General features: G+C 44.4%; 1 protein-coding gene across 1 annotated transcript; it reads left to right on the top strand.

Annotated features, from left to right (window-relative positions):
- Window positions 1-14,275: 14,275 nt before the first annotated feature.
- LOC148091487 (anthrax toxin receptor-like) lies at window positions 14,276-52,191 on the top strand. The gene is made up of 9 exons (XM_087824228.1): window positions 14,276-14,523; window positions 44,914-44,974; window positions 46,304-46,422; window positions 48,888-48,969; window positions 49,075-49,108; window positions 50,115-50,194; window positions 50,272-50,340; window positions 50,861-50,921; window positions 52,088-52,191. The coding sequence occupies exons 1-9, from the start codon at window positions 14,276-14,278 to the stop codon at window positions 52,189-52,191; spliced, it is 858 nt and encodes a 285-aa protein (XP_087680354.1).
- Window positions 52,192-71,276: the final 19,085 nt, after the last annotated feature.

Below are 71,276 nucleotides of genomic sequence, written 5' to 3'. Positions count from 1 at the left end.
CCCAGGCCAAGGTGGAGGGTGCATTTGCAACTTCCAATTCACCCTGGGTGCTATCACCCTTCATCTCTTGGGTCTGCAGGATCCACATAACAGTAAGGATGTCAGACCAGGTGGCCCCCACTCAGGGGCTATGGATTCACCATGTGTAGCCAGAAGACCAAATCAGAATTCCAGGCCATCTCTCCCTCTGCGGTCTTAAGGACCATGCCAGCTGCATCTTTGCTGTGTTCTGAGAATCTCCCAGGTTTCCATGCTGCTGTCCTGCTGCCTCTGCCTTTCCTAGGCTTTGTCAGTTGTGAAATGATAGCATTGTGTCATATATGCATGAGTCCTATGGTGTAACAGAATGTATAATTGTCAGGAAGTGACCTAGAATAGAATGTGACAAGCCAGGGCAGAAGTAAGGAGTGGGTGTTGGAGGGAATGACATCTCAGTGGATGAAGTTTCTTCCAGGTCGTGAAAAACATGTGTTTTTACCTGTAGTGAGTGATGAAAGGACATAGGAGTAGAGTCTCAGGTAACCAGAATTGTTGGTACAGTTGCAGCCAAGAGTGTGGGTCACATTATTTGTAAGAGGCATGCAGAGTAGGTTAAATTGAAGAAGAGAGAATACTTGAGAGACTGACAGGGAACCCAGTCCTGTTTCCCTGTTCCTTTCTTCCTTCATTAAGTCAATCTATAATAGTTATTGATGCCTGTGGAAGGCAGAGGGAGCAGGGACATAAGGAGACAATGCTGCATGCTTTCCCAAGCTGAACAAGATTACTATAAGTAAGAATATATAGAAGCCATTGGTAGGCTGGCCAGTGCAGCTCACAGTACCTCCCATTGATGTGCCAAGAGAAATCAAAGCTCAGCCACAACAGGAGGGCACACAACCCATACAAGGAACACACCTGGAGCACCAAGCAAAGGTGATCAGGAAGCTGCAACACTGGGCCTCACAGGACACCTACTATTTAAATTCACCTTGCCAAAACTGCCAGGCATAGTAACTCTACAAATTACATAGAAATAAGCACAGGAAGACAGCCAAAGTGAGGTCACAAAGAAACATGTTCCAAATGAAACCACAGGACAAAACTCTAGAAAAAGAACAAAACAAAGTGAAGATAAGCAATCTTCCAGACACAGGGTCAAAACACTGCTTATAAGGATGCTCAATGAACTTTGGGGGAAAATAGATGATCTAAGAACTTACACAGAGTTAAAAGACACAAAAATCAGAAAGGAAGAGAACGTTCAAGGAAATAAAGAATACATTAGATGTAATCAACAGCAGATTAGATGAAGCAGAAAATAAATAAGTGATTTGGGAGACAAGGTAGTTGAAGACACACAATAGGAACACAGAAACAGAAAAGGACTTTTAAAACGACAGTAGTTTCAGAGACCTCTAGGACAAAATCAAGAATAACAACATTAACCTCGTAGAAAGAAGAGAGAGAACAAAGGATTTAAAAGTCATAGGAAGCCCTGGATGGTGCGGCTCAGTTGGCTGCAGTGTTTTCCCTTCCACCAGAAGGTATGGGGTTTGATTCACAGACAGGACACATGCATGAGTCAACCAGTTGATGTGTCTCTCTCACAGCAGTGTTTGTCTCTCTCTCTCTCTAAAAAATCAATTGAATTAAAAAGAATTTAAACCTATCTGAAGTAATAATGATGGGAAACTTCCCTAAACTGGTGAAAGAAATGGACATACAAATTTAGAAAACAGAGAATCCCAAACAAGATGAACCCAAGGACGACCACATCATAGTTAAAATACTAAAGGGTAAAGACAAAGAGAGAATCTTAAAAGCAGCAAGAGAAAAACAGTTAGCTACGTACGAGGGAGCTCCCATGAGACTGTCCACTGATTTCTCAGCTGCAGCTTTGCAGGCCAGAACCGACTGGCATAAAATATTCAAATGAGGACAAGCAAGTGTTTACACCAAGATTTCTCTACTCACCAAGGCTATCACTTAGAATTGAAAGACAGATAAAGAGCTTCCCAGACAGGAGTTTATGACCATCAATTCAGCATTAAAGGAAATGTTACAATGACTTTGGAAAGAAGAAGATAGAGGAGGAGGAGGTAATGATGATAATATAGCAATAACTACATACCTATCAATAATCACCTAAGTGTAAATAAATGAATTCTCTAGTCAAAAAACATAAGGTGGCTGAATGGAGAAGAAAACAAGACTCATACATAAGCTGCTTACAAGAGATACAGTTCAGATCAATTGATACTCACAGACGGAAAGTTAAAGGATGGAAAAAGATTTTTCATGCAGATGGAAAGGAAAACAAACAAAGAAAACAACATCCACAGGGTAGAAATACTCATATCAGACAAAAAGTTGTCCAAGGGGCTAAGAAGGATATTTCATGTACAATGTCCAAGATATGGAAGCAACCTAAGCGTTCATGGATAGATGACTGGATAGAGAAGATGTACAGACTTTCGGTGAAGACAGTGGCGTAGGTAAACACAGTACTCGCCTCCTGCCACAACCACATCAAAATTACAACTAAACTAGAGACCCACCATCACTCAGAACCACGAAACCTGACTGAATGGAAGTCCTCCAACTAGGGAATTAAAGAAAATGCTACATCAAGACTGGTAAAAGGGACAGAGATGCAGAATAGGCCAGTCTCACACCCATATGTGGTGAATAAAATTTTGGAGGATTATCTCAGCTGCAGAATTCCCCCACGCAATAGGAAAGAGGTCCAAGCACTACACCAGGCCCCCCAGCCCAGGGTTGCAGAGGTGGGAAGAGAAGTCGTTCCCATAAATTCTAGCTATAAACAAAGACGGATTGAGGCTGAGGGAGACACTGGGCTGCTGGTGCCAAGTAGTGCTTCTTAAAGGGCCCATACACAAACTTACTCACACTTTCTTCATCTGAGCTGCAGTGCTAGGGCAGGCAGCAGCTGAAAGGCACCTGAGACATAGGTGGAGGAACTGACCTGTTTGGCATCAAGGTGAGAATGCAAGGGCAGCTTTCTCCCAGACAGAAATGCTGGCAGAGGCCATTGTTCCTTTGATGAGCCCTTCCCCTGTCAGATCCTGCAGGATGGGGGCCATACCTGAGACTATCAATGTGGCTCACACTGCACTGCCCAAGTGAGTCCCTGCGGCCTCACCCAACCCAGATTTCAGGACCACCCAAGCTGTCTCCAATGGCTCTTCAGTATAAATGGCCTGTCATGACCCATGCTTCAGATTTTCCTAAAATCTCTCAACCAAGCAGCATCTGGCCTCAGTGTGCACATACCTCTTGTGAAGTGGCACAAGACTGGCAATAATGGCAGCCTGCTTTCGTTTGAAGCTTGGCCAACCTTCAGCACCTCTGATCTTAGCACAAGCAGTAGCCATCTGCATATTGCTTTGTACTTTATGCCAGGTGGCCCTGCAGAGGACAATGGTGGTGGCTGACCTTGGCCTGCACCTACCAGAAGCCTCTAGAGCCAGCACACTATGTGGATAGCTTCAGACCAAATGGAAGCACTGCCCAACCACCTCCACTAGCAACAAATGCAAGGGTAAAACTCAGTGGGCCCCAGAGCCGCACTGAAATAAGCCCTGCTCTATGTGATGGGCTCTTGTATTGATAATCCTCCAGTGTTCAGAGATCAGTGATCAGTGGTTGGTGGTCACAGCCTGTCTTTGCAGCTGATTATCCTGGGGGTAAGTTTATCTCACTGATGTGCTAACAGCAATCAAGGCTCAACTACAAGGGAAGGATGTACACAGTTTACACAGGGGGTGCATCACAAGTGCCCAGTTTTGGGGTTTGGGGGCATGCTGTGCCGCTGGACCCTACAGAACACCTGGCACATTGGACCACTTTACCAAGCCTGGGAGACAAAGCAGGTCTAGTTAATACAAAGAAACAAACACAGGGAGGCTGCCAAAATAAGACAAGGAACCATTTCCCAAATGAAAGAACAGAACAGAACATTTTTAGATGGTAATAAGTAAGATATATGAGAACTGTAGGGCTACAGTGATAAGAAAGCTAGAGGAAATTTGTGGCCCAAGGGCTATGTTACAGAAAAGTAAAGGTGAAAAGAAAGAAGATAATAATATACCTCAAAATAAGAGAAAAACATTAGTAAAATAAACTCCAGAAAATGTGAAAGGAAGAAAATTTTAAAGAGAGAACAAATAATTTCAAAAAACAAAATTAAATAGAGTATTAAAGCCAAAGTTATTAGAAAAGTTTAATAATAGAGATAATACTTTAATGAAGTTGATCATAAAGCAAGACAGGGACTTCCAACCTTTATTTTTATTATTATTACAACTTTTCAAAAGGTTTTGAAAATACATTTTCCTTGTATCCTGCATGTGAAATTTTAATACTACAGGTATACTGTACTAACTCTTTATATACTTTGCTTTACACTTTAAAAGGAAGACTAATTTCTACCTCCTTGGGAAAATACTTACCCTGATGTGAATGCATAAAAGAAGAAAAGGCACAATTAAATAAGAAGAAGACTTCAAAAAGTATATTATTGGGAGCATGCTTAAACCTTTCCAAGGAAAAAGAAATTAAAAATACTCCCAACTGTATTTTATAAGACTGGCATTACATAATATCAACAACAAATAAAGGCAGTGTAAAAATAGGAAATTATAGGGCAGATTGTCTTATGAGCATAGGTAAAAACAATTGTAAACTAGTAGAAAACTCAACTGAGCAGTGTATAAAAACATTATCATGGCTGAGATGAATTTAATTATAAAATGTTAAAATTGTTTTTATATGCATTAATGTAACTAATCATATTAATGGAATACTGGAGAAACAACATGTTCATAGAAAAGTGTGCAGAAAAATAATTTAAATGAAATTCAACAATCACCCATGATGTGTAACAAACCCAGAGTGGTATGATAAAGGATTTGTTTTTCAACTTATCCCTAAATTGATAGAGGATTTGTATCAAAGCCCTTCAATAACTATCCAGCAAATGACATGTTAGAAGTGTTCTGTTTAAAATCAAGAATGCCTCAGAAGATTCCAAGATGACAGCAGATTGAGTGGGAGCTACAATGACACTCTTCCAGGATCAAACTGGAAATATAACAAAAATATTACAAAGTCCATTGTGAATAATCAACTGAAGACTAGCTGGAGAGCACCCTCATAACCAAGGACCTAGAGTGGAGACCACATAAAGACTGGTTGGAAGTATAGAGAATCCAAAAGGCTAGCCAGGCTCCCACAGGCAGCAGCTGAAGGTCCGGAGGAATGCCTCAGCTGTGGGGTGTTCCCACTGAAGACTCTGGGGTTTAAAACCAAAGCTGGGCTTTCCAGCTCAGAGCAACAGAACTGAGAAAGGTGCTCATATAACATCTGCCTGTGGAAGCACCAGGGTATCTGTCTTCTAGGGAGAGACAGCTGGAAATGCAGGCACATCCTTAATGGGCCAAAGCACAGAGTTTCATGTGCACTCACTCAACTTGGGCTCTGGCAGAGGGAAGGCAAAGTGGACCAGAGCAGTGTGAAGAGAATTTAGCAGTGCTGGTTTTGGAGATAGAGCTCAGAGGGCAGCCATCTGGATTACTGTGCTGAGTCATTCCCATACTCATTCAGGATGCTGAGTCATACTGCAGTGGACATCTTTCTCAGGTAGATTTTTTCCAGCCAGCGGTCTTTTACCTGGGTTGTAGCAATTGTCCCACCCATTGGAAAACCACTCACCCTAGCCTGTGGAATTTATGCCTTGTGGTGACCTACAGCCTGAAGCTCATTAACAGACTCAGATTAATTAGTATCTAAGCAAATGTGGTTCTCTGGATGGTTTAAGTCTTTGTCTGATCTGCCTCTGGTCCTGTGGCTTGGAAAAGCAGACGTTGGTGTGCATCTTGGTCTTATCCAAATGCACCCAGACCCGGCAGATGGATCCACAAGCTGTGGAATTTGACAGCTACAAACAGGGTACTCAAGGCCAGGCACAAACAGTGTCTGTCATTGGCCTGCAGCAAAGACCCTCCAAAAAGACTTGGATTCTGGTAAATCCACTTAATACCTAGAAAGAAGCCCAAACGGGCAGTCAAAATGGGGAGAAAATAAAACAAAACCCAAATGAAAGAACAAAAGAATTCTCCAGAAGAAGAGGTAAATGAAATGCTGATAAGCAATCTATTAAATATAGAATTCAGAATACTGCTTGTAATGATGTTCAACAGCATGAGAAAAGAAATAGAAACTATGAAGAAAATTAAGAATGTCATAGAAATAAAGAATACATTGGAAGGAATAAACAGCAGATTAGAGGAAGCTGAAGATTGGATCAGCCAATTAGAAGACTAGGTAGAAAAAAATCATGCAATCAGAGATCCCCTCAAAAAATAATTAAAAAAACATGCGGATAGTTTAAGGGAGCTGTTGACAACATGAAATGTAGCAATATTTGCATCATTGGAGTGCCAAAAAGGGAACAAAATAAGTTAGAGTTAGAGAACCTGATTAAAGAAATAATAAAGGAGAAATTCCCAAAATTGGTTAAGGAAAATTCACACAAGTTCAGGAGGATCCTAAAGAGGCCCACACTCAGACACATCAAAATTAAAATACCAAAAATTCAAGACAAAGAGAGAATCTTAAATGCAGCATGAGAAAAGCACTCTGTTACCTACAAAGGAGCTCCCATAAGGCTGTCAGCTGATTTCTCCTCAGAAACTCTATAGGCCAGGAGGGAATGACATGAAGTAGTCAAGTTAATGAAAAGCAAGGATCTAAAATAAAGAACACTCTACACAGCAAGGCTATCATTCAAAATAGATGGTGAAATAAAGAGCTTCCTAGACAAAAAAAATAAAAAAAATAAAATAAAATAAAATAAAAGGCTAGAGGAGTTTATCACCACCAAACCAGCATTGTAGGAAATGTTAAAGGAACTGCTATAATAAGATGTAGAAATAGAAAAAGAAACATAGGCATAAAGAATTAAGATGGCAATAGATAAGTACCAATCAATAATAACCTTAAATTTAAATGGATTAAATGACACAGTCAAAAACCATAAGGCAGCTGAATGGATAAGAAAACATGATCCAAATAGATACTGTCTACAAGAGACTCACCACAGAACAAAAAACTCACACAGAATGAGAGTGAAGGAATGGAATAGAATTTTCCATGCAAATGGAAATGAAATAAATCCTGGGGTAGCAATACTCATATCTGACAAAATAGACTTCAAGCTGAAGGGCCATAACAAGAGACAATGAAGGTCAGTACATAATACTAAAAGGATTGACTCAACAGAAGGATATAACCCTGGTAAACACATATGCAACCAATATAGGAGCACCTAAATACATTTTTTAAACTTAGGAAGGACGTTCAGGGAGAGATTGACAGCAATACAGACATAGTAGGAAATTTCAACACTCCACTGACTTTCCTAGATAGATCTTCCAGACAAAAAATCAACAAAAAACATTGACCCTAAATGACACACTAGATTAGATGGATTTAATTCACATTTACAAAACATTTAACCCCAAAGCTTCAGAATATACATTCTTCTCAAATTCATATGGGACATTCTCAGAGATAGGCGACATTTTAGGACACAAAACAAGACTCTACAAGTTCAAGAAGACTGAAATCATATCAAGCATCTAATCACATCACAATGGCACAAAATTAGAAATTGACATCAGTGAATACACTCAATAATGTGTTATTAAACAATGAATGTGTTACCAATGAGATCAAGGAAGAAATAAAAACCTTCCTGGAAACAAATGAAAATTATCACACCACAACCAATAATCTATGGGACACAGCGAAAGCAGCCCTGAGAGGGAAGTTCATAGCACTACAAGCCTACCTGAAAAAAACAAGAAAAACTTTTTATAAACTCTCTAACCCTACATCTTAAAGAGTTAGAAAGAGGAGAACAAGAAAATCTCATAGTAAGTAGAAGGAAGAAAATAATAAAGATCAGAGCAGAAATAAATGAAATAGAGATTTAAAAAAATACAAAACATCAATGAAACCAAGAGCTGGTACTTTGAAAAGATAAACAAGACTGATGACCCTTTAGCCAAACTCCTCAAGAAACAAAGAGAGGGGACCCAAATAAATAAAATCAGAAACAAAATAGGTGAAGTAATAACTGACACCACAGAAATACAATGGATTGTAAGAAAATACTATGAACAACTAACTATATGCCAACAAGCTGGACAATGTAGACAAAATGAACAAATTCTTCGGAAAATACAATCTTACAAAGTTGAGTCAGGAAGAATCAGAAAACCTGAATGGGCCAATAAGAGCTGATGAAATTGAAGCAGTAACAGAAAAACTCCCAGCAAACTAAAGTCCTGGCCCAGATGGTTCACAGGGCAGTTTTACCAAGCATTCAAAGAAGAATTAACACCTGTCTTCTTAAAACTATTCAAAAAAATCCAAGAGGAAAGAACAGTTCCAAGCTCTTTTTATGAAGCCAGCATTATCCTAAAACTAAAACCAGATTTAAAAAACTACAAAGAAAGAAAATTAGATGCCAATATCCCTGATAAAAATAGATGCTAACATCCTCAGCAAAATATTAGCAACTAGGAACCAACAATATATTAAAAAGATCATACACAATGACCAAGTGGGATTAATTCCAGGGATGCAAAGCTGGTACAATATTCACAAATGAATAAATGTGATACATCACATAGAAAAACAGAAAGACAAAAATCACATGATCATATCAATAGATGCAGAAAAAGCATTTGACAAAATACAACCATTTTTTTATTACCCTATCTAGAAAAAAAATGCCTTTAAGCTTGGAAATCTTTCTACTTTTTCTAAGTTGATGTCCAACACCCATTTTTGATAAAAACTCTCAGCAAAGTGGTAATAGAGGGATTATACTTCAACATAATAAAGGCACATATGACAAACCTACAGCCAACATCACACTCAATGGACAAAAACAAAAAGCATTTCCCCCAAACAGGAACAAGATAGGGGTGTCCACTCTCACCACTCTTATTCAAGGGAGTACTGGAAGTCCTAGACACAGCAATCAGACAAGAAGAAAACAGAAAAGGCATCCAAATTGGAAAGGAGGAAGTAAAACTGTCATTATTTGCAGATGGCATGATATTGTACATAGAAAACCCTAAACACTCCACCAAAAAACTCCTAGATTTAATAAATGATTTCAGCAAGGTAGCAGGAAACAAAATTGACACTCAGAAATCAATGGCATTTTTATACACCAACAATGAACTCTCATAAATAGAAATTAAAAAACAACCCCATTTTCCATTGCAACAAAAAAATTAAGATACAGGAGTAAACTAAACAAAGCAGGCAAAAGAACTGTAGTCTGGAAAATATAGGACATGGCAAAAAGTGGTAGAGGAAGATATAAACAAGTGGAAGAATATACTGTATTCATGGATTGGAAGAATTAACATCATTAAAATGTCCATACTACCCAAAGCAATTTATAGATTCAATGCAATCCCTACTAAAATACTAATAACATATTTCACAGATCTAGAACAAACATTTCAAAAATGTATATGGAACCAAAAAACACCCTGAATAGCCATGGCAATCTTGAGAAAGAAGAACAAAGTTGGAGGGATCACAATACCAGATATCAAGTTATATTACAAAACCACTGTAATCAGAACAGCCTGACACTGGCACAGAAACAGACATATAGATCAGTGGAACAGAACAGAGAACCCAGATATCAACCCAAGACATTACACTCAACTAATATTTGAAGAAAGAGGCAAGAACAATACAATGAATAAAGACAGTCTTTTCAAAAAATGGTGTAGGAATAATTTGACAGGTACATGCAAAATAAATAAATAAATAAAGGAACTTATACCATATACAAGAATAAACTCAAAATGGGTAAAAGACTTGAAAGCATAAATGTCCTAGTAAAAAAAAACAAGGACAGCAAAATTCCAGAAATCCTGTGTAGCAATGTGTTTCCTGATACATCTCCTAGGTCAAGGAAAACAAAGGAGAAAATAAGTACATGTGACTATATCAAAATCAAAAGCTTCTGCACAGCAAAAGGAGCCATCAACAAAACTAAAAAAGGAGCCCACTGTATGGGAGAACATATCTGCCAATGATACATCTGATAAAGGGTTAATATCCAATTATATGAGGAACTCATACAACTTAACGAAAGGAAGACAATTAAAAATGAAAATCCAATTAAAAAATGAGATAAGGTCCTGAATAGACACTTCTCCAAAGAGGACACACAGATGGCCAAGAAACATATCAAAAAATGCTCAGTCACTAATAATCAAAGATGCAAATTAAAACAAAAATGAGGTATTACCTCACACCTGTCAGAATGGCTCCATCAACAAATCAAGAAATGACAAGTGCTGGCGAGGGTGTGGGGAAAGGGGAACCCTGGTGCACTGCTGGTGGGAATGCAGACTGTTGCAGCCACTGTGGAAAACACTATGGAGTTTCCTCAAAATTTAAATATTGAACTGCCATTTGACCCAGTGATCCAACTCCTAGAAATGTATCCTAAGAAACCTGAAACACTAATCAGAAAGAATATATTCACCCCTATGTTCATAGCAGTGCAATTTACAATAGCTAAGATCTGGAAAGAGCCCAAGTGCCCATCAGAAGATGAGTGGATAAAAAAACAGTGGTACATTTACACCATGGGATACTATGCAGCTGTAAAAAAGATGTATCTGTTAGCCTTTGGGACAACATGGATGGAACTGGAGGGTGTTATGCTAAGTGAAATAAGCCAGTCCGAGAAAGATAAATATCACATAATCTCACTCATACGTGGAACATAATGAACAAAATAAACTGATGAACATGATAGATCCAGAGAGAAAGTAGCATGGAGCAGACTGAGGGATCTCAGAGGGAAGGTGGGATGGAAGAGTGGATGGGGAGAGATTAATCAAAAAACTTATATGCATATGTGAATAACCCATGGAAACAGACAATAGTATGGGGAAGGCCTGGGAGGTGGATGATGGCTGGAGGGGACCAATGGGGGAGGGGGGATAATGGAAACATCTGTAATACTTTCAACAACAAAGAAAAATTTTAAAAATAATAAAGTCAAGAATGCCTCTTTCACAGCTTCATTGAACTTTTCATTGGAGATCAACTAGTCAGCACAATGTTTTCCTTTTTGGTTTTAACTTTACAAAGAAACCTAACCACTCTGCAGATAATTTTCTAGGATAAAAGAGTTTAGCAATTTGGGTGAAATATCAATAATTAAATACATTCTTTATAAGAACAATAAAGAATTTAAAACATTGTTGATAATATGACATTTTCTATAGCAGCAAAAATATAGGGTATTTAGGAAAGGTATATACAGGGTATAGATCAGATATTTAACAAAACAAGCCAAGAACTTCCTAGGGAAATTCATGTGGAAAGCACTGAAGACCTAAATAAATGGGGCCATGGCCACATTCACTATTAAGATGAGTCCAGATTGCAGATATCTAATCTCTGTACATGTTTCAACATATTTAATGTTAATATAATATAATATTAAGATGGTTTGCAGGGTCTGGCGACATCAGGAGCTGATTCTCAAATGTACATGAAAGAGCCAATAGACAATAATTATTATAAGACAATAAGGGAGGTGATTTACCCTTCTAACAAGGCTTGCTTAGAACTCTGTGTATGGCGAATTAGGTCATTGATACTGTGTGTATCAGAATCTGCTGGATTATCTTCCAGTAACAAAAACCCCAAATAAGATCACCTTCAAAATGCAAACTTTATTGCCCACTCGTCTATCTCACTGCCCCACATGTGCTCTCCATCCCAGGTTCCCAAGAGGGGGCCGCACATCTTGTTGCTCATGGGCTGGGCTGCTGGGTCCACCTGAGTCATCACTAGATTCTTAAAGATGCTGCCCAGAAGTGGCACAGGTACCTTCTATTACCATTTCAGTGGTGGAGCCAAGCCCAGGCCTGCAATGCATGTGGCAGGGAAGCACAGCCCTTCCCTGAAGAGGAAGAGACAGTGAGGAGCAGTAATACCATCGTCCACACTTTAACAATTGAGACACTGTGGAGTTGGCACTAACTATACAAACCGGAGAGCAGATAAAGGGAACGGAACAGAGAGCACAGGCCAGACCACACCCATGGAACTTGACACACGTCAAAGGTGACATGCAAATCATTGAGGAAAAGATGGCGTAGTCAACAAATGATGCTGGCACACCTTGCTCCATATATGGGAAAATATGAAATCAGGTCCCTGGCACAAATCACTTACAAATTAACTCCAGGTGCATTAAATATCCTTGTGCAAGGGAAATATTTAAAGCATTTAAGATATAATGTGCCAAGCCTTTAGCAGGCGAGAATTTCTTAAAATAAAACACAAACAGTGCAAACCTTAAAATTTCTAAAACGTGACAAATTCAACTACATGAAAGTAAGATTTCAGCTTTATTACAAGAAATAAAGAACAACAAAAACCAAGCCATACGCTGGAAGAAGATATTTGCAACAGTTGATCAAGAATTACTCTCCCAAATATGTAAGAAATGCTAATGAAAAAGATAAACATCCCCATCAGAGAATGGATACAGGCAAGAACAAGCTCTTCACAAATGAGCAAAATGAATGACCCCAAATCTGAACAGAAGACCAGTCTCACCAGTAATTAGGGGAATGCACATAAAATCACAATGAGATACCTAATCAATAAGTAAATACAGGGGTTAAGTTTACAATTGTTTGTATGAAAAATTCAGTAATTAATAAATGATAACACAAGGATAAACTTTGTTTTGTGCACTCACAAACCTATTTTTGCCCACCCTTATATATAAAATATGACAATACCAGTGTCATAGTGTGAAACCAAGTAAACCTACTATGCTGTGGGGGAAGTATACCAAATTTCATCAGTTCTAAAATATCATTTAAGATAATTCATATTTTACATAGTATTCCAAAGCAACAGTAACAACTGCCAGCACAAAGCTTTTATCACTTGAAATTTTATACATATGGAAAGACCTATTTTATACTTATTAGAGAGCATTTTTACCATATATCATATATAACTTCATTTCTGCTTACCAAAAAAATCAAACAGAATAACTTGGCTAAGGTATTTCTGAAAACTTTTACAATCCCAGTCTGCATTTTTGAATCTTTGTTTCATCCCACTACAAGTAGGACAAGCAGGTTTAAATGCACACACCTGCTGGGAACATTCCTGTGCCGCACAGGGAATGCTCTGGGTGAAGGGAATGCCATCGCACTTGGGCACACTACCATTTCCTCCCTACCCAGAGATGTCTGATTCCAAACACACTTGATGATCTCACCAACACTCCCTAAGCCCCAAGACAAGGCAGCCCTGGGACAGTGCCTCCAGGATCTTTGATAACTCTTGGAAGAGGTTCGGCCACACTTAGCATCTTGATGTGGAAAAGGAGCTCCCATACAGAAGCCAATGGACACCTGGAGGTTCCCCACCAGGTGGTACCCTTGGCTGTCCTTCCTGCAGCCCTTTCTCAGAGTTTCTATACCCACATTTTTCCATGGGGCAGAGATAAGCTATCCCTCTCTGAATCTCCGGTTCTTGTTTAGGTTGTTGAGATTGGGGGTTTCTTTCACAACAGTAGAAGACTGGAAGGTCCCTCACACACAAAGGACTTGGCTTCCTTGCACGACCATCTTCCCCTCCTTGACCCTTCTGTCCCCTGGGTGACTTCAGTGTCCAACCCATGACCATTACAACACTCTGGTCTCCCAATTCCTTCACTCCTCACCTGCAGTGATGTCTTTTTCGAAGTCACCTCAGCTTCCCTGTCAGTTTACAGAAAGGCAGAAGTGAACAGTAATGACCACCTGGGAGGGTTTGAGTTAAGGGACAACTGGAGGCCTCCTCTTACTTTCCCTCCAAAGATCTCAGACACCCACCTGGGTTGTCAATAGGCAGGTCACTGAACAGAGCTACAGGTCACAAAGTCACCATGCCAACCTTCATGTCCATCAAAAATACATGGAATTCTGCTTCCACTGGGCGGGGATGGGCTGAGAAGGTAGTAGGGGCACTTGCCCTAAAGCTAGATTCAGGCCTTTTCTGCCTAAAGGGCAGGTACCAGGTGGAGGCTCACAGGGTGCCTTGGTGAAAGGCCTGAAAGGCCAAGGCCCCTGGCCACAGGCAGAGGCAGCAATCGTGGTGGTCTAAAGTAACGTGACGTGGCCTGGCACCCAGTGGGGTCAAGGGGATGGCCATGAAAATGGAGAGTGATGACCCCAGGGTGCTGGGCCCCATGCTCTTCCTGCTGCTGGTGATGCCTCCTCCCCTGCTGAGTGCAGGGAGCTTCTGGCCCAGTGTCCTGGGCTGGAGAAATTTAAAGCACCACCTTGGCCAAGAATGGGGAGGCCTCATCCAGAGAGCCAGATATCACAGAAGCGAGGATGACCTTTCAAGATACTGCGATGGCAAGTTCGACCTCTACTTTCTGGTGGACACGTGAGTGGCCTTCCTGTCTTGGCCACGGGTGTTCCTTAGTGTGCCATTTTTCCCAGGGTCACAGTGGGCAAGAAGTAGTCACAGGGTAGTCCAGCCCCTTTGAGTAGAAAGTCAGAGCCAGTGTTGCTCAGACCAAAGGAACAAGGTTCCTGTGGCCTCCTTGTTCACAAAGCACAAGGGATGCCCTGAGCTTTGTTTCCTGGGACTGTTTCTTTTAAAAAGGAAAAAAAAGGACACTGCGGGGTCCTCGATGGCTCTCAGTCCTCTATCAGTATGGCCTGGATCTATGACCCACATGCCCTTACAGAGCTGAGGGAAAGGTGACTGCTAGGATCTTCCTCCTGCAGTTGACAGCAGCTCACTGTGGGCTATGGGTCTTGTTTTGTTCCATCTGGTTTTCATCCAATGACTTCTATTTTTACTGGGCCCCAGAGAGAGTTCTGTGCTTCTGTGGGCCACTCTCTAGGTGTCACTGCTTAGTAAGTTCTTTGTTTTGCTGGTGCTAAGGATTTCCCTCGCCTCTCTGACCTCCTGGAAACCCAAGCTGCAGTTCCTGTGCACTCTCAGGACAGATTGGTCTGCCTGGTGTGTGCCTCCGAACTGGGCTGTGCATTGAGCACATTCTGGCCCTCAGAGAAGGAACAGGGGAAGCGGGAGACATTGCCTCAGTTCGATTTTAACTCCTGTGCTGGGCTGAGAATACACCTTATTGCTCAATGGCAACAGTGGCCTGATAGCTAATAGTATGGCTGAAGGACTCTACAGTTCCCAAGGCCCTGTCACTGCACTTCTGTTACCTTCAAAATTATCCTGGCAGCAAAGGTGTTTCCATGTACACTTGCCTGGAAAGGGGCAACTCTTAGGTGTTGGCTGAAGGAGTCCAAAGACTAGTGGTGGTCACAGGACTCAGTCTTCCTCTGCTGCCCTCATCCCCGACCCCAGGTCGTACTGCCTCTGATTCCTCTGATTCTCCCATGATTGTGGGAAAAGGAGGGTCATGCCCAGCCCACCAGCTGCTGAGAAAAGTCAGCAGAGCTGGGAGCCACCCTGCCCAGCAGGGGTCCCTACTCACTGTACATGGAGGGGGTCCTGAAATGAGCTGGGCAGGGTTACCTGGTCGATGCTGATCACAGCCTAGGGGTGATGATTTCCCTCTTGGATACTGGGGTTGGACATGGATGGGTAATGTGGGGGGATGACAGCCTCTTTGGGTCAGTCTGACCAGAGTATGACAGTGACTTCAAAGGATCCTGTCAGCTGCCATCCTCTCACAGTGCCCTGGCCCACACCCCTAGTCTCTCCACATAGGACCAATGTGGGCACAGCCAAGCCCTGGGATGGATGAGGGAGGCCTCTAGGTAGAGGTGGGCATGGGAATAAAATTAATGGAAAACTTAGTATGTGTCATGTAATGTGCTGCCCATTGTGTACTCCCAGGAGCTTGAGGGAGTAGGTTCTATGTGTCTATTTTAGGGTGATGACACCAAGGCTTGGAAGGGCTCGTGTTTGCTCAGAGTTGATCAGACCTACTGTGCTGCAAACCTTTAGATTGCAGCAGAATGCTCCCCTATTCTCTGTCCCAGGAGGGTGTGAGTTGGGGGAACTAGAAAGTCACCCCTGAAATGGATTCTTGAGCCTAGTTGTTCTCACTTCTTGCCCTTCTCATTACCCCAACCCCTCCTGCTCCTTTGTTTTCTTAAAGGGCTGGGAAGCAGCACTGGTCCCTCTGACCACAGCTGGCTGCAGCTGTAGCTCCATGTGAAGGGCATGGGCAGGGGAGAAAAGGGCACAAGTCAAGTCCCCTGTGCCCTATTTCAGGCTCCAGGAGAGAAGCTGCTCTACATGAACTCAGGCACTGTCAGTCTTGACACTTGCCATTCATGGGGCAAAACAGAATCCTGCTGGATTCTGAAAATGGACGGAGGAGCTGAGGGTGTCCCAGAAAGAGCCCTCACACACCCAGGTCCCAGCCCCAGGACATCAGTGAGGCCAGTCAGAGCATGACTGCAGTGGCCAGGCCAGGCAGTCTGACTTCTCAGCCCCAGGAAACAACACCATCTCTCTGAAGCTTGGCTCACCCACGGGGTTGGAGCAGACCTTGCTGCCTGCCAAGGCCAGCTTGATGACAAGCTCTTAGAGGGTGAGCCTCGTGCCCTCCTGTGGCTGTCCCTGGGGCCCTGAGTGAGCACTGAGGACCCAGCCCCTGCTTTGCACCAAGCAGACTCCACTCACCAGTCAGGAGGCCTTGGGCAACTCAGCTCACCCCGGGGCCTCAGTGTCCCCGTCACCACAGGGACCCTTCGCACCCCCTGCCAGGGTGGGACGAGCAGGAGGGGGTTGTAGGTAGTTTGCCAGCTCAGCGTCAGAGGCAATCATGAGGATGGGGGTGAAGTGGGTGCAGGGAAGTCAGTCATTCTCTAGGAACTCCCTGCACTCCAGGGGCCACATGTCCAGCCCTGACTCCCTGGCTCAGCTGTGTTCCCATGGGCCCTTTGGGGCAAGGTGGGGTGCAGGTCAGACGCCTGTGCTGGTAGCACTCCCGTGGTTCTCTGGACCTTTCACCCATGTGATGAGCAGCCCTGTTCATTCATTTCCTTAGGAATCATCCATTCACAAACAAGTACTGAGAGGCTGCTGGGTGTTGGTCACTATTTTGTGCAGTGGGGATGAGGCAGGAAACAAAGTAGACAACATCCCTGCTTTCCTGGGGCTTCTGTTTTAGTGGAGAGACAGGAAATAACTGAAAGAGGACAGGGAGCAGTGTGTTAGGTGGGGCAGGTACCAGGGTAAATTCAGGGCAGGAGGATGGGAAGAGCTGTTGGAGGGGCCATTTCCAAGAGGTGGTCAGGAAAGCCCCTGCACAGAGTGGAGGGAAGGGGGCGAGAGGCTGGGTGTTTTTCAGCAGAGGAGGCTGATGCAGGTATCCAAGGTGGAGGGGAAGGTGGTGTGGGCGTGTAGGGTAAGGGCGGAGATAAGGAGGGACCAGATTTTGTACCTGATTTGAAGACGGAGATGACAGAATTCCATACAGATTAGGTGGATAATGTCAGGGTGTGGCCTCAGCCAGGGGCAAGAGGGGTTTAGGAGCAGGTACATCACTGAGTCTTCCTCACAACTGTAGGTAAATGCCATCACCTCTATTTCACAGATGAGGGAGGGAGGCCACTCAAGGGCAGAGAATGACTCACCAAAGTGTTCAGAAACAGAAAATCATTCCAGAATTGAAACTCTAAAATGTAAATTCCAACACAAATTCCAAATACTCCAAGGCTGGGCAGGTCTCCGATACTCCTTGCAGTGTTTGGGGACAAAACCAATCTGTCATCTGCAGGAAGGTCTTGAGGTGTTTGCTCCCAGGTCATTCTCTAGATTTCTTACTGTTTGTTTACTCATTAGATTAAACTGGATGATAGTGAATAACTCTCCCAGGTGCCCACAGTATTATCCAGGGGCCTAGGAGGGCCCGGGGAGCCTCGGGCTGAGGAAGTACTCTGTCCAATGTCCTGAACAATGAGGTCTTGTGGTGATCTCAGAAAATCAGAGTATAAAGAGGGAGAGAGAGAAAGAACAAAGGGAACAAAGAACTGTTGGGGCCTTGGATCCATGTAGGAGATTTGTTTTTTAACCTCTAGAGCATTTGTGGGTCACTGAAAGGCTGTTTTCAAAGGAGAGAATGGGTGAGATCTGTGTTTTGGAAAGAGCCCTTGAGTCCCCTGGGAGAATGGAAGTGTGGCTGGAATGGAAAGGGTATAGGTCCCCCTTTTATCTCCATTGATCCCCTCCACCCCACATCTATCCCACCCCCAGGCTTTCCCCATACCAATGTCTGTGTCCATGGGTTGATGAATCCTCAGATTCTCCATTAGAGCTCAGAAAATTGCTACACAGCTTAGTTGTATGATCCCAGACCCATCAGAATCAAGTCCTCATGAGAGCCCTATCCATGAACCTCTTTGAAGAATAAGTACTTTTGTAATAACAAAAGAGTGAAACAGTAACTAATTTTAAATGTCAAAATGCTTCAAAATAGCCAAGGTTAAAAATCTGATGAGGGTTCATTACAATACAATTGACAAGGAAATTTCCTTTATCATAACATAACATTTTAACATAATAATTAAAATTATGACTAATACCATTGTAAGACTCTAGATTTCTAAAAATTTTATAAAATTTCTATAACACTTACATCAATAACATGTATCCATATAAATGTCACCTAAAGGAGTTTCAGCATTACTTCTTATTTGACAATGCTTATTGTGTAATTTAACACATCAAGTAAGTCTAATTAGTTTAACATCTCTCTTTTATAAAAACAGAAAACAAATTTTGGAGATATTCCAGAACCTCTTTGGAAAATCCAAAAGTTAACTCATGGTCAAAGAGATTTCATTTCAAATATGATTATGGGAGATTTGTGAAATAATATCCAAAGGTTTAAATGCTTTATGAAATATAATCTTGGTTACATATTCAGCCAAAATGACAAAGACTTCTGAGGCAAACACAGAAAGTCAGTTGTAAAGCGCCTTAGCTCTTGCACAAAGCCTGAGCCCTTTTAGTAAAGACTCTGTTGGCCCAAGTAACACAAGGCCTGATCGGGACAACAGGAAGCACAGGAAATTATTTGGGTAAGACATAAAATACTTGCTTTCCAGATAGATTATCCAAAATGAAGAAAAACCTTTCATAATCTCCAAAGACCACATCAGTCGTCCAACAAAACTTTGTCTTTTTAACAAATGAGAGAGAATTATGTCTCAATTTTGCAATTTAATGTTGCTATGAAAGCTTATTTTTATAACCTTTATAATAAATTCAATTTTAGCCAACTTCACCACATAAGATCCATCCCCCCACCTTCCCACTTTCTATTTTAATGTAGCTTTTGTCCTTTATACCCCTTTCTCATTCTGAAGCGACTAGTTATTCTAATTATAGACAAAAACACTCGCTTTCATTAACAAAAGTGCATTTTCATACCTCATATATTTTCATACCAAAACCACATTCCACTCTCCCTTATACAGAGTTGTTTTGCTTATTATTTCTAGAAGTTTTAATTACATATGTTGATTGGAATTATTAACCCTTAGAAACCTTAATTTCTGGTGAAAACTAAGAAGTGAGCAATTATGGACTTTTACACCATAATTCTGTAGATTGGTAAATATTTTAATTCATTTCATAATTTCTTCAAGTAAATGTTTCTTTATAGCAAATAATTCAATGGGCAGGGCATGTTTATTAACAAACCCAAATATCTTTAGTTCCTCTATAATAGGAATCCAAAAGTAGATAAACCTATGTTTAGTAATCACTATTTCAGTATTTTATCTTATTTGAAAATTTTATGGGAAATACAGTATCTTGTGTGCAATCTTTTGACCCCCACTCAGCCACCTAAGAATGGACTTTGTACCTGGAACACTTCTTTAGCAAGAATTAAAGAGTGCATACTGGGTGCTTGCCTCCTCCCATGATTACATAAAAATTACAACTAAATTATGGAACCACCTTTGAGAATCACCTGAAATATAGCTGAACGAAAGTCCTATAACTAAGGATACAAAAAGGAAGCCATGGCAAAACTAGTAGGAGGGGCAGAAACATGAAGCAGACTAGTCTCACACCCACATGTGATGGTTAAAAATCAGGAGGGATATCTCAGCTGCAGAGGTACCCCCTTAGGAGCAAGGGGTCCCAGCCCCACATTGGGCTCCCCAGCCTGGAGCACCAGTGCTAGAAAGAGGAGTAAACACAACAGCTGGCTGTAAAAATCAGCAGGGACTCTGTCCCAGTAAGTGGAGGGTTGATGGAGTTCCAGGTGTTCATCTTAAAGGCCTGAGCACAAAGTCACTCACAAACACTCACATCAAGCTCCAATGAAGGGACAGCAGTTCAAAATCACAGAGACATACAAGGAAAAAGTGAACTGTCTACCTTCAGGTTGAGGTCTGGAGAGTCAGATCTGTCCAGGAGGCCCCATTGTTCCTCGGTTGAGCTTTTCTGGACCCAGTAACAAACTCTGAGTCTTTATTAACCTGAATAACACCACTCTAACCCCGCCCTGGCAATTATCTGAGACATTGACCCACCCAACTCATGGGAAGCACAGAAGCTCGTTCAGTGACTATTCCTCAGACGTGGTAGTTAAAAATCTCTTAACTACCCACAGACCCCAAACAAATAGCAACTGGCTTCAGCATGCATTGTAGCACTTTCTAAGGGACTCCAAGTCAGGTGATAGTGGTTGCCAGCCTTAGTTCACAGCAAAACCACTATCAGGCACTTCCAAGCCCACCACAAGCAGCTACCTACTACAGATCACTTTTTTACTCTTACTAGGTGTCCCCAGGCCAGACACAAATAGGGACTGACTTTGGAATGTATCAGATCATCTCCTAAGATGTCCCCAGAAACAACTGACCCAGTGTCTGGCTTCAGATAGCACCAGAACACGAACCAATTAGTGCCACAAATTGTACACCCTAAAGATGGACTCAAAAGGCACAAAGCCTCACTAAAGTAATCCCTGCTCTATGGGCTCACTCCATACACAATAGCTTGTCTAATATAGTCATGACCAATCCTCACAACCAGTCAGCCTGAAAGGTGAATCCCACCCACTGATGTTCCAACACCATCAAATCTCAACTACAACAGGAGAGCACACACAACCCACACAAGAGACACCCTTAAAGCACCCAGTTGAGGTGAAGAGGGAGACTGCGCTGCTAGGCCCTGTAGGACACCTACTACATAAGACCACTCTTCTAAGACTAGAATATTTGGCAGATCTACCTAGTGCATAGAAACAAACACAAGGATGAGTCCAAAATGAAGAGACAAAAAAAAACATGTCCCACATGAAAGAGCAGGAAAAAACCCCACAGTGAAACAAATGGAAGCAAGCAATCTATGAGATGCAGAGTGCAAAACATTGGTTTGTAACGTGCTTAACGAACTTAGAGAAAGACTAGATTATCTCAGTGAGAACTTCAACAAGAAGAGAGAAAACATAAAATAGGATGAGTCAGAACTGAAAAATACAATAACTCAATAGAAGAATTGATTAGATGGCCAGGCTGGCGTGGCTCAGTGGTTGAGCATTGACCTATGAACCAGGTGGTCATGGTTCAATTCCTGGTCATTGCTCATGCCTGGGTCTTGGGCTCGATGCTCAAGAGGGAGTATGCAGGAGGCAGCCAATTGATGATTCTTTCTCATCATTGATATTTCTATCTTTCTCTCCCTCTCCCTCTCCCTTCCTCTCTCTGAAATCAATAAAAAACAATTTAAAAAGATTTTTCTTAAAAAAAAAAAAGAATTGATTTGATGGAATCAACAGATGAGGTGAAGAAGAGGGTGAATACAGCCATTTGGAAGACAAAGCAGAGGAACACATCAAATCACAACAGCGAAAGAAAAAAGATGAGGCTAGCTTAAGGGACTCTGGGAAAACATCAAGCATAACAACATTCGCATTAGAGGGAAGTCAGAAGAAGAAAAGAGAGAGCAAGTAATTGAAAACTTATGTGATGAAATATGATTGAAAACTTTCCCAACCCGGTGAAGAAAATAGACATATAAGTCGGGGAAGTACATAGTCTCAAACATGATTAACCCAAAGATATCCACACCAAGACACATCATAATTAAAATGCTGGAGGTTAAAGACAGGCAGAGACTCCTAAAAGAAGCAAGAGAAAAACAGTTAGTTACCTACAAGAGAGCTTTCATAAGATTGTCAGCTGGTTTCTCAACAGAAATTTTGCTGGCCAAAGGGAGTGGCATAAATATTCAAAGGACCTACAACCAAGATTCCTCTACCCTGCAAGGCTATCATTTACAATCTAAAGAGAGATAAAGAGCTTCCCAGACAAGAGAAAGATAAAGAAGTTCGTCACCACCAAATCAGTATTACAAGAAATTTTAAAGGAACTTCTTTAAGAAGAATAAAAGATAAAATATATGAATAATACAATGGTAATAACTACATACCTATAATTAATTACTTTAAAGGGAAATGAATTAAATGCTCCAATCAAAAGACACAAGGTAGCTGAATGGATAAGAAAACAAGACCCACATATATGTTGTCTACAAGAGACCCACTTCATTTCAAATGACACACACAGACTGAAAGTAAAGGGGTGGAAAATGATGTTTTATGCAAATTGGAGTGAAAAAAATGTTGGAATAGAAATACTTACATAAAACAAAATCAATTTTAAAACAAAGGCTATAGTAAGAGACAAAGAAGGAAATTTCATAATTATAAAGGAATCAATCCAACAAGAGGACATAACACTTGTAAACATTTATGAACAAACAAAACAGAGACAAACTCATAGATACAGAGAACAAACTGATGGTTACTAGATGGGAGGAGTCCTGGGTGAAAAAGTGAATACATTAAGAAGTACAAATTGTTAGTTACAAAATAGTCATAAGGATGTAAAGTACAGCTTAGGGAATATAGTTAATAGTATTGTAATAACCATATATGGTGTCAGGTGGATGCAAGACTTATCAGGGAACCACTTTGTAAGTTGTAAGAATGTGTAACCACTATGCTGTACACTTGAAACTAATATGATATTAAATGGAAACTGTAACTGAAAAAAATTTAAATAATAAAGGCCAAACATTAAGAAAACAAAAAAAGAAAGCTCAGATAAATAAAATCATAAGTGAAAAATTAGAAGGTACAGCAGAAAGAATAAAGAACCACTAAAAATACTATGAACAGATTATGCTAACAAATTCAACAGTCTAGAAAAAAAATGGATAAACTTTTGGAACCATATCACCTTCTAAAACAGAACCAGGAAGAAATAGAAAATCTAAATAGACCAATTACTAACAATAAAATTAAAGATATAATTTTAAAAAATCAAAAAAATAAAAGTGCAGGACCAGATGACTTCTACCAAATATTTAAAGAAGAATTTATACCTATCATTCTTAAACTACTTGAAAAAAAATCAAGGAAAAGGAGAAGGCTTCAAAATTCATCTACAAATCCATCATTATCCTGATACTAAACCCAGACAGACATTGCAAAAAAGAAAATTACAAGTCAATATCATTGATGTACATAGAAACAAAAATTCTCAACAAAACATTAGCAAATCCAATTCAATGGTGCATTAAAAGCGTTATACACAATGACTGAGTGGTATTTATTCCAGAGTTGTGAGGGTGGTTCAACGTCTGAAAATCAATCAACAAGATACATACTAACAAAGTGGGAGATAAAAACTATGATCATCTCAATAGATGTAGAAAGAACATTTGAACACATTTCCTCTAAGATCAGGAACAAAACAAGAATGCCCAGTATCACCACTTCTATGCAATGCAGTATTGGAAGTCCTAGCCACAACAATTAGGCCAAAAAAAGAAAAAAAGAAAGAAAGGGAAAAAAAGAAATGAAAGTATTTAAATCATAAAGAAAGAAATGACATGATATTATGTCTAGAAACCCTATAGACTTCACCAAAAATACTATTGGAAATTATAAATGAACTCAGTAAAGTGGCAGGATACAAAATCAATATACTAAAATTGGTTGCATTTCTATACACCAATAACAAATAATCAGAAAGAAAATTTTTTAAAAATCCAGTTTACAATTGCATCAAAAAGCATAAAATACCTAGGAATAAATTTAACCGAAGAGGTGAAACACCTGCACTCTGGAAACAGTAAGCTATTGAAGAAGTATTTTGAAGAGGATCCAAAAAAAAAAAAAAAGGAAGGATACACCATTCCCATGGATTAGAAGAACTGACATTGTTAAAATGTCCTTACTACCTAAGCAATATGCAGAGTCAATGCACTCTCTTTAAAATACCACCAGCATTCTTCTCAGAACTAGGACAACTAATCCTATCATTTATATGGAACCACAGAAGACCCCAAAAGCCAAAGAAACGTTGGGAAAGAACAGAGTGGTAGGTGTCATGCTCCCTGATTTCAGACTATACAACACAGTTACAATAATCAAAACAATATGATACTGCATGAAACACATGGATAGATCAATGGAGTAGAATAAAGAGCCCAGAAATAAATTATCATGTATACGCTCAAATATTCTATAACAAAAGAGGCAAGGATGTACAATGGAGTAGACAGTCTTTTCAATATGTGTTGTTGGGGAAACTGGACAGATGCAGAGAGAAAAATAACATTGGACCAATTTCTGACACAATAAACTCAAAATAAATTAAGGACTTGAATGTGAGCCCTTAAACTATACAAGCCCTAGAATAAAACATACCCAGTAAACTCTTTGATATTGCTCTTAGAAATATATTTTTGGATATATTTTGGCAAGAGAGGCAAATGAAAAAAATAAACAAATGGAACTACATCATACTAAAAAGTTTTTGCACAGTGAAAGAAACTATCAACAAAACAAAAAGACAAACTACTGAATGGGAGAATATCCTCATAAATGATGCATTTAAGGAATTAATATCCAAAATATATAAGGAATTTATACAACACCGAAAGAAAAACAAAAAACCAAATACCCCACAATCAAATAAAAATGGGCAGAGGGCCTGAATAGACACTTGTCCAAAGAGGACATTCAGATGGCCAACAGACTTATGAAAAGATGCCCAACATCACTAATCATCAGAGAGAAGCTAATCAAAACCGCAGTGAGATTTTACCAAACACCTATCAGCAGAGCTATCACCAATAAATCAATAAGTAAGCTGTTGTTCGTGGGATTATACATTGGTGTAGCCACTATGGGAAACAGTATAGAGATTCTTTAAAAAATTAAAAATAGAGCTGCCACATAATCCAGCAATTCTACTTCTGGGTATTGATCTATCTGAAGAAAATAAAAACATTAATTTGAAAAGGTATATGCCCTTCTATGTTTATTGCAGCATTACTCACAGTAGCCAAGATATGGCAGTGACCTAGCTGTCAGTTGATAGATGAATAAAGAAGATGTGATGTATGTATATATACAATGGAATATTACTCAGCAATCAAAAACAAAAATGTGCTCATTTTTGACAACATGGGTTGTGCTAAGCAAACTATCTCAGAAAGGGAAAGACAAATACCAAATTATTTCACTTATATGTGTGGCATCTAAAAAACAAAATGAATGAACAAAACAGAAACAGACCCGTAGATACAGAAAACAAGGTGGTGGTTGCAAAGAGGTGGGGAGGGTGTTGCAACTGAGCGGCCTTCACTAACTGTTGAGAATTCAGCTCTTAATTACCATTCAGTTGAAAGTCATCTTTCTTTTGCTAGTAATCTCTTAAGATTTGTGCCATTTCTTTATAACATTGGTTTCTAGGTACACGTTTCCTTCTATTATTTGACTTTAACTTTAATTGCCTTTTCTAACCTTTAATTGGATGTTTATCAGTTTTGAAAAAATCGCAATCACTATCTCATTGCCCCTTTTTCTATTGTCTTTTTTATCTGCTAGAGCTTCAATCATACATGTGTTCAACCTTCTAATTCTTTTTTTAAAATATATATCTTTAGTGATTTTAGAGAGGAACGGAGAGGGAGAGGGAGAGGGAGAAAGACTGAAACATCAATGATGAGAGAGAGTCATTGACAGGCTGCCTCCTGCAAGCCCCCTACTGGGGATGTGCCCTGACCGGGAATAGAACCCCAATCTCCTGGATCCTAGGTCGATGCTCAACCGCTGAGCCACACCCGGCCGGGCACCTCCTAATTCTATTATGTTCTATATTTTTGTCTCTGTGCCTCTCTGTGCTCCATTCCTGACACCTTTTACAATGAGCTACTTTAGGTTAGAAAATCTCTTTTCATCTTTGTCTAATCTATTATTAGTTTATTCACTGTGACTTTAACTTTGGTTATTACATTTTCCACTTTTAGAAGTTGTATTTAGTTTTTTTTCAAATGTTATGTCTCTAAAATTTCATGTTCCCTGAAACTCTTTTAAAGCTTGTTTTTATTTCAATGTGCTTCTTTTATAATTTGTATCAGATTGAACAAATAATGTTATCACAATAATTTTAGTGTTTTTTTGCTGGTCAAAAACAAATACAGTTAAATAAATAAAATTAAATGTTTGATTCACTATTTAGGAAATTCAGAACATTGATATTATACCAAGTATCTTTTCTGACTGCAATGATATGAAACTAGAAATTAATAACAAACGAAAAACTGGAAAATTCACAAACATGTAGAAATTAAATTCACACCCCTGAACAACCAGCACATCAAATGTGTGTGTATATCTTCTTCTCCTTCTTTTCTTTCCTTTCTTTTCTTTTTTGGTCAATCCTCCCCCAAGGATATTTTTCCCATTGATTCTTAGAGAAAGTGGAAGGGAGGGAAGAGAGGAGAAATAGACAGAGAGGGAGAGGGAAATGTTGATGTGGGAGAGACATCGACCAGATGCTTCCCGAACCCATCTGGACCAGGGCCAGGGAACAAACCTGCAACCCAGGTACCTGCCCTTGACTAGGAATAGAGCCTGCGACCCTTCAGTGTGGGCGCCGATGCTCTACCACAGAGCTACACTGCCCGGGGCCATATATACTCTTCTTGATGGATTGGCCCCTTTATCACTATTTCACTTTTATGTCTCTTTTGTACATTTTTAGCATAAAGCCTATTTTAGGTTATATAAGAATAGCTATCACTACTTTCTTTTCATTACCATGTGCTTGAAATATCTTTGTAATTCTTTTACTATCTGTGTATGTGTGTCTTTACATCTAAAGTGATTCTCTTGTTAAGTAGCCTATCACTGGATATTGTTTTTTAGCCAGTTAGTCATTTTCACTCTTTTGTTTGGAGAATTTGATCTCTTTTCATTTAAAGTAGTTATTGGTAGGTAAAGGCTTACCCAAAGCAATATACAGATTTAATGCAATTCCCATCAAAATCCCAGTGACATATTTTAAAGAAATGGAGCAAAAAAAATCATCAAATTTGTATGGAAACACAAATACCCTGAATAGCCAAAGCAATCCTGAGAAAAAAGAATGAAGCCAGAGGTATCACACGCCCTGACTTCAGATATTACTGCAGAGCTATGATAATCAAAGCAGCATGGTACTGGCAGGAAAACTGACTAACAGACTCATAGAACAGAACTGAGAGCCCAGAAATAAACCCACGTCTATAGTATGGGCAAATCAGTGTTGACAAAAGAGCCAAAAACATGCAATGGAGAAAAGAAAGCCTTTTCAATGCATGGTGCTGGGAAAATTGGAAACATGCAAGAGAATGAAACAAGACTAGTGTTTGTCCCCATGTACAAAAATTAATGCAAAATGGATCAAAGACCTAAATGGAAGATCTGAAATAATAAATGACATAGAAGAAAACATAGATACTAAACTTATGGACCTTGGTCTTAGAGCAGATTTTGTGAATTTAATCCCAAAATCAAGGGAAGTAAAGACAAAAATAAATGAATGGGACTATATATTTTTTAAAAATATATCTTTATTAATTTCAGAGAGAGGAGAGGAGAGGGAGAGAGAGAGACAGAAACATCAATGATGAGAGTCACTGATCGACCCGCAACCCGGGCATGTGCCCTCACCGGGAATCGAACCCCGATCGCGGAGATCCTAGGTCAGCACTCAACCGCTGAGCCATACTCATCCATGCAATGGGACTATATTAAGCTAAAAAATTTCTGCACAGCAAAAGAAATTGACAACAAAACAAAAGGCAGCCTACCAAGTGGGAGATGATATTTGCAAACAATAGCCCCAACAAGAGGTTAATATCCAAAATATATAAAGCATTCATACAACTCAACACCAAACAATCAGATAATCCAATTAAAAATGGGCAGAGGACCTGAACAGATACTTTTCCCCAGAAGAGATATATGATATCTATATGATAAATGGCCCACAGATATATGAAAAGATGCTCAACTTCACTCGCTATTAGGGAAATGCAAATCCAAACTACAATGAGATACCACCTCACACCTGTTAGAGTGGCTGCTATCAACAAGACAAGTAATAACAAGTGTTGGAGAGGCTGTGGAGAAGAACTCCTCATTCACTGCTGCTGGGAATGTAGACTGGTACTGCCACTATGGAAAATAGTCTGGAGACTTCTCAAAAAATTAAGAATAGAGGTACCATATGACCCAGCAACCCCTCTTCTGGGTATCCACCAGAAAATTTGTTCACTGTGGCATTATTCACAGTGGCCAAGACAAGGAAACAACTGGAGTGTCCTTTGATAGATGATTGGGTAAAGGAGATGTGGTAAATAAATACAATGGAATACTACTCAGCCATAAGAAAAAATTAAACGCTATTTGCGAGAGCATCAGTGGATCTTGAGAATATCATGCGAAGCAAATTTTGCCTGTATGTAGGATATAAAACTGAAAGCAACAAGTGAAAAAACAAGAAAGACAAACAAAAACCCATAGACACAGACAAGAGTATGATGGTCGGGGGGGCAGTTAGTAAAGGGGTCAAATGTATGGTGATGGAGAAGATTTGACTTTAGGTGGTGAGCACAAATGCAACATACAGATGATGTATTATAGAAATGCGCAATTGAAACCTATATAATCTTATTAACCAATGTCACCCCAATAAATTTATTTTTAAAATTCTTAAAAGATAAACAAAGGCACATTATAATTTTCAAAGTTTATTTGCACACATATCAATTTGAATCAGACAGCACCAAGCCAAATGTGGTTTGAAGCACTCCATCCAGAAACTAGGGGAAGATTTGTATAAGGGATATGAGGGCTCAAAGGAAATAATTCTATTGGTTATAGCTCAGAAGTTATCTACTTTACAAAAGCCTAATGGACTGTTAGTGATTTGTTTGTTTCCATAGGCTCCCATGACATTTGAGCCACCTCAAGCTAATGATCTCCTTGTTTAAGTGCTTTAACACTGTATATATTCTTATTTGGCTCCACTTCTTTTTAAAAATACATTTTTATTGATTTCAGAGAGAGTGAGGGGGAAGGAGAAATAGAAACATCAATGATGAGATAGTAATTGATTGGCTGCCTCCTTCACACCTTCCAACAGGAATGGAACCCGAAATCCAGGCATGTGCCCTGACTGGGAATAGAACCCTGACGTTCTCGTTCATGGGTAGATGCTCAACCACTGAGCCACACAAGCTGAGCTTAGTTCCACTTCTTAGTCCATTAAATGACATTGTTACTTTAGTATCTGATGGAAAAACAAAGACAAGATCTCTAAACTCTGGAAATTAATGTAGACACTTTTCTCAAATTGTGGCTTCCTCACTAGGGTCCTTCATCTAAACCAGGAAAAACAGTTCTGTATTTTTTCCTAAAAAAGAGGAAAAGAAATGGCTGAATGAGAAATACATTGCCTGCTCAGTGGCAGCAGGAACGTAGGTCATTCCTGGCTGTGCCATAACCTATCCTCAGCAGTCTGCTAGGGCTGGTGCTGCTGGGATGACCTTTGCTGGTTGAGGGTGCACGTACAGTCAAGCTCCATCTGGTTGAAAAGACACATTATAGGTATCGGGAGGTGAGAAGGAATATCTAGACAGCCAATCCAGCCACCAATCCCTGCAGTGTCAAGAGTTCTCACGCTCATCCTCTGGCTTATCTATTCTGGCTCAGTTGCAGCCACATATAGGAGACACAGCACTGGCCAGCCAACTAGACTTGGGCACTAGGCCTGGCTCCGTGCAACACTGCGGGACTATTTTTCTTTCTGTGCGCTCATGTATCTTGGAGGCAAGACTTAAGGAGTACTCGAGATTCTTTCCTCTTGACTTCTCTGCATGAAAACTGCCATCACTCTTTTAGGTATCCCCTGTTCTGCTGTATCTTGCTTTCTGAGACCTGGAGGCAGAATCAGGGATGGTTTGGAGGGAGAGAGGGCCTCCGCACCTCAGAATATCTATCCTTCCAGGTTTAGAGAGGATGAGGGATAACTTCAGGCAGGCTTCTGTCAGGTCTAGAACCTGCTGTAGACCCTCCTCAAAAGAAGGAGAGAACCATCTGTCTTCCCCTTTCCTGGGCACCTCCAAGTTTCCCCTATGTTCCCTTTACCCTATTAGGTACTCTTAACCCATCTATTTTGGGGGCTTCTACACACTTCACCAAGAAAACTATGACCGAGGCCCTTCATTCTACACAATTCCCAGCACAGGGCCACTCATGGTATTGTCACTCTGAGGACTGACTCTGAGTTACAACAAGAAAAAGGCTGCCCCAAGAGGCATGCTCCTGTGAACTACCTGTGAAGTGCTCTCCCTTCTTGGTATCCTTCATATCCTGATGTGCTGCTGGATTGAGTCAGGGAGCCTGAACACCCCCACTTCCCACATCCCTGGGTAAAGCTAGAGGACAGACCCTGTACCCAGGCTTCAGATGGAAAAGCTTGTAGACTTAAGACAAATAGGCTTCTACCAGAGGCCCACTCTGGGGTGGAGCATGTGCAGGATGCTTGTTAGAGAATGCCTTGGCATCAACACCTGTGTAAGAGATTGGGCAGAAGTAGGATTAAGTTGAGCTTTACTGCAGGCCTGACAATCTCAACTGACCCTTGCTGACTTTTGGAGTTGAAAGGAATCCCTTGGGATTATACTGAGTTGGTAAAAGTGATTGGGCATCTGTCAATGCAGGTGGCTGGCCTAGGAAGGGTGTGACCTTGGCAAGTCAACTCCGCAAATGAGGGATTCCCAGAGGGGATGACAACTGAAAAGGCATCCTGAAAGAAGCATCTGGACTCAGCGTGTTAGTGTCCTTCACAACCTCACCCCACTCTTGGTGAACAGCATAGGGCTTTGCAGACCAGACCACTGACTTCTGTTCTCTTTTTGGTGGGTTATCCATTTCTCTTGTTTTCTTCTTCTTCAGCCCCCTCACAACCCCTCATGTAGTTAACCACGGGTAGGTGTGAGCCCTGGGTCATGCCCTGAGCCCTACTGTTCTTTCATCTCCAGCATTTATGGCCTGCCCTACTGGATGGAAGGTGCCAGCTCACTGCCAGTGCAGCACCTGCCTCCCCCAGGATGTCCTTTCAGGAGATGTTGCTGGCCAAGAGGTTTCAGGATCTCTCCCCAAAATGCTCAGAATCCCAGCAGCCCACAGGATGATTTTGCTGGATGGTAGCCCCAGACAACTTTGGTGGTCTGACCTCAGTAAATATGGATAATGTTTGGCGCTGAAAGGTAATTCCTCTGCTTTATCTTGTTTCCTTAGGCTTCTGGGTTCACGGGCCAAAGAGTGGATAGGAACTGTAGACCGTGTGGAACTCATAGGTCATTGAGCCCAAGCTCCATGTGTTGCCACTCAGGACAGAGACCTGTTTCTCTGCTCACATGTACCCAGAGACCAGGGGCACAGTCCCTGCAGATCCAGCCCAGTCCTTTTGGAGTGATCTCTGAATGTTAGGTAATGCTCCTTTGCATGGAGCAACATTATTATACAACTCAAAAATGCCCCGCCAGAATGAATGACTCTGAAGTATCTAACAATGCAGGAAGCTCTTTGTTTCATTTTGCTTTGCTTTTTAATAGTGCTGTGCTCCCCAGGAATACCTCCTGCTCTGGGATGAAAGGTCCCCCAGATCTGTGCTTTCTACTCCTGTGCTTGCTTCCAACCCCACACTCACTCCTTTACTCTATCCTTTGATTTGGGCACTGGGGACCTCTCTGTGTGCTAACTGCACAAGTCCCTCCTTCTCTTTATCTTCACAATCCACCTCATGAGGTGAGCTGTTTAGCTCTTGGAAGAGGGGAAAGCTGAGCCTCACGGAGGTTAAGTAGTATGCTCTGGAGACTCAGCAACCATGCAAACTCGGGTCTTCCACGTCCTGGGTGTCCAGTCCATGATATTAGTTTTCATTGTTTTTAAAGAGTTAAAATATACAAACATAAAATATTTTTTAACCATTTTAAGTATTTAATTCAGTGGCATTAAGTACATTTATAGTAATGTGCAACCATCCCACTATACATCCCAAGGCTTTCTCATTGTCACACATCGAAACTCTGTGTACATTAAAAAATCAGTTCTCATTCATCTTTCCCCAACCATTGGTAACCTCTATTCTATTTTCTGTCTGTAAATTTGCCTATTCTAGGTAACCCATAGAAGTAGAATTATGCAGCATTTGTCCTTTGGTGTCTGGCTATTCCCATAGCAAAACGTTTTTAAGCTCTATCCATGTTGTAGAGCATATGAGAATTTCGTTATTTTTATATGGCCAAATAATAGTCCATTGTATATATATATATTACACATTTTCTTTATTTTTTTCATTTCTGTTCTAACTTTTGAGCTATTTTGTAAATAGTGCTACTGTAAATATTCGTGCACATGTATTAGTTTGTGTCCCTGCTTTCATTACTTTTGGGCACAAGCTTAGGAGTGGAATTGCTGAGTCATATGGAAATTCTGTTTAACTATGTTACTATGCCACTCATTTCCTAGTGGCTGCACCATTTTATATTCCCACAAGCAATGCACAGGGGTTCCTACTGGACATGCTATTCAAGACTTGTAATTTTGCAAGTTTTTCTCTGTTTTATTTTGTTATGTTTTTGAAAATAGCCATTACCAATGGGTGTGAAGTGGTATCTCATTGTTATTTTGATTTGCAGTTGCCTAATGACTAATGATGTTGAGCATTGGCCATTTGCACATGTTCTTTGGAGAAATGTCTATTCAAGTCCTTTGCCTGTGCTGTTGATTTCATATTTTTTAAAATAGCATTACAAAATAAATAAATAAACAAACAAATAAAATAACTTGACCAAATCCAATGTCATAAAGCTTTTTTCCTGTTTTCTTTTAAGAGATTAATCCTTTTCTCTCTTACATTTAGGTCTGATCCATTTATAGTTTATTTTTGTATATGGTGTCCAACTGTATTTTGTTTTCCTAGCGCCATTTGTTGAAAATACTGTCATTTCCCACAGTAATTGGTCCTGGCATCCTTGTCAACAGTCTTTGACCATACACACAGAGGTTTATTTCTGGGATCTCTGTTCTACACAGTTGGTCTATTAGTCTGGCCTTATGGTAGTACATTGTTGCTGTGATTACTGCTGCCTTTATTACTGCAATAACTTTTTAATTAGAAAATGTGAGTCCTCCACTTTAGTCTTATTTGAGATTTTTTATTTTAGCTACTCGAGGTTCCTTGAGAATTCAATGTGAATTTTAAGATGGATTGTTCAGTTTCTGCAAAAATAATGCTATTGAGATTGCAGCAGAGATTGCATTGAATCTGTAGATAGCCTTGGTTGTATGATAAACTCACTACTGTCTTCTAAGCCATGAATATGTGATGTTTTTCCAGCAACAAATATCTTTAATTGTTTTAGCAATGTATTGAAGTTTTCAGTGTGCAAGTCTATACCTCTTTGGTTAAATATATTCATAAGTATTTTGTTCCGTTTGATGCTACTAGATGGAATTGTTTTCATTTCCTTTGGGGAATGTTCATATTTGTATATAGAAATGCACCTGATTTTTATATGTTGATTTTATATTCTGAAACTTTGCTGATAATATCTACTACCTTTAATTTTGAGGGGAAGGTGAATCAGGGGTTTTTACATGTAAGATCATATCATTGAAGAAGACAGATAATTTCATTTTTTCCTTTTCAGTTTGGATACTTTTCCTTTCTATTTCTTGCCTAATGTTTTGGCTAGGGCTTCCAATACTATGGTGAATAGAATTCATAAAAGTGACATTCTTGTGTTTCTTGATCGAAGGGGAAAATCTTTCAGCCTTTCACTATCAACATATTAGTCATGCATTTTTCATACATAGCCTTTATCATATTGAGAAACCTTTTTCTATTCATAATTTGAGTATTTTTGTCAAGAAAAGGTGCTGGATTTCATCAAATGCTTGTTCTACATCAATTAACATGATCAGCAGTTTGGCTCCTTTACCCTGTTAATGTGAGATGTTACATCATGTCGCTTTGTATTTGAATGATCTTTGCATTGTGGAGTAAACTCTACTTCTTCATAGTGTAGAACATTTTAATATTCTGGTAAATTCTGTTTGCAAGTATTCTGTTGAGGATTTTTGCTTCAGTATTTTTAAGGAGTATTGTAAGTACTTGTCTTTACTTTTATTATTTGGTTTTGGTATCAGGGTAATATAGGAATGAATTTGGAAGTTCCCTCATCTTCAATTTTTTGAAAGTTTGAGAAGGATTATCATTATTATTATTTTAAAGGTTGGTAGAAATCACCATTGTAGCTTTAATTATTGAGATATTTTTGATTACTGATTCAATCTTTTTACTACTTATAGCCCTCATTATATTTTTGTTATTTCTTCATGATTTAATTTTGTTTGGTTGTGTGTTCTAAGGGTTTGCCCATTTCATCTAGGTTATCTAATTTGTTGGTATACAAATGTTCATACTATACTTTTATAATCTTTTTATTCTTAAAAATCAGAAATAATGCCTTGTGTTTACTTTTTGATTTTAGTAAATTGAGTCTTCCATTTGTTATTATAAGTCAATCACATAATTTGTCAATTTTGTTGATCTTATCAGAGAACCAATTTTTTACTTTATTGGTATTTCTTCTTTTTAATGTATTGTGTATAAACTTTTCTCTTGGCACTACTTTCACTGCATTCCATATGTTTTGTTATGTTGTGTTTTCATTTATCATCTGTCTCATGGTATTTTGCAATTTGTCTTGTGACTTCTTTGTTGACCCATTGGTTATTTAAAGCTGTATTGTTTTACTTTGAATTTTCCAATTACTCTCCACTATTTTTTATTGTTGACAGTGTTACAGGTGTCCCCCATTGCCCCTTGTCCCCCACCACCCATCTCCCACCCCTCCCCTGGCCCCCGCCTGTCCATGGTCTGTGTCCATGGGGTGTTCAGATGTGCTTACAAGTTCTTTGGTTAACCTCTTCCTGCCTTCCGCCTGAGATCCGGCTGAGGTCTGTTCCATGCTTCCAGGTCTGTGGTCCTATCTGCTTTGTCAATCTATTCTGTTCCTTAGATTCCACATATGAGTGAGATGATGTGGTTGCTTGTCTTGTACAATACTCTCTGGGTCCATCCATGCTGTCCCAAAGGGTAAGGGATCCTTCTTCTTTACAGCTCATGGTATTCCATGGTGTACATGGCCCACAGCTTTTTTATCCACTCATCCACTGATGGGCCCTTGGGCTGTTCCTAGATCTTAGCTATTGTAAATAGTGCTGCTATGAACATACGGGTGCATATATTCCTTCTGATTGGTGTTTCGTGATTCTTAGGATATATTCCTAGAAGTGGGATCACTGAGTCAAAAAGCAGCTCCTTTTTTAATTTTTTGAGGAACCTCCACACTCTTTTCCATCGTGGCTGCACCAGTCTGCATTCCCACCAGCAGTGTACTAGGGTTCCCTTTTTCCACATCCTTGCCAGCACTTCTCCTTTGGGAAAACTGGACAAGTACATGCAAAAAAAAAAAAAAGAAGAAGAAGAAGAAGAAGCTAGATCATCAACTTATTCTGTACACAAGAATAAATTCAAAATGGGTAAAAGACTTAATTATAAGTCACAAAATCATAAAAATCCTGGAAGAAAACTGGCAGTAAAGTCACAGACATCTCACTTAGTGGGATTTTCACTGATACATCTCCTAGGGCAAGAGAAACAAAGGAAAAAGTAAACAAATGGGACTATATCAAACTAAAAAGCTTCTGCACAGCCAAAGAAAATATCTTCAAAATGCAAGGGGGCCTCACCGTGTAGGAGAACATATCTGCCAAGAATACATCTGATAAGGCTCTAATTTCCAAAGTGTGCAAAGAACTCCTACAACTCAACAAGAGAAAGACACACAACCCAATTAAAGAATGGGTAGAAGACATGAACAGATATACAGATGGCCAAGAGACATATGAAAAAATGCTCAGTGTCACTAATCATCAGAGAGATGCAAATTCAATCCACAATGAGGTATCACCTCACACCTGTCAGAATGGCCACCATCTTTCTCCTACTGATTTCTAATTTCATACCTTTATGATTGCAAAATTAATTCAGATGATTTCCATTTTTAAAAATTAGTTGAGACTTTTGTGGCATAACATGATCTATCTTGGAGAATATTTCATGTGTACTTGAGGAAATGTGTGTTCTGGTGTTGTCAGACAGATTGTTCTGCACCTATCTGTTGGATTAAATTGGTTGATATTGTAGTTATGTCCTCGATTCCCATTTCTCTATTTTTTTTATATATTGTTTGGTTGTTCTATCCATTACTGAAAGTGCAATATTGACATCTCCAACCTTTATTGTACAACTGTTCATTTCTCTCTTAAATCATGTCGGTGTTTTTGACTCACAAGTTTTGGTATTCTAATGTTTGGTACATATTTGTTTACAATTCTTTTATTTTCTTGATTAATTCACCTTTTTATAAGTGTATAAGGTCCCTTTTTGCCTTTTTTTAAATCCTCACCTTAATATACATTCTAGAGAGAGAAGAGAGGAAGAAAGTGAGAGAGAGAGAAAGGAGGGGGGGAGAGAGAGAGAGAGAGAGAGAGAGGGAGAAACATCGATGTGAGAAACATCGATTGGTTGCCTCCAGTACATGTTCTGACCAGGGATCCAGCCTACAACCTGAGTATGTGCCCTGACCAGGAATCAAACCCACAACGCTTCAGTGTAAGGGATGATACTCCAACCACTGGCCAGAGCCCATTTTGCCTCTTATAATAGTTTTTATTTAAAGTATATTTATCTAATACAGTCACCCCAGCTCTCTTTGGATTTTCATTTGCCCCCAATATCTTTCCATCCTTTCACTTTCAATGTATTTGTGTCCTTACATAAAAAGTGAGTTTCCTGTAGACAGCATACACTTAGATCATTTTTAAAAATCCATTCTGCTGAACTATGCCTTTTGTCTGGATACTTTAATCTATTTACACTTAAATGAATTACTGTCTGGAAGGACTTATTTCTACCATTTTCTTCTTCTTGTCTGTTTTCTAGCTTTTTTCCCCTTACTTTCTCCATTTCCCCTACTTCTGTGTTTACTTGATTTTTGTAATAAAAGTTTTGATTCCCTTTTTATTTTGTTTACATATATTCTATTATAGATACTTTTTTGTAATTATGAGGCATTAACTAACATGCCAAAGTTATAACACTCTAATTAGAATTGATAACATCTTAACTTCAGTCACATACATAAACTCTACTATGCTGCTTGTGTTATCTGCGTCATAAATTACATCTTTACAAATAAGTGCCCAATAACAAGATATATGACTGAAATGCAGTTTTAAAAATTATATGGAAAATAAAAACTTATGTTACAAACCAATATTTTAATAACAGCTTTAATTTTTGCTTTTGTATTTATCTTTACCAGGAATCTTTTTATGTTCCTATGGCTTCAAGTTGTTGTCTAATGCCTTTCTGTTTTAATCAAAGGAACTCCATTCACCATTTCTTGTAGGGCAGGTCCAGTAGAAATAACCTCCCACAGATTCTGTTTATCTGTGAAAAATCTCATTGTTCCCCTCACTTGGGAATGACAATTTTTTAAAGTATGACATTTTTCTGTTGACTTTTTTTTCTTTCAACACTTTCAATATGTCTTTTACTGCCTTCTGATATTGAAGGTTTCTGATGAGAAATAGCCTTATTGAGGTCTACGTGAATATGACAAGTCTCTTCTCTCTTGCTGCCTTTAAGATTTTCTGTCCTTGTCTTTCAACGATTTGACTACAATGTGTCTTCCTGTGGGTCTCTTTAGTTTATTGCAATTGGATTACTTGAGGTTTTTGGTTTTGTAGATTCATATCTTTCAATCAGTTTTGCAAGTTTTGGGCTGTTATTTATACAAATAATGTTTATGCTTTTTTTACTTGTCTCTTTCTAGGACTTTCACAATGTGTATGTTGGTCTGCTCAAGGGTGTACCACAGGTTCTTTAGACCCTGAGTATTTTCTTTATTCTGTGTTGTTTCTGCTCCTGACATTCAGTAATGTCAATTTCCCTATCTTCAACCTTGTGGAATCTGTTTTTCTTATTGCTCCAATCTGCTACTGAACCACTCAAATAAATATTTTAATTTAGTTTTTGGACTTTTCAGCTCCAGAATTTCGGTTTGTTTTTTTAAAAAGTTATGCTTATTTCTTGATATTGTCTTTTTGATCCTAGATCTTTTACCCAATTTTCAATATTTGTGTGTCCTTATTTCCCATTTCCTTTGAGCAAATTTAAGATAGTACCTTTAAGTCCTTGTCTAGTAAGTCTGATGCCTTGACTTTCTCAGGGATGGTTTCTTTAAACTTATTTCCTTTGAATGAGTAATGATTTCCTTTATCTCTGTACATTTTGTGATTTCTGTTGGTGAAATTTGTTTTTGTTTCCCTTGACTAGTTATAATGTAGTAACTCAAAAAATCAAAATACAACACAAGTTACTAGGGCATTTTTACTTTTGTTTCTTATTTTAGAAGTGCATAGTAGTTAATTTTTTTTTTTTTAACTTCCCAAACTACTTCTGCAAAGAATATTTCTTGTCAAATGTGATTACTGGTGTTTCAGTTCCGGTAACTCATATTCAGCTATTGCTTCAATAGAGATTTCCATGAATACCTGGAGCTGAAACAAACATAAAAACAAGCACAAAAAATGTTTTTCATTACATGGAGCAGCCATCACTTCCAATTTTGGCAGATAGATTATTGGCTGTGCATTTATTTACCACTTAGCTAGGTTTGCTCAGTGCCTAGAGATGGGCCTAAAGTGAAAACTTAACAAGTCTCAGGACTTTTCTGAGCATGCTTTTGGCCTGGGCATGTGTGTGGTTTTCTAAATACACCTTTGTTTACATCTGCTACAGATCATCCTAATTGACTCCAATCAAGTTAGAAGAGATATACACAATAATTTTTTAGTAAGGTCTACACTGCTCTGTCTACTTCAAGAACAGGGAACTGGGCCATGGATCAAGATCTAAACAGCCACCATGCCAAAAAATTGAGTGGATGAAGGGATATTAAAAATGCCACAAAACTTTTCTACTATTCTGAAGATGGCTATTATTTAATTGTGCATTTGCTATGCTGTTTTAAGCCTTTTATTGTTTTCTAGAGGCCCTACAAAGTTGGTGGAGACAGCAGAGTTGTTGGTTCATTGTATCAGTGGATGGAATGAGGGCTTAGAGTTTCAGAATCTACCATTTTCCTAACATAAATTTTTCTAGTAGTGGTTTTCTTTGGGGGGGGGGGGTTGCTATATATGTAATTTTATTTTTATTTTTAATTTATCTTTATGTTTGAAAGTATTACAGATGTCCCCCTTTTTCCAGACATTGAATCCCTCTTCCCCTTCTCCTAAACTCCTCCAGTCCTTCACCACACTATTGTCTGGGTCCATGGGTTATGCATATAGATATAAATTCTTTGGTTAATCTCTTCCTTCCCCCTCCCCCTTCTCTCTAAAATTCATCAGTCTGGTTGCATGGTTCCATGTCTCAGGATCTATTTTGTTCATCAGTTTATTTTGTTTAATATATTCCACATATAAGTGAGGTCACATGATGTCTGTCACTCTCTAACTTATTTCATAAGCATAATACTCTCTAGGTCCTTGCATGCTATCTTAAAGGGTAAGAGATCCTTCTTTTTCACAGCTGCATAGTATTCCACTGCTAAATGTACCGTGGCCTTTTTTGTCCACTCATCTATTGATGGGCACTTGGACTGTTTCCAGATCTTAGATATTGTAACTAGCGCTGCCAGAAACATTGGTTGCATATATTCTTTGTGATTGGTGGTGTGAGATTCTTAGAATATATTCCTAAATTTTATTTTCAAACCCTTCTCTTTAAACCTGTGTGAGTCTTTTGTTCTGAGATGGGTTTCTTGTAGACAGCATACATATGGGTCATGTTCCTTATTCATTCAGCTACCTATGTCCTTTGATTGGAGCATTTAATCCACTTATATTAAGGTTATTATTGACCAGTACTTACTTTTTGCCAATTTTATTCTTTATGCATATGTTTCCCTCCCTTTTTCTTCTAATTATAACAGCAGTCCCTTGAACATTTCATGCAGTGCTGGTTTGGTGGTAATAAATTATTTTAGCTTTTATTTTGTCTCTGAAGCCCTTTATTTCATCATCTATTTTGAATGATAGCCTTGCTGGATAGAGTAGTCTTGGTTTCAGATCTTAGTTTTCCATTACCGTTAATATTTCATGGCATTCCCTTCTGGCCTTTAGTGTTTCTGTACAGAAATCAGCGGACACCCTTATGGGAGCTCCTTTGTAGGTGTCTAATTGATTTTCCCTTGCTTCCTTTAGGACTACCTTATTTTCTTAAATTTTTGGCATTTCAATTATGATATACCTGGGCATAGGCCTCTTTGGGTTTTTCTTGCTTGGACATCTCTGTGCTTCCTGAACTTGTGCGACTTTTTACTTCACCAGGTTAGGGAAGTTTCTTGCCACTATTTCGTCAAATATGTTCTCTATCCTTGCTCAATTTGTTCTCCTGGCATTCCTATGATGTGGATATTGTTATATTTCATGTTGACCCACAGCTCCCTTAAACTATCCTTCTGTTTTTAATTGTGTTTTTCTTTTTGGTTTTCTGGTTGAGTGATTTTTTTTCTACCTTGTGCTCTAATTCATTGATCCTATCATCATCTTCCTCTAATCTGCTTTTAATTCCTTCCTGTGTACTCTTTATTTCTGCTATTTCATTGTTCATTTCTGACTTGTTTTTCATAGTTTCTATATATTTTTTCATGTTGCTTAGCACCTTAATAATCATTACTCTGAATTTTATATCCGATAAACTGATTGTCTCCATTTCATTTAGCTCTTCTTCTGGAGAATTCTCTCATTCTTTCATTTGGGATTGTTTCTTTGTCTCTCCATTTTGGCTTCCTGCTTGTGTATGTTTTTCTGTATTAGGTAGAGCTGCTATGACTCCCAGTTTTGGTAGGATGTCCTTATGTAATAGGTGACCTGTAGGACACAGTGGTGGAGTCTCCCTGATCACCAGACCTGGGTGCTCTAATAATGTCCCTTGTGCACATCGTGTACACACTCCTATTGTAATTGAACCCTGATTTTTATTGGCTCATTCATACATGGTCTCAACCCTCAGGCTGTCTGACAGTGAGGCTCAATCTGCAACACAGCATGTAGGCTGCTGTGCAGGTGCTTATCATATGCTGTGGAATTCAGCTCATTAGGGTCTGGACCATGCCAGTACCTCCCTGTGGATACTCTGCTTTTGAAGCTCATTGGATCCGGCTTGCTGTTGCCTTAAGTTGATCACTGTATTTATTGGATTTGGGCATCTTTGGAGGTTCTCTCATGCAGGCCATTGTGAGATACTGTTGTTGATGGCTCTGACTACCCTGCTTGGAACTATCAGATATTCAAAGCTTGTGGTTCCCTGTACTGGAGCTGGTGTGTTTGGTAAGGACTGAGATGCACACCAATGTCTGCTTTTCCTAGCCCTGGGCCCAGAACCTGGTCAGGCAAAGAATCAAAGCACCCAGAGATCTGCCTATGCCTGCAGGCTGATTTTTAGTCTCAGTCACTAAATGAGCTCAGGCTTTAGACTTCAGAGGGGTGTAAACTCCACAGGGTGGGGTTAAAGGGTTTCCAGTGGGGAGGGCAATTGGTTCCCCAGAGGCAAAAGTTGCACTAATTGGAAAGAGGGCTTCTGAGAAAGAGGGTTTCTGCAGCTTTGGGGAATGACTCTGCGCATTCCCCAAATGCTCAGGGTTTCTCCGGTTTTGGGAACGACTCAACCCCAGATTCTCCACATGCAGCTCTAGTCCATTTTGTTCTCCCTCTACAAAATTTATTGCATTGGTCCTTTAAGGGGGTGCCTGTGTTGCTAATCATCTCTCCCTGCTGAACACAACCCCTGGCGCCTTTCACAGTGAGATGTAATGTGGGCACATTACCCAGTTCTGTTTCTCTAGGCTTGGGAGCCCAGCTTGAGGTTTAGATCCAAGACTTCTCAAGGGGTTCCCCCAACACCTAAGATATCCCTCCAGAACTTCAGTTCCTGCCTATAGGAACCAAACCAGCCATCTCGTACCTCTGCACTTACTACCAGTCTCAATGTGGTGTTCTCTTTATGTCCTTCGTGATAAAGGTGGTCTCCAACCAGTCTTCAGTTGGTTATTCTGGATGATTTTTCTATATTTTAGTTGTAATTACATTTTGGTCCTGAGATAGTGTCAGTGTAGCTTCCACCACATAAGCCTCCATCTTAGAATCTATGGGATTGCTACTAGTTTTCTTAATTTTATTTTTACATTTAAGAGGAAATAATTGGCCCCAAATTTAAAATCAAGCACATTACAGAGCACACAAGTAAAAACTTGAGGTTCTTGCCTCTCTCCTCTCCACTTTTTGATTTCACTCCTCAGCGGTAGTCACTCACTAACCTTTTATAGTTTTCTTCTCGTATTATGACCGTGTCTATCATACCATGCTTGTCCTGACAGTTGTTTCTTGCTGATTGAGGTTTACACATTTTCTATTGACTTCTTACTGTAGAAGAGGAAAATTTGGCTCTCTTGTAGGTCAGTTAACCTATACAATTCTTCCCAATCCACCTCAATTTTCCCAGTATAGTTATAGCACTAGATTTTTTTGCCTCAAGCTTTAATAGTACAGATGTCCTCAAATGTCTAAAGATTCTCATCTCTCCAATCTCTTTTAAGAGTGGGGTGCTAAAGCTTCAGGGTTCTGTTTGCCAGAAGTCCATGTGATTGGGCTGTCCCATATTGTTGCCTTCCTGTGGACCTTAGGTCCCTGTGATATTTTCCACAGCCCATGAGAACTTGTGCTCTAGAACTCAGACCTTCCTTCAAAATCATCACCAACTGGAAACTTTCCCAGATTAGGTGAGTGGGTTAAAGCATTTTTTTCTTTACATCTTTCTTGGAAAATCCTCTTCAATCAAGGAAAAAAGAAAGGAGACAAGAAATGCAAAAGAGGGTGTGAAATGTTACCAATAGTTAGGACAGGAGTTGCCTTGTATGTAAATTGGAGATTCTGAGGAAGTCTGTATTCTGCATGGGCTGACAGTCTAGTGTTTGCTATCCAACAATTTCGCAAACAGGAGTATAACGAAGACCTTCTTATCTGGGGAAATTTTGACAAATCCTTGACAGGCTAGGACCTCAATTTTCTCATCAGTAAAAAATATAAATAATACTGATAACATAGGGTTGTTTTGGCATTGAAAATCATGTTTGTAAACTGCATGGTACATAGATGCTCTAAATGACAATCCTGATATTGTTAGAAAACCCTTTCCTTAGTTTCCTCACCATCTGTGAGGTTTAGATCTGACCTACAAGGGGTAGAAGGAATATAAGAGAGGAAGAGAATGTTCTAGGGTAAGCAAGAATCACACATATAAATATGACATGAAAATTATTTATGGGCATGATGACTGCTGGAGGTGAGAGGAAGGGACTCCTTGGTGGCTTCCGTTGACTCACATGCCATACAAAATGTATAAGCCACAATTACGGTAAAAAAGCCCAGGCCTGAGCACCAGCCACAATTTCACACTTTGCCATGCACAGAACCTTCAAAAGTATGTAGTCATTGTGCCTCATATTTGCCTTCCCTAACCAGGAGGTATGTCAACCCTCAGAGATGTGGGATAGCAAAGACCTGAACTCTGGGCTGGTAGGACACGTGTAAGTGCTTCCTACCAAGACAGAGGCAGAGGAGTGGTGAATCCAACGCCCTTTAGCCTCTTCACTCTCCATTCAGAGACTGAAGTGTGAGCAATGGGCATGAAGAACTAAAGGGAGGAACAGCAGAGGCCTGATCTTTCCAGATGCTCAGGGCATGATGAGAGGGGCACTGTGATGTCCTGACTGCTGTTGCCCCTCCTCTGGCAGGAGTGCTGGGAAAGCCTTCCATGTCCCGAGTGCCTCAGCTTTGTGGGACAGTAAGAAGAAAAGAAAGGAAATGGTGTGAGAGCACATCTTGCCTGGCCTGAGGCCAGGGGCCCTGTTGGGGTGTCCACAAGTGAGGGGCTAGGAGAGCCAATATATCAGAATCAGACTGTGTTTTCCAATCAATGCATCCTCCCTCATGTCTGATCAAACAGTCCCACCTAATGTGACCAAACATCCAGGTTTGCCACCCAGTCTCCCTCATGCCCAAGCGCACAGATCTGGCTGGTCACCTTCCCCACAACTCACACTGATGAAACTCACCACAGGGTGACCTAGTGAGGTGTGTGCCTGGCATGAGCTGCATGAGGTGGGAGGTTACTCATGGGCCTGCACGAAGGTTGGGAGGCAGAACCTGCCTACTCGATGGATTCTCTACATCCCTCTAACTCAGATCTCCTTTGTTTCCAGATCAGACAGCGCGAAAACTGAACTCAGCTGGAATGAGGTTTACACATATGTGAATGAGATGGTGAAGAAGTACACAAAGTACGATGGTGCTCTCCTCTCCCAGGCAGAGCACAGCTGTTGGACTAGTGGGCATGGGCATCCCTCTGGTCAGAAGCACAGAGCCCAGGGCAGTGTTCTGAGCAGTGAAGGACAAGTCCCACAGGCCCCACTGGTCGGGGCAGTTTGCCTGGCCCCCCTCTGGGACTCAGAGCTTAGTGCAAGGGACAGTCTTCCCATAAGGGTCTCACAGATTAGGAAACAGGCAAACCAGTGACACGGTAACTAAATACCTGGTTAAATGGTGCTGAGGGACAAAGGAAAGGGGCCAATGATTTACAGGGTAACTTAAAGGAAAAAGCAAGTCTCTTTTAAAAATTTGAACTAGGTTTAGAAAAATGGGGAAATTCTGGGCCACAGAACCCACCCACGGGACTTCCTGTAAAATGGGTGGCCTGTTTTGGCTGCAGAGTAGGGTTAACTGAGGAGATCTGGGAGAAGAGGTGGACTGGGCACCTTAGGAGTAACTAAGGACATAGATGCTCATAATGCCAGGCCAAGGGGCTTGGATTTTATCTAGTGGGCATAGGGAGCTACAGGTGATTACTACCAGGGATACAAAATGCCCACGGTTGTCTTGACTTGGGGTGGTGAACACACAATATACAGACGGTGTATTAGAGAACTGCCCACCTGAAACCTATAGAAATGTACTAACCAGTGGCCTTGCAATAAATTCAACAAAAATTAAAAGAAAAACCTCTGAAAAAGAAAAAAAGAGTTCAAAATGGAAAAAAATAATCAAGGTGGTGCTCCTTGAAGAAAAGTCTGATAATTAGGGTTAGAATGAATTGCAACAAGAACCAGGAGCCATGCAAGCAGAACTAAGAATTTATGGTAGATATTTAGCTAAAGGTTAATGAAGAGAGTGGATGGAAAGAGGAAAGGAAGGGATATAATGAATTGCTGTCAAGAATGAAAATAATTTGAGATGAGAAAGAGGGGGAAAGACAGGCAAGGGGGACAGGGCTGTGAAGTCCCAAAATAATTTTTTACTATAGTAGATACCATGTGGGAGGCCCTCACACAGGATGTGTAGGCATCTGTCTCCCTGTGCATGGGCACAGACTGAGTGTGTGTGTGTGTGCGTGTGTGTGTCAGACTATGGGCCGTTGGGAGCACAGGGCTGAAGCAGGATGCTATCCCAGCACTCTCTTCCAGAAGGACCAGGATCTTCCCAGAATCCTTTACTTCCCCAATGGAAACTACTGGGGTTTGGAAAATGGGCCCAACAGGAAGGTTGGGGTGGGGAGCAGAATAGTTGTCATGCACCATCTATGTGGCTGCTCCTTAGGGTGATTTTGAGCTTATGTTCATGTCATCTCATGAGGAGTGCTTCATCCCCAGCCCCGAATTGCGGATGTCCTTCGTCACCTCAGATGGCCGAATCCTCCTGAAGCTCACCTCAGACAAGTAAGTGCTGCTTAATCCCCAAGGCGGACACAGTGGGACAGGCTGAAGGGAGAGCCAGGACTGAGGGGCTCCCTGAGACAGCAGGGGGAGCACACTGGTGTGCCGCTTGGACTGGGTTGAGCTCCCCCAATGCCCACCTGACCCCAGTCCTAGCACTCAACTCCTCCTGCACCTGGCTGCACTGGCACTGGCTGACGCTTTTGGTTCTAGACCATCCCTGCCCCTCTAAGCCCTGTGTGCCACCTGCCCTGGGCTCCTCCCTTTCACTCTTCCCTTTCTTAGTACCAGCTGGCTGTGAGGAGTCCTGGGATCTGGTAGTGCAATGAGTGGGTCCCTTATGAATACTGGCCTGTGTTTGGCACCTACTGTGCTCTGTCATTCTCTGCCCTGGGCCAGTAAACTAGGGAAAGTAACAGGGTCAGAACCATAAAGGAATTGCTTCTTGCATTGAAGAGACAGGCTTCAGTGGAGGGGACCTTGGTCCCTTCCTGCGTCTGAGACAGGGCCCCGTAGGAGGGTTGCGAACAGCAGCTGGGGCTGGGTGTTTGAGGAAAGCATGAGACGCCTGCGTCCCCATCATCCCATCATTGTGCCCAAGGCCTGACCATGGGAAGTTACTGAGCTTCTGAGCAGCTGGGAGGTTGAGAGTCTCATGGACACAAAAGACTGGAACCCAAGTCAGAGTGGGTGAAGCACCAAAGAGAGGTTAAGGACTCTGAGGGGAGGCTGCATCCAGGATTTGTGGCACAAAGTTGCTGTTTGGGACCTCGGAGAGAATCAGGAGCAGCAAAGGGACTGAGAGACAGTCAGGCTGCTGGGAGCGAGGGTGATGGAATCAGGGCATGCAGATAGCACCCCCATATCTGGCTCTGAGGAGAAGCAGGGAGGGGACTGGTTGTGCTCCTGACTAGGAGAAGGCCTGGTTCTGTGTCAGCCTGTGGATTGCGTTTAGGAGACAGAGACCTGAGTGGGTTTGAGGGGATGAAAGCAAGTCCATGGGGAGGACTCTGGAGGAGGCAGAGAGAGTGGCAATGGAGGCTGGTCTTGGGCCTCTGGTGGAAGAGGACCCCTGGGGGACTGGAAGACCACTGCCTCCTCCAAAAGCTGGGGCTCAGGGCCATACCAGGAGAAGCTGCAGGGAAGCCCCTAGAGGTCCTCCTGGGTCCTCCATGAAAAGTGAAGCTGAGGTCTCCTCCATGGGGGAGGGGACGGGGGTGCCAAGAGTGGGCATGGGGCTTAGGGAATAGAAAAGTGTGAATCCCCCGTGTCAGAGGCTGGTACTCTAAGAGGAGATCTTGAAGAGGCACCAGGAGCCTGGCGGTCCTTCCAGGAGCAGAGCTGAGAGGAGGGCTGAGGGGCAGCTCCAGGGAGAAGCAGCTCAAATCAGAGCAAGGCCAGGGGAGCTGGGTCCAGGCCAGAGCTGGGAGGGGCTGACTTTCCCGCATGTGTGTGGTGCTGTGGAAGAAACGAGAATGTTGCAAAGTGCTGTGTGTGTAGGGGATAGTTTGTGCTGAGCAGGACAGGGCCTGGCTCGGCCTCCCCTGGCCCTGGGTCCTCTCCCTCCTCACTCCTGGGCTGCCCAGGTCCCACTCCAGGGCAGCATCTCTTCTCCCTGTGGTGACACACAGGCTTTCAGGGCCCAGGCTCTGCTTCGCCCTCTGTGGCAGCTCATCCTGTGGCCCTGCATTAGCCTGAACATAAGCCCCACACTCCTGTCCCAGCTGCAGCCTGCCCTCTGCTTTCCCAGAGCTGACAGGCAGGTACCCGAGGCGGCCTGCAGAGCACTGCTCCTATGGGACATGGAGCCCTCAGGGCCACTTCCCAGATGTGGTCTTGTTCTTCAGGGGCAGTGAAGGCCAGGACCCTGGCACATGCATTAAGCATCTTGGCTACATCCTGCAACACAGGCCCAGAGGGGGCGGGGCTTGGAAGGACCCAGTCAACCTCAGGGTTGGTGTCAGGGGAGGTGGGGATAGGGCAGGAGATTAGCAGGATGAACTTTTCAAACTCAGCCTTACCTGTTGGAAGAGAGTGTGTCCACCTCAGGGATCCCTTAGGAGCTTCACTTACTGTCAGTCCTGTTGTAGGTGCAGGGTTGACACCGCACATCCAGGGATGCTTCCCCCTCTGACCGTGGGTGCTCAAGGCAGGGCCCTTGTGAGGTCCCCTGAGATCTGTGTGCCTGAGACAGTGATGAGCTCAGGGAAAGCCAGGCCATAGTCCTGGAGCCAGCACAGCATCATCCCCCAGCCCCATCCAGTGCTCACCAGATGAGGGACAGAGCAGGCTTGAACAAGGCCTGTCAATTTCAAAGTCACAGGCAGAAGGGCCAGGACAGGGCCAGCTGACTGTCCTCCCCCATCCAGGTAGGTCAGCACAAGGTTAAAGGGCATCCGGACAGCTTGGGGGCCTTTTTAACTGTCAACTCCTCATTGCACCTCAGCACTCTTTTTATTTTTTTCCAGAAAAGCAATACAGGACGGTCTTAACAAACTTCGAAACATAGTGCCTTCAGGAGACAAAGACTTGGAGAAAGGATTTAAAAAGGTACACACTCTAGAGTTCTGAGTATTTACTCTGCTTTGTCAAGTTCTTAGAGTGTTTTAGGGTCATCTCACTGCCCTCCCCCAACATTCCTTCATTTTGTTGCAGATAAATGAGCAGATTGAACCAGTGTACAAGAAAGGTAAGCTGCTTGGCCACTTCATAGTTGTCATGTCCAGCGTAGAGCCAGGCAGGGCCTCAGTGAGGTCTGGATGCAGACCCACCTTGGCCACTTCCTAGACCTGGCACCAGAGCAAGTCGCTTGCCCTGTGTGTGCTGCAGGCTCCTCCCCTGTGCAGTGAGGATTAAAACCACCCCAGGGAACTTTCTCAGAACTACATGGGATCATGTGGGTGCATTCTGGGTTCTTATTAAATACGGTGCGTGACCTACAGTCGGGCTGCATGAAAAGGAAAAGGAAAAGCCAGGGGACCTCGGACACACAGGATTCAGTTTACAGAAGAAAGCTGATTGCCCCTTGCTGCCCACACTTGTCTCTGCCACAGTTCTGGCTCCGACTCCTGTTCCATTCAGCTTCTTCCCTTTGGGTGACTCTTGTCCTGTGATGGTGTCTCCATCATGGCAAAGGCTGAGTTCAGCCCAGAACCATCTTTGTTTGGACAATAGGGTTGCAGCTGTGGTCAGGGAAGACGTGTGGACCTGGTTGTCAATGGCACTGACTGGGCATGGGGTCTGTCAAGTGCCTCTGACCTTGAGTTCTGAACCTCTGGGCTCTCAGATGCCAGCAGCAGTGCCACAGGCACTGTCTGAAGCTGGACCTTGACCTTCCATTCAGTCGGGTCTGGTTTCTCCTCTCTCTGCTCATCTGAAAGGGTTATGCTTGTGCACTGCAAAAGCTGGAGTTACCTTTCAGGGCAAAGGCTTTACCATCTGGTAGCACTGAGGGTTCAGAAGGAAGAGGCCTGAGCTGTGCTCAGTCTCCCCATCTGTAAAGTGGGTCCTGAGCTAAGGGGTCTCCTCCCAGCATTGGTTTCTAAGCCCTCCAGGAGCTCTGGGTGGTGGCATGTGGGTCTGGACAACTTCCTTCTTGGTGGAGCAGTTGTGGGGAGCAGTGCTGTGGCCCTGGCAGCTGCAGCAGTTATTCCAGGTGCCTTTATTAAGCAGGCCCCTTCCTGCCTCTCCTGCAGACAACAAGGCCTCCAGCCTGATTATTGCTATGTCAGTTGGAATGATGCCGGATGAGACAATTCTTCCAACTGTGAATGAAGTGAGTCCGCTCCATCGTTACCAGCTCCTTGCTCCATATATTTTGGTGATTTATATACAAAGCCTTTTTTCTCTTAGGCTGTCAAAGCTCGGAATATGAGGACCAAGATTTACACCATGGGTTTAGGATCTTATATCCGAAGTCAGGTAATTCTGAACAGGTAACAAGGGCTATAACTGGGCTTATTTGGGGAACATTTTCAAAAGCAGTTTTTTTTTTGTAAGGTAGCCGAAAGTACATTTCTTGAACTAACTGCAAGTGTCTGGACAACAGATTGCCACAACAGAAATGAGAAACAGTGTTATGCGAAAACTAAAACCAGAGGTGTGGGTGAAAGCACTTTCTCCTCCTGAGGGTGGGCTGTTGGCCAACACCAGGGTCTGGCCTTAGGCATCTAACATGATCTGAAGTCAGCTACTATCTTCTAGGACAGGCACCTGCTGGGTCCCAACATTTGGGTGGGGCCCAAGCCATCTCCTCTTTCTTTTAGCTGAAGTTCCTTGTAGAGGGTGAACAAAATATATATGGAAGAGAGAATTATCCAACCATCGAAGGCTTTCTTGACTCGGTGAGTGTGGGCTTAAGATGAGAAGGGGGATGGAGAATTTTCTCATCATGAACCCCCCATTCACTTCTCCTGACCCTGCCCTTACCTCTCTATTCCAGCTCGTAGAGAACTCCTGTTTAGATGTTCTTGGAAAGGACACTTTCTTTGTTTGTGTGGGAGGTAAGAGCTAGAGTCACTTTCTAGACAAAAGGATGCATGATGTGGATATGTCTTAGTGTGTGTGGTGTTTATGGGTATGTGCTCTGGGTGACAGTTTTGTGAATGTGGTATAAGTGTGGTGGGAGTGTTCTGAGTGAGTGTGGTGTGTGTCATGGAGGTGGAAGTGGTGTCTGTGGGTGTCTTGGTGTTTCTGCTTGGGGTTGTCTGAGTGCGTGTCATGTGTGTGGTGGAGGTGAATGTGATGTCTGTGGGTCTGCGGTGTGTCTGCATGAAGTGGTGGTATGGGAATGTGCACTGTGTAAGTAATGCCATGCCTGTTGGTGGGGAGGGGTGAGGCAGGTACTCACATCTAATTACGTTTTTGTCAGTTGTACTGAGATATAACGGGCATAGAGCACGGTGGAATTAAGATGTCTTGCTTAAGAACTTGAAATGTATATTGTGATATGATTAATATAATAAATCTAGGGTAATTATCTTTTAAATCTCAAACCCAAAAGTCTAGTGAACAACTGAGAAATAATATTTTAGAAACCTAAACAAAATGCTAGCAAATGGAGTCCGACAACATATGTAAAGGAAAATGCAACAAGACTAGTTAGGGATCACCTGAGAAAAGCAAGTCTGATAACAGATTTGAAATATGAATGCAATTTAGCACATCAGCAAGACAGAGAAGAAAATCATGGTTATCTCAGTGGGAAAGGAAATATTTGGACAATGTTCACCGTCCAGTGTCATGCTGGACCCAGGCAGAAGGCATCCATCCACACTAATACTCAGGGGAACATGACACCCAGGGTTAAATGGCAGTGCTCTCTCTGACATCTATCTGGAACTTAACAAAGATGCCCTCTCCTCCCCCACCCCCAACCAGCGTGTCTGTATCAGTGGGCTGAGGGCCTTGTAACCTTACGTGTGTGATAGGAGCCCTCCGTCACAAGCTCTGAATGTGCAGACTGGAGCACCCGCATGTCTGGGCTCTAAGCCTCGGAAGTGAGGGATGAGTGCACTCTCCCACTGGGGACAGCACCTTGCCAGACCCGGCTGGATGCAGATCCAGGCAACTGGCTCTGGCCTCTGTGCTCTCCGTGCTAGACTATAGTGCAGTAGGTCGTAGGGTCAGGGAGAGCTGTTTGCATGTCTGAGCTCCTACCCATGGGCAGGCAACGTGGAGCCCGTGCTGAATTTGCGAGCTGTCAAGAACTGGAGAGAACAGTCTCTACCATCAGACCTGTTGTTTGAAAAAGGCCTGTGGATTTTGCAGTGACTGGTACAGGATCTAGTAGCTGGCAGGCCCTGCCCAACAGTGGCAGACACTAATACTTCCACCAAGATCTCAGGCTCTCCCAAGCCCATGCTGAGCCCAGGCTGGAGGGGAGGGTTAAAGAACTGCAGGATGAAGGTCTCTCTAGCTCTTGGTGGCAGCTGCCTGACTCCTCCTGTCTTCTGATCCTGGGCCCTGCTGTATGAGGCATGGAGGTGGGTTACAGACCCCCTCTCACAAGTAGGGTCTCTACCTGCTTCTCCTGATTAAAGTGCCAGCAGAGCAGCCAGCCTGACTGCTTCATTTCCTGAATATGCCCCCTGGACACACACAGGCCATGGTTTCTGAGCATCTGTGAGACATCAGGTCAAGAGGCTACAGGACTTTCCTCCCCTGAGGAGACCAAGCTGAGGTGACAGTTGCCATCCCTCCTCTTTGACCCAGCCCAGCATGACCCATCAAATCTGTTCTGACCTTCTACAGTGTTGCCATCTGTGAAAGCTGCCACAAGTATGACAAGCTCTTAAAAGGAAAACTCAAGGTGCAGGCTGGCTCTGGGACAAGCAGAGGCCTCTGCTGGCCTCCCTGCCTCCAGGTCTGAGCTCCAGCACCTCCTCCACTCAGGGTCCTGGGCACTGACAGGCTCCTGCCCTAAAGCAGCCTGGCACTGGACTCGGAGACCTCCTAGCAGGACCTCTGGCCCTCCAGGCTCCCCCCTCAGCTATAGGTCCCTCCTGCTGCAGAAGCTGGAAGTGGGGATGGGGCTCGAAGTCCCCAAGCCAGGCCTCAGCTTCCTGGGTCCAGTCCTCCCACTCTCTGAGGCCTTACCCATGGGCCCTGCCCCTGGAAACCTTTCCTGACAGGAAGGCGCCTCTGGCTCCCTGGAGCACAGGGTCTGTCCCTCTCTCTAGTCACTTGGCCCCAGTATGCTCCATGGCTGCTGCTTGGCTGTGTCCAAGGCTTTGTTTTTCTCATTCAGTTTTCATCCATCCTCCAAACTGTTATCCTGGGAATGATCAAACCCATAGCAAAGTGGAAACAATTTACAATGAACTGCCCTCTCTCATTGTCGATGAACATTGATATTGGCCACATGTTCTTTATTACTTATCTCTCCATATTCTGCTTCTCTTCATCAGTTCAGCTGAGCGTTTGATGTATTTCAAGGTGAATTATAGTCACCAGGCTAACTCACCCCAAATACTTCCACATATCATTAATTGCGGCCAGTGTGGGTAGAGTTCCATTCCTGAAACGCAGCAAAGTTAAGTGTATCATTGAATGCTTTGACACACACAAAAACGCCAGTGTAACCCAAACCCATGAAGAAACAGAACATTACCAATGCCTCAGAGAGTCTCCTCAGGCCCCTTGCCAGGCATCACCCCCCCACCTCCAGGGGACGTGGGGGTCAGCTACTCTTGTAATATTTTCCTTCCAGTGACTGTCTTGCTGTTTAAAATGTCCCCTCAGCTGACTCATGGGGTGTGAACCTCTGTCTGCCGGGTGCACTTGGAGGAGTGTTTTGGAGTTTCATCCTTAGAGTGGGTTTGCAGGGTGTGCTCAGGACTTGACAGCCTGGGAGGAAGGCTGCAGGTGGCTCCTTGTCATTCTTTTTCCTGTATGTGACTGGTCCTGGGTGGGTGTCTGCAAAGAAGCCCGGTAGATGAGCAACGTCAGTAGTGGCCCCTCATAGGACACCATGCAGGGGAGGGCTTTCCTCTGAGATATGGTAGCAGGTCCCTCATCAAGGCTGGGAGACCTCCTGGGTGGGGTGCCCGGGGCAGGCTGTGTGTTGCAAGAGGGACCTGAAGGACCAAGGCAGGAGCCCCTGTACCGCACAGGAAATCTCCTGCCACCAGCCTGGGTGGCTGCTGTCCATCCACTGTGAACAAGCTCCCCCTTTGTCCCATCCTGGTCCCTTCAGAGATAACCATAAATAGTTGAGCATGCATACATGCATAGCCACCTCCATATACTCTACAAGGTAAATTTTACAATTATGCAATCATGGCACACATAATATTTCCCAGCCTTCTGCCCAGTATTCCAGTCCATGGATGGACCAGGTTCATTTCATGAGTCTCCTTGTTGCCCTTCATATGGTTTCATTTTCTTCTGTGGTTGTTACTGTGGGAAGAACCGGGATCTGGTGTGCTGAGAACAGAAGGAACAGCTCTGTGGAAAAGCACAAATGCTTTAAGTCAAATCTCTTCTTTAAAAATCTGATCCCAGGCACCCACTTAGTGAGACTTGCAGAGTTAACAGGACCCTCTTGGGAAATGCAGCACCTGGGGAACAGCGGGCTCTTCTCCAAGGTGAACTGGCACCTGAGCAGGCCACGAGGGGCAGCAGGGAGGACAGGGGAGGAAGGAAGGGCATCTGGGACGGGGGCAGGGGCCATGGTTCCTGAGCAGTGCGGGCCCAGGTTGTGCTCTGGGCTGTCAGACGGCCCTGCCCTCATCCACCACCCTCCCTCCCGGTCACACACATGGAGGAGAAGGCTGGGCCCATCCTTCTGCAGAAGACCATGAACTAAAGGCCACAGACCAGGTCTCCAGGTACCAGAGAGGGCTTGTCTCCAGCAGAAGTGGACTTTGTGGGTCCTGGAGGTGGCACTTGAGGTCACACTCTGGCCTGGTACTGCCAGGTGTCAGGGAAGATACCTGCCTTCTCTAAGCACGTGTCTCTGTGTAAAACTAGGATAGTAATGCATAGATTTGGGGTTGTTAGGAGCTTTAAGAGAGAAAGGTAAAGAATGGTGCATAGTAGGTGCTCAGTTGGTGGGGAATGTCACTTTGTAGGAACCTAGGAGTTCGTGATTTGGTCTCCCATAGATGTCCCTGTTTCTGCTTCCCTCTGGCTTTGTGTGTGGCAGGATTACTACTCTGGCTCTTTCTGCCACGTTTCAAGCCTGATCTATTCACACTCAGCAGAACTTTCCTTCTCTGACTATACTGAATTACAATACGGCTTATTAATTTAGGTCCTGCCTTGCATGGAAACACTTCATTGAAATTAATAATTCTGGAATATAAATTGTAAATATGGTCTGGGAGAAAAAGGGCCAGCAGAGCTGCTCAGGGTGACCCATATTGGGCCAACAGAAGGGGCTGAGTAAGACAAGGACCTACTGGTTTTTACCAGCAAACATAGAGCCCCATGTCCTGAGGGGCAGGGCCCCTGTGGAGTGTGAGCCCTGAGTGTGAAGCCTGCCTGAGGCAGGCTCAGGAGCAGCCTGTGCTGGGTCCACCATGCAGGGAGCAGACACATCACTCGGGGACATCAAGCCTGCCCTGGATAGGCCACACGTCTGGTTCTCAGCACAGGGCCATCAGCTGGCCTTTCCAGCTCCCTTCCAAACCACCAGGGCTCTCCCAGGCTTCAAGGTGGCACAGGCTGTTTCCAGGTCACAGGAACTGCCATCAGGTGCTCTCGGGCTCCGGGGGCCAGGCAGGAACAATGAATGATCAATAGGTGTGAGCCCTGCCAATCCAAGGAGATGGGCTGCAGGGTGAGGCTCCTGGAGAACCAGGCTCTGGGCAGGGGAGCTGCACCTCGAGGAGGCCTGGCCATTCACACTAGAGGTTAACAGGCCAAAATAAATCCAATGATGACAGATGATCCCATTTTCAAAAATATCTAGAAACCTGGATTATTAGGGAAATGTGCACATTTTCAACATGAAGTCCCTTCTTTTGAAACTCTTGAAAGCCTAACATGTCAGCACGCTAACTTCAGCCACAGCCCAAAGGCCTGTTTTCTCTGAGGCAGAGGACTGGCAAGCATTGCCTGGATGGAGTGCTTGTGACAGGAGGCCTGAAGCATGAGAAATGAGAATGCCAGGCTGAGACTGTACCGGAATTTCTCAGGAAGAGTTCTTCCAATGAACCGGCTGGGAATAAACCCCCTGAGCCGGGCAGCAGGCCTGGATGCCAGGGGCCTGGGGCTGCAGCAGGAAGAACTGCTGGTTCTCCTGCCTCACTCCCCAGGGGCAGGGCCCACTGTCTGTCCTCTCTGTGTTCCTGGTACTTACTGCAGGAACAGCCAGGGGTCCAGCATCCTGGAGAAAGGCTATGGCTCAGAACTGCATCTCAGTACCCCCATGTCTCCACACTAGCAGGAGGAAGGCCTAGGTGACTCAGGTGGATGGGTGCTGTCCATGGGGGGTCAGGAGGAGGCAGAGGAAGAGCAGTCATCTGCAGACCCTGGAACCTCAGCTAAGCCAGGACTTGTCCTTCCATGGTGGAGTCTCCTGTGCAGGGTCCTCAGCCTCTTCCTGCCTCACCCAACTGCAGACTCTGCCCCTGGGGTCTCCAGGCTGCCACAGGCACAGGGAGGAGGAAGAGACCCACCAAGTGTCAGAAAGTCTCTGGGGCACATGGACCTCAGTGCTCAGCTTAGATATGAGGCAGCGATGTCTTCAGGCTGCATTGACTTCACTCCTCTCATTCATGTAAGAGGAGTGGGGCCAGGGGCGAGCAGTGTTGCGTCCCTAAGAGGGACCAGAAAACTGGGTCAGGAACTCAAGGCCAGGCTTGTCCTTTGGAGGGGACAAGGCTGACTGCCTTTCATGTGCTCCATGGTCAAGGGCTGAAAAGATCCCTGAGTGCTCCAGGCCCATTCCAGCCTCTTCACAGGGGACCCTCAGAGACATCAGCAAGGGATTTGGGCGAGGGGGCGCACTGATGTGTTCCGAAAGGGAATTCCTCCTAGAAGTCCCCTAGGATTTCGGTTTTGGAGGTGCGTGCCCTAACTGTGAGATCAGAGGGAAGACAGCACTCAGCCCTTCTCACAGACACCTTTGCATGTTCCCTTGCAGAAACCTACAGTCTGGGTTTTTTTACTCATGTGTTAAAAAAAGAAAACTTCCATGACTATGTTTGCAGATATACTTTGGACAACAGCACAGTCTACAGTAAGTAGCACCCTCAGGTCCTCCATATGACAAAAGGCCCTCACCCCACTGCATTGGCTTCAGCCAGCCAAGCCCTCCAAGTCTTTGCTGACCGTTTGCTGGGGATGCTGTGGGGACAGAGGCAGCTTGGACAAGTGGAGAGAGAGCCTGGCTGGGAAGCCTGGCACCTCCCCTTTCATGTGCCAGGGGAGATAATCATCCCCAGCACCACAGCAGCCTCTTGGAGCAGGGCTTTGCCCCTGCTGAGGATGGGTTTGGATTCTGGGTCTGTCCTCACAGGGGCCTTTCCACACCCCCTCCTCAGCTTCTGGTTTCCTTCAGAGATGAGTTATAAATCCCATTAGGGTGCTGGTGGGAAGGGAGGCAACTCCGGGAACCTGAGTCTGTGCCAAATGCACTGGTAGCTCTCCCAGCAATGTGTGCTCACATTGGATTGACAGAAGATGCCATCTGCTAGGCCTGGGCCCTGCAGTTTGGCACAGTCACACATCACATGTGTGCCTCTGTTCTCAGCCTCTCCTTTCTCTTCTGTAAAATGGGGCCAATATGAGAGTAGTTCTAACTAAGCTTTATAACATATGTAGAACAGTAATGGCCGAAGGGCTTCATTTCAAGATGAAATCGCAAACTAATGAAAACACTCAGGCATGAGGTGGCCCTCCGTGGGAGCACTGAGGTGGGAGTGCGCTTCCCCACAGAGCGCGGGGTGCAGCGGACTCTGCATCGTCCCTCCTCCCAGTTAGCCCATCAGCACATTCATCTGATACAACTGCATTAAGATAAGAGGGGGGTCTTACTCCCAGGCCATCTGGCACAACTCCTCTCCCCGCTCACTTCTAGACCATGTCTCCTTCCTTCCACCGTGTACAGAATGGGCCTTGGGACCATGACTGCCTCATTCCTCTCCACACAGGGTGTAGATGGCCTCAGGGAATGAGGTTCTTCGCTCTGCACTTTTTTACGTGAGGTTTAGGACTGAATATCTCCTGTACATGTAGAGCTCACATGTACACATGTAGAGAGCACTTAGTACACAATGTGCCTTATACTTACTATCACAATTACTTCTCAAAGGAGGCTGATTGTTACTCCTTTGTATCGATCTGGAACCAGAGAGAGGAGTCACTAAAATGTTTGCTTACAGCCAGCAGCTGGTGCAGAAGCAGCTGGAATGGAGACCCAGGGCTTCTGGCTACCCTGTCGGGGCCTTCAGCCTCCCTGAGATGACTTTTCTTGCGGAAGATGGGACATGACCTGTCCCCCAGGAAGTGTATTCAGGTGTTACCTCTGTGGCCTGTGGGAGCAGTGTTCCCACCCTGGAAATCACCAGTGTTTCTCTCGGAGGAAGAGCAGCACCAGGGTCTGGGGAGCCCATCCCACAGTGCTGGGCCCCTCTGCTGATGGCCAGGCTTTTACCTGGGCGGAGGCTGAACTTGGCCCACATGCTCTTTAGTGCCCAGAGCTCTAATGCACTGAGGAGGGTTGTTTTGACTTTTTGTAATTACATTCCCTTCTAGTTAAATATCTAGAGAAACAGAAATATTTACAGAGGCATTAACACGAAAACAATGTAAATGTTTCAGTATGTTTTATGTTTCCTGTTCTTAATGTGTAATATTTCTATTTTTAAGAAATATTTTAAAAGGCAACAAGTAAATATTGGTTTGAAACTCCTTCCCATTCAAATATTCTTTGCTGAGCCCTCTGTGTACCAGGTGCCTGCCTTCCCCTCATTCTCCTGCCCCTGGACTATGGACACTGTATTGGAAAATCACATATCTTAGGAATTTTTCCTACCAATTCTGTTGTAGGTGGCAGAATAGCACTGGGTATTAGTCCGGTGAGTCACACCGGACCTGGGTTCAGCAACCCCAGAACTTGGGTTCTAGCTAGGAAAGAATTCATAGTCAAACCCAAACTATAAGATAACATTTATTTGGTAAATCACAGAGGTAGCAGAAGCAATTCCTAGAAGAAGTGGGTTTAGGAAACAAGTTTTAGAGGCAAAGGAAGTTCCTTTGGAGCTTGGGACTGAGAAAGTTAATGGTAATGTGCCTGGGGGGAGAGGAGAGAAGGGAAAGGGAAAGACAAAGGTGTGGGCTGCTCCCAGGAGGGAGAGCACTGGGTCCTCATCCTAATGGTTTTATCTTAAGAGAGGTCCCAGGGATACATATCATTATAATATTCAGCAGCTTTCCAGGTGTGTCCTTTCAGGGTCTAGGATTCCACTGATTGGTCAGAGCCAGGACAAGGCGTCAATATCCAATGCAGCTGGTCCTGAGGTCAGCAGTGGGGTCACTTGTCTGGTTTTGCTGCTTTTCTGGGCCAGAAGCTCCAATACAACTGAGGCCTAGATGTTATCTCTAAGGAAGAAAAGTCAGGGGGTCCAAAGGGCATGGCTAGGGATATGCTGGAGGAGGAAAGACTGCCCTGCATGAGAGTTCACAACCTGCAGTTGTCTTCTGCTAAGCACCTGGGGCTTTCCATCCTAGTGACATTCTGTACCTGGCCAGTTGTCCTTGCTCTGCTCATCTGCCTAACTGCCTATCACATTTTCAACCATCCTGCCCCTCAGACACAAATTCTTTCCCCAAACCATACTTGGTGATTATTTTCATTATCAGCACCAATGAAGGCATAAAACACTTCAGAAATTCATAGCTAATATGAAAGCTATGTTAGAATTAAAAAGGTAGCTCACATGGAAATGATGATTCTTTAGGTGATTCCCCTGATCTATGGGAACAGGTCCTTGATGTAGAAAGTTAGACTCATACTAAGAAGGAGCCTCAGTTACAAGGACCTGTTCTGAGCCACTGAAGTATCACCTCCCAAAGACCCCATAAATAACAGAAAACAACAACAAAGAAAGAAAGTCCCTATTCTTTGCTTAGGCTTCCCAATCTCAACAAATGGCACCACCATCCACCTGGTTGCTCTGTTCAAACGCTGCATGTCATCTTTGACTCCTCTTTGCTTTCATCCTCATGCCATCCACTGGCAAGTCCTGTGTCCCCTGTGTCCCAGATATATCCCAATTTGGCCAGCCCCCCTGTCAGATGCACTGACTTACAATAAAATTAGAAAATTTTCCCACCCAGGGCCATGAGGCCCTGCCCACCTCTCCTCACTCACTTCTTTCCTCCTCAACAAGCACAGCTAGTTATGCCTCAGGGCCTTGGCACATGAGCACCCACTGCCCAGACACTTCCCTGGAGCTTTCCGTGGTTTTCCAACTACATCTTCTTCAACTCCAGTATGGCCTCCTCAGAAAGACCTTATTTTTAGTAGAAATTTCCAACAATATACAAGAGTAACAAAAATTGTATAATTATGGATTAGAAACAGCCGTCAGTCTTCTATCAATAACTATAAGCCCTGAAGAATATGCTTTAGTTGATATTATCACCATTTGTTATTTTGAAGAAAATCCCAAACATTCAGTATTTTGTACATAAATATGTCAGTTTCTCTAAAGAGAAATGTTATCCTTAATTATATGTCACCCATTCCTAAGCAGCAGTTCCGTCTCCATTCCCTATCCTTTCCATTGTTCATTAAGGTCACAGTACTGTTCACTCTCTGGCATTTATTTTGTTCATTGTTATTATCAGTCTCCTCCTCCAATCTCTGAAGTGTAAGGATCTTGAGAACAGACTTTGCTAGCCTTGTGTCCATTAAACACCAGAGGAGTGCACACTGCCTGGGGCATGGTGGGTACTCAGAAGAAGGCAGGGAAGAGATGCTAGCATCTGCCAAAGTATCAGCTCTGCTTGCCATGGACAGGCAGAAAGGGAGACGGATGACTGGGCATGTCCATTGACATTATTCTCATGATTTTCTTTTAGCGCTAAAAGCCACCAATATGACGAACGAGAAACTCATTTGCCCAGGGCATGTATTTGAGAAGGCCGGACAGTAAGTGTTTCAAACTGGGAACCAGGTGGGCGATTTTGGGTCTCGTGAAGTGTCTAGAAAATAGGATGCCAGCTCTGCTGGGGCAGCATGTGTCTGTCTCTGAGAGGGCTCAGGGCACCCTCCATGATTAACCCTGGTGGTGTCAACCAAGGGGCTCAGGGATCTGATGAGGAGGGTGGGATGGGAAGATGAGATGTATTGATGATGAGGGCAGGATGGGGAAGATGAGGTGTATTAATGAGGGTGGGATGGAGAAGATGAGGTGCATTGATGAGGGCGGGATAGGGAAGATGAGGTGCATTGATGAGAGCAGGATGGGGAAGATGAAATTCAATGATGAGGGTGGGATGGGGAAGAGGAGGTGTAATGATGAGGGTGGGATGGGGAAGATGAGGTGTATTAATGAGGGCGGGATGGGGAAGATGAGCTGCATTGATGAGGGCGGGATGGGGAAGATGAGGTGCAATGATGACGGCATGATGGGGAAGATGAGGTGCAATGATGAGGGCGGGATGGGGAAGGTGAGGTGCATTGATGAGGGTGGCATGGGGAAGATGAGGTGCAATGATGAGGGTGGGATGGGGAAGGTGAGGTGCACTGATGAGGGTGGGATGGGGAAGGTGAGGTGCATTGATGAGGGTGGGATGGGGAAGGTGAGGTGCAATGATGAGGGTGGGATGGGGAAGGTGAGGTGCATTGATGAGGGTGGGATGGGGAAGGTGAGGTGCATTGATGAGGGCGGGATGGGGAAGATGAGGTGCACTGATGAGGACGGGATGGGGAAGATGAGGTGCACTAACGACGGCGGGATGGGGAAGATGAGGTGCATTGATGAGGGTGGGATGGGGAAGATGAGGTGCATTGATGAGGGTGGGATGGGGAAGATGAGGTTCATTGATGACGGCGGGCTGGGGAAGATGAGGTTCATTGATGACGGCGGGATGGGGAAGATGAGGTGCATTGATGAGGGTGGGATGGGGAAGATGAGGTGCATTGATGAGGGCGGGACGGGGAAGATGAGGTGCATTGATGAGGGTGGGATGGGGAAGATGAGGTGCATTGATAAGGGTGGGAAGGGGAAGACAATGTGCCTTGGGCATGGTATTTTGCTTTCAGCAGCCTTTTGCAGCTAAGCCAACACATTATGTGAATACAGAAGAGTGGGCATGGTCACACCAAGCAGCCATTTCTCGTTACTCAGCCATATTCATGAAGGCACCTGCTCCCATGCAGGGCTCCTCACTGCCTGCTCTACCTTCCTTGCAAAGCTGACTTTTTAGTGCTTGAGGATCTCTCCTTTTCCATGCTGTGGTCTACAGTTATAGCTGAGTGCAAGCGTCGTGTCTATCTGGGCAGGTGGTCACCATCTGCCCTTTCTGTTCTTTAGGGTGGTCGTCGCTGAATACAGCCTCAACAATGGCGTCAAGTTCCAGTCTCTAACTTTGAAAATGACCAGTAGGAAGTGTGTGAGTGTCGGGGGTGGCGCTATGCAAAGCTCCTGCACCTGAGGGCCAGTCACCCTCTGGAGGCAAGAGAGGGAACAATGACCCCAGGCAGGTCCAGCAGGTAGCTTGTGCAGACAGGGGCAGCATCTCACAGACTACTCAAGGCCTTTCAACATTAACTGGGGGTCTGTCCCCCGAGTAAAGCTTGGGAAGTACCCTGCAAGTATGTCTATAAGACACCTGGGTACAGCCAGATGTCCAGAGCCTTGCTGAAAGTCTGCTTTGTCTGTGAGCAAGTATCACTGATGCACATGGAGGGAAAAATCCTAGCTCTAAGCAGACTCCAGAAACTGTTCTGAGGCTCTGCCCACACTGCCTTCCATCTTGCCACCTGCTCTGCCAAGGTCTAGTGGTGGAGAGGAGTTCAAGGTCCATCTGGATTCCAGCTGAAGTGAGTGAGACAGGCTGGGAGGCTGTGTACTGGGGGCAGAGTTCAGAACCTCTGGGGCACCCAAGCCCTCCAAATGCAGGCCCAGGAATTGGGTGTGGAGGGTGGAACCAGCTGTGGTCCTGCATAGTGTGTTTCCACTGCATTGATACAGCTGGTGAAAGGCTCTGAAATTACCCATGAGAATCATAGCCCTGGCCTCCTCTTGGGGAAACGATGTCTTTTTGCAGATGTCATCACCCACCCTTGAGCCTCTCCTCTTTCTCCTGCTCCTCAGTTGTCCCTCTCTGCTGACTCTCACTGCACTTCCCAGGAAGGTTGTCCCCCTCTTGGTGGGGAAGCCTCAGCGCTGTGGGAGTGTCCAGAGGCTCAGCTCAGGGAAAGGCACCTGGGGATGAGGTGCTGCTCCCCAGGTGCCCACTTTTCAGAGCTCCACATCATCCACACACCTTAGCCCAAGAGCATGGTGTGGGCGACAGAGAGAGTTAGCTGGAGAGGGGTGTGCCTGGGCTGAGGGACTCCTGTGCCTATTTGACAACACCCTCGTGTCCCGTGACAGCTTGTGGGGGTTTCAACAGTGCTGGGAGTCCCCCGTCTCCATCGATTTCCACTTGTCCCTCTACATCCCTTCACGAACCTATAGAATGACTGACAGGTTAGCCATTAGGACTCTCACCCTCAACAGGCACATTTAGACAAGAATCCAGGAGCAACCTGGTAGCTGTAGGCTTAGCTCATCAGCACCCCTTCCACTCTATTCTGCTTCTCTTTTCAACCACCCGGTGTTCTGGGCACGGGTTCTCCCCACTGTCCCTCACAGCCCCTCTGACAGTGCAGTCTGGGTCCAGGGAAGGGTTGTGCCACACACGGTCCACAAGTGCTGCACAGCTGCCCTTGAGGATGAAGAACAAGGCCATAGTTCCCACTCCTTAGGCCCCACATGGACCTGGCCTCTGCTGGGACTTTCTACAAGCTCTCAACACTTCACAGTGCCTGCTCGTCTCCTCCTTACTAATGAGGAAAGGGAGGCTCAGAGATGCTTAGGAACTCTGCCCAGGGCTACAGATCCTGAGCAGGGAGAGGCAATGGGCAGAGGGAGCAAGCCTCCTGCCTCTACCTCTGCATCTGCACCCCAGTCTCTCTCTGGCCCCCAGAGCCCTCCCTCTCCCATCTGAGTATCTAGATTGTACAGTCCTCACAAGACCCCTGTGGTATCAGCCGAAGCCTGCAGTGAGGGCTGCTGTGTCACCACACAGAGGATTCAGACTTGCCAGTCATGGCTGGGGACAGAGCATCGGACCAAGTCCAGTGGTGGTACTGAGGCCAAGGGCTCCACAGTGGCTCTGGATACAGCCCTTGACTCCTAGCTCCACTGTGGCCCCTGAAGATGGGGTAACAGAGGATAAGGGATGAAGTTGGATAAAGTAGTAGGTGTGGGTGCCTGGTGTTGGTCGACTAGGTGGAAGATGCCTAGGCCCACTGCAAACCTCTTGCATGTATGCTTTCTGCAGAGAAACTCAACATTCTCTCCAGCTACTACACTGCCTACCACCACAACTACCCGGAGGACAACCACCCGTCTGCCCACCACCACAACTACCCGGAGGACGACCACTCGGCGGCCCACCACCACGACTACCCAGAGGACGACCACTCGGCGGCCCACCACGACTACCCGGAGGATGACCACTCGGCGGCCCACCACCACGACTACCCGGAGGACGACCACTCGGCGGCCCACCACCACGACTACCCGGAGGACGACCACTCTGCGGCCCACCACGACTACCCGGAGGACGACCACTCGGCGGCCCACCACCACGACTACCCGGAGGACGACCACTCTGCGGCCCACCACGACTACCCGGAGGACGACCACTCGGCGGTCCACCACCACGACTACCCGGAGGACGACCACTCGGCGGCCCACCACGACTACCCGGAGGACGACCACTCGGCGGACCACCACGACTACCCGACGGACCACCACCCGCCTGCCGACCACCACAACTCCCCGGAGGACGACCACCCGCCCGCCGACCACCACAACTACAAGGCCAACAACCACCCGACCAACAACCACCCCGACTACAAGGCCAACAACCACCCGACCAACGACCACCACAACTACAAGGCCAACGACCACACAGCCGCCCACCACCACAACTACAAGGCCAACAACCACCCGACCAACGACCACCACAACTACAAGGCCAACAACCACACAGCCGCCCACCACCACAACTACAAGGCAAACGACCACCTGGCCAACAACCACCACGACTACAAGGCCAACGACCACACAGCCAATGACCACCACGACTGCAAGGCCAACAACAACCACGACTACAATGCAAACAACCACCCAGCCAACGACCACCACAACTACCCAACGAACCACCACCTGGCCGCCAACCACCACAACTACAAGGCCAACCACCACCCAGCCACCAACCACCATGACTACTCGGCAGACGACCACAAGGCCTCCAGCACCGAGGACTATGCAGCCGCCTACTCCACCACCTGCCCCACCACCTCGCTTGCTTACAAACGCAACAACTTCCCCATCACCTGCTCCACAGTTCCCGCACAACTTTGACCCTCTATATTTCCTTACACTCAGTCCGGCCCTGCTCATGTTGCCCTTGCTGTTCTGTTGCATCTGGCGGATACACTGCAAGAAGGTGAGTGACTCCTGACCATACAGCACAATGACCAAGGTCCCCAACAAACTGCCAAGGAATCAGGTGCATTCCTGCTGCATGATCCTGCCTGTGGTCAGGTTCCCATCAGCTCTGATATTGTCACATGAGCAGACAGAGATATAGACTGTCTTCCACTCCTCAGCACAGAAACACCCTGTGCTTCTAAGGAGCCTCCTCCCTCAGGGAGCAGGTGTGTGTGGCCATGGCCCCTGGGGAGAAGTGACCCCAGATACCTGAGAGCAGGGCTGCCTCACAGCCCCAGGACTGAAAGACTCAGGTGGACACAATAGAGGAGGCCTGTGCTGGCCAGGAAAGACGTGTTCCCACTGGAGGCACAGGTGGCCCCAAAGGGAGAATGACAATGGCCAGGAAGACACAGAACCTCCAGGGAAGCTGTGCCTTTGAAAACTAGCCTGGGTCTCTGCACATCTCCAGTGCCTCTGGTCATTTCTTCCTCAGTCATTACTTAGGGACAGGATGTGCTGGGCCCCATGCTGGGCACAGGGGACACATATGAAGTTGCCAACGTCCTCGAATGAGCCCTACAGTCTGGAATCTGCTCTGTTATTGTACTGGGGGTTTTGAGGGGAAAATATCAACTTCATAGTTTGTGGCAAGTGCCCTGTGTAACCAGAGCAACAGCAAAGGACAGAGACTGGCTGCAGGGAGGGGCTGAGGCAGTGGCACTGGCTAGCTGGTTTGCCAGGACACAGGTCAGAGAGTTGGATGAGAAAGATGAAGTCAGAGGTGAGAAAAGACAGAGCAAACCAACAAGGAGCAACCAGGTGAAATGACTGTGAAGGAGGGAGAAGGAAAGAGAAAGCCCTGGGGCGGGGGGCTGTCATCCCTGAGGACTAGAAAGCCAGAGAGGGCTGCAGGGGATGGAGAGGCTGTGGTCAGGAAGGGGAGTGGGCCATGTGCTCTGTCTTCATATGATGGCTGGCAGCTAAGGAAAACTGCCCTGTGGGGGCCTCTACCAGGGACCAGGCTCCTTAGTCTGCCTGTCTCCCTGTCCACTCCACAGGCAGCTTGCAGTTCCTTTTGATAACTGAGCAGCCTGAGGTTCAGGATAGAGGAATCTGTTGGCCACTTACCCAGGGATTGGACACCTAGATTGACACCCCAAAGCCCATGTTCTGTCTTGCTGCTGCAGAGCAGAATCCCCTGTCATCACCAGCATCCAGCACCCTCAGTGCCCCTCCCAGCTGTGCTTATGTCTCTTTAACATTCTAGACTGTCAAGGAGCCACCCCCAGTGCAAAAACCGGAAAAGGTAAGTCCTGCTTTGGTCCTGATGTTGTCAGCAGGCCTGATGGGCACAATTACCTTGACAAAGAGGCCTCCTACAGTCTTGGGGCTATTTCCATTCCCCACCCCCAGCTCCACCCACCTGCAGAGAGCTGGGAGAAACAAGAGGGTGACAGAGGGGCAGGGAGAGGCCCAAGGAGGACATGGAACTCACAAAATGTCACCCAACCAACCTTCCCATGCTCACCATACAGCCTCATGCAGGGCGTTTGCCACTGCATTAGGGGCTTGGGGGAGCCTGTTCCTTTAACTGCTATGATCTCTACAGAAGTAAAAGGGGTTTTTTGGTCAATTCCCAAAGGACTGTTTGTAGGATGATCTTTCCCCAGGATGAGTTGAGCTTTTGGAAAAGGAGCCTCATGTCAGGGACCTAGTCCCCTCTCTGGCCTCTGGTGTGCATTGGGCTCCATTTCCTTGGTCCCTTCCCTGTGTCCGGCCAGAGCAGGGGCTTGGCTAGGGGTGGACACTAAGGACTACAGGGCTGAGGAGGGTGCAGGGAGTCTGAGCTGGCACTAAGCTGTGAGAAAGGTCCAGCCCAGGTGAGCCCAGGGAGCTAGGGGCAGGGGAACAGGCTCTGGATCAATTATGGTATAACGGGGGTGTGGCAAACCAGGCTACATAGTGGTTGCCAGGGCAAGGTGTCCCTGAAAAACGGGGAACTGGGTCTGAAGTCTGGGGGAAACTGGCCTCACAGTCCCAGATGGCCTCTGTGCTGTTTGCAGTGTGACCTGGGGAAGCTGGCTCTGCCAGAGTCAGATAAATGCAGCCCTGACACCTGCTAGTGCTCACACCTTGACGGCCCTTGGTTACATCACACAGCCCAAGACCAGGTTACCACAGGGACGTTTTGAGAGAAACCAAGGGGGCTGGAAAGAATTTTCCAGTCCTTCCGGAAACAGTCATATTTGCAAACCCACAGGAGTTTGCTTGTATTTGCGTTGGAGGGCACCCTGTTATAGTGCAGGGTGCTACTCATCTGTCATTGACTTTTCCCACAAACATTTGCTGAGTGGCCAAAAGCTGACAGGAGCGGGGGCAACAGAAGGCATGTGTCTGTACAGGAAGCAGACAGCTTTCTCTTTCTAGGAGCCAGAGACATGTCACATACAGACATGTCCCACAGTGATTGTTCCTTGTTGTGGGTGTCAAGAGGACAGCATACAAAGAATGAAGGTGAGAAGGGTTCTTAGGGAGGGAACTGTGACCCTGAGGTTAGAGTGTGGGAGGAGAGGGGCTACAGGTTTATGCCCCAAAGTCCTGGGCCCCAAAGTCATGGCTTGTGTGAGATGAAATTATGGGCACTGGACTTTCATCACTTAGGTGCCCACCCCAGTCTCCCCTTGGGTTTAAGGATTTTGGTGTCTGGCTCACTGCTGGCTAGTCTCTGGTTCTCACAGAGGTTGTCATCAACTCCACCAATATCATAGGTTTCACCGGACAGTAGGTGGGTAAGTAAAAACAAACTGAATCCCAGAAAGAACATTCACAAGTCAGGAGAAAGAAGTTCTGTGCCAATTTCCGACACCATTAAAACACCCAGAAATGCCAGTGGCTCCAAATGTTCCTGCAGAAGTCCCCTCAGCAGAGTGTGGGAAGAGCTCACTGCACTGTCCTGGTGACCCTCTGAGCTGGGGGGCTAAGGGACCCACAGAGAAGGTGCCTGCAGGGTTCTACAGCCATGATGCCCCTGCCACTAGGTACAAGGCCAATTTCTGTTTGTTTTTTCCTCCTTCCACTTCTTCAAAATCAACCTTCCACCCCCAGTGTCAGGATCACGCCCCTGAGCTCAGCGTGGGTCCTCTGCCATGCCTTCTGCTCGTGTGTCCCCCGAGCACATGCCCTCTTTCCTCCTGCTCGAACTCCTGCCCAGGTCCCCCATACATACAATATTTACCCACATGTCTCCTCCAACCTTTGAACCTTTCCCCTGAAAGGAGCCCCTGACTCCTCTTACACCAGAAACACTGATATGTTCCAGATCCCAAATAAGCTATGATTCATCGTGATCACGCCCCCAAAAAAATAAGCTGCCTGGCTCCTGCCTCAGGTTGAGGCTGCACTGGTGTTTCAGCAAGTCCCTGGGGACAGGGTCCTCAGGAGCTGTAGAGCCAGAGGGAACTGGCCCCGCTGGAAGCAGCATCCATGCTACAGCTTCCTCACAGCCACATCTGCTTTTCAGGGCAAACTGGACACCTTGTGTGAGATTGTTCAAAACTGCAACCAGGTGCCACTGATGTGTTGTCAGCAGCCCAGGGACAAGGTAAGCAGTAGCACAGGGATACTCCCCACGGGGTAGGCACCTTGCCTTTTGCCCTTGACAGTCAGCCACTGGGATTATGGGCAGAGAGGTCTGTCTGGGCATCTTCCAAGAAGGATGCTCAAGACATGAAAAGATGGGGGTTGAGGAGCCTCTCATGCCTCATGTCATGCTGGACATGGCACCGTGCATTTCCCTTGCATTGTGTTCTCAAGAGTGTCAAGAAACTCTTATCTAGAGAATTACCTGTATTCTGCCTATTTAAATAAAGAAAGGCAAAACAGCCAGTTGTATTGGCCTCCCAGGCTATCTTCCCTCCTTACTGGCCACTGACCCTGTGGGTCTGCTGGCTCCACCCCATCCACTGAGTGTTTTCTAGGCTGTCACTCAGGTGCCAGGAGTGGTGGACAGCAGGGTGTCACCCTCCCAGTGTTGCCTGGCCAACACTGACTGGTTTTACCAGGCAGTAAATACATCCTCTTTGGACTCAGAGAGCAGCCAAATTGTTACAATATTCCTTGTTAGAATTTAATCATAATAATGGCTAATTTTTATTGAGTATTTCACATGGGTCAGCTGGTAGCCTAGGAACTTTACGTGTTTTTACTATTTTAATTTTGCCAGTACAAGTAGGTATTACTGTGGTTTTTTTCAGTTTATCAAGGAGGGAACTGATGAACTGAGTGACTTTCCCCAGGTCACAAAGTCAGGAATGGCAGAGCTGAACTTGAACCTGAGGCCTGGCTCCACCCTTCTCATTGCTCTGTCCCTTTTTGAGACAGCACTCCTGATCTAGGAGGTTACCCCTATACCACTGCAAGGCTGCTCTACTCAGCTCAGGGACCCAAGGGGTGTGGTGCTCCTGCCTCACCAGGGAATCATCTGCCTGAGTTTTTCGGTGCTCAGGCTCTTTACTCAAATCATTCAGGGAGCCTGGGGAATGTTCTTGTCCCCAGGATCTGCAGTGAGGGCTGCACTGGCCACATTCCGTGAACACTGACTCTCAGTGGATGGGGAGGTGGGCCTTTAGAAGTTCTGGGCTGTAACATTCTTACTCCTTCCTAAGAGGCCTTGGGTGCTACAGCCTCCCCAGCCTGTTCCCCATTAGAGGGTTCCCCTCCTGCCTTTGCCCTATGAGCCTGTACCCTAGTCTAAGGCTATGTGGAGGGATCATCCCTTCAGCACACTCTCACTTAGAAAGAATGGCAATGCTTTAGTGGTGGGGGCTGTAGGCCCTCTTCATCCTTGCTTCCCAGACTCTCAGTGTAGGGGTAGCAGACAAGTTCCAGCAAAGGGAGTCCAGGGTTAGGACACTAGTTCTGCCCTGAGAAGGCAGAACAAATTTTTCATGCTTGAACTAAGTCCCCAAGGAGGAGCCCTGGCTGGTGGTCAGCACCCGTGGAGAAGAAGGGAATCACAAAGGTTTACCCTGTGGTCCTAATAATCCTGACCCAAACCCTCTTGAGCCAAGAAGACCACAGCCTCCCAGTGCCCATTCTAATGACTTCTCAGGCATTCTCTCTCTTCCCTACAGGATGAGTGCATCTGCGTCACTCTGGAGAAACTCCACTGCACACAAATGTCCTGTGATCCAAAGAGCTGCCATGGACCCAGCAAGGACTGCTTCCCCCTCAACAGCTGCTGCACATGGGGACAACAACCTCCACAGATATGCCCCCAACTTCCCTCTAGAGTGCTGCCACTGACCCTGCCCACTGCCCAGGCACTCTGCAGAACTACCTTGTCACTCCCAGACCCATAGCCAACCACTGAAGCACCAAAAAACCCCAGAATATTAAGAGCCTTTTGTTTACTGAATTGGATACATATTGAGTCCAATACTGAACCTTTAGTCTTGGTTTAAAGTCAAAAGGTGTTGGACTTTGTTGCTGATTAGCATGAGAGATTATTGGCTGGTGAGCATTGCCCTCTGTGTGAGATGTACCTACTAATAATACTCCTGCAGGATATAGCACCCGGGTGTCCTGTAAATGTGGACATGGATGATTCTCACAACCCACAGCCTGTTCTTCCTCTCTCCCCATGGGCTGGGACACCTGGGGTCTCAGTCACATTCTGCTCTTTGA

This window comes from Miniopterus natalensis, chromosome 14, assembly GCF_054644295.1.
Source record: "Miniopterus natalensis isolate mMinNat1 chromosome 14, mMinNat1.hap1, whole genome shotgun sequence".
NCBI classification, from domain to species: domain Eukaryota; kingdom Metazoa; phylum Chordata; class Mammalia; order Chiroptera; family Miniopteridae; genus Miniopterus; species Miniopterus natalensis.
Note: the sequence above shows the minus strand (reverse complement) of the source record. Positions and strands in the feature narration are given on the sequence as shown.

Excerpts from the sequence above, each read along its gene's own strand:
- LOC148091487 (XM_087824228.1), top strand. The coding sequence starts at position 14,276 with ATGGCCATGAAAATGGAGAGTGATGACCCCAGGGTGCTGGGCCCCATG. Across the intron at positions 44,975-46,303 it reads ACACATATGTGAATGAGATG|GGTGATTTTGAGCTTATGTT; the intron begins GTGAAGAAGTAC and ends GCTGCTCCTTAG. Across the intron at positions 46,423-48,887 it reads CTGAAGCTCACCTCAGACAA|AAAAGCAATACAGGACGGTC; the intron begins GTAAGTGCTGCT and ends ATTTTTTTCCAG.